Here is a 72089-nt window from a genome sequence, read left to right on the forward strand (position 1 = left end):
GGTGACGACACATCGGAAGTAAGCTCCCTTCTGCTGGAATGCTGCACCGCCAGTTTCCCCACCCGACTCACCGTGGCTGGACTCTTCGGCGCCTAATAAATGGACCCTTCAGTTAGAATCCGTTGTTTATGCCTAGGGCTGGCCGTAGTATGGAACGATCATAGGACAGGCGGGTTTCGCGGTGACCTTAGACGTGTGGGCGGTATGATTCAAAGCAAAAGTGTTGGAGGGATTTCCAGAAAAAATGGCTTCCGGTCCAACTGAGTACTATGCTCGTAGAAGGTGTCAGGAAGGTTTTTATGCCTTTATCCAGCAGAAACGCTTCCTGATGGACCGGCTAGGGCTACCGTACGCCATTAAGGCCTTCCTAAAGAGCGTCAAACGTGTATGCGAAAGTGATAGTTTTGTCGGCTGCTCTACAAAGATTGCGCCGGTGAATTTCGAGAGGCTTTCAGGCTTTTCCCGTGCGTACCAGAGCTGGTGAGTGTCTAGCAAGAGTAGGTTCGGACCTTTGGAGTGGCGACGGTATATTCGATAAACGTCCAGCAACCGGCCGCAGATGCCTCAGTTGCGTGGAGCATGGTCATTTCAAGAATCAATGCTCGAAGCCTTACCTCCATCCGAATACAAGTTGTTTAAGTGGGGCTGCGGATGACCCATTTGTGTTCGAGGTCAAACCCCTGCGGGAAGGTAGTCGCAACAGTCGATTCTCAGGCGGGCGTAAACTCAATTTCTCTACGCTCACCGAACATCGCAAGGTCTTTGGAGCCCGTATGCCTATACGATGCCCAATGCATTCCGCTGATATCGTTGGTACGGCTCAATATCGCAGTTAGTGACCAGCCCGAGGCGAAGTTTTTCATTGCCGATAATTTTGCGAAGGATCTAATCTTAGGCAAGTTGTTTTTGACGAGTAGGTTTTCGTTTTGTTATTATTACTGTAAAACTATTAGCAAAGTTAAAAACGTTACCTTACATATTGATTTTGTTTAGCACACGACCGCGACCGCTGGCCGTTTTTTTTTAACACATGATCCTGATCGGTGATCCAGGTCCGGCCCCACCGCGGCAAGTCGCACCCACGGAGAGATAGGTGAACGAGGACGATGTTCGGATTATGCTGCGGAACGGCATGATCGAGCCTTATTCAGCCCGAGGCCTTTTCCAGTATATTCGGTGATGAAAAAAACGTACGTTATTGCGGGCCAAACTATACCAGAAAGCAGGATGTATACCCGCTTTTGACGACGCCTTAGTTTCCTTGGCCTGATCAACGGATATTTGCAAATCAGCAAGCACTCGGATTACAAGCAGAAGATTGGACGCCGGAAAAACTCCATCCGTTCAAGTAGATACCGTGGCCGGTCTCGTCAACGTATCCACGGCGCTCCAGATGTTGATAGATAAAATTGTTGAACCTATCAAAGCACGCGTCAGATGGCTTTCGTTTATTTCGGCCGTGCCATAGTTGACTTACCTAGCTTCGACATCGACATCTACATCACTTATCTGTGAAAAGTACCAGCGCCCATCGGCTCTGTTAACTTGCGGCATAAAGCAAAAGCATACATTTTTGCAGTGCAGAAGATGGCGTGTCTAGGATGCAAGATCATGGCCGGGATTTTTTCCAAATCCCAAAAAGGCTCGGATAGTACAAATCCTGCCTATCATCGCGTCGGCTAGAGAGTTAAAAAATTTTTTAAATCTAGTCTCCTGATGTCGGCGGTTTAAAGGAAACTTTGCACGGATCGCAAAGCCGTTCTACGCCGCTATTGATGCAAAACGGACGTCGAGTACGACCGGGCCTATCGGCTGTTACGATCCAAAACACAGGAGTCCGTCTAGTACGATGTTCGGCAGGATCTAGAAACAGACAAATACTAGTAGGATCGGGATAGGCGCAAAATTCGATCTGGATAGAAGCGGGTGCGGGTGCATCACCGCCTGTTAGTTGCCGTTTGACTATCGCCACTTTTCCAAAATCGAACAGTATGGACCATTGAGCAATTCCGATCGTATTTGTGTAGGCAATGCCACGTTAAGCGTTGCGTCTAATAAACAAAAAAAAATTATATATATAGTATATATATATATCTGATTTCTGTTTGGGCCACTTTTACTAACGCGTTATTGACAGTTGATTTGGCTAAGTGAATCCAAGTAAGCGTTTTGCACCGCCAGACGCGTTTGATTCTCTCTCGATTATGATCGAATAGAAAGAATTCTCTGGTTATCGCAATTGTCAATGAACATATATAGGACTTTTTAATATAGCTTCATGAATAACGCACACTATACTGCACGATCACATATAAAAACCTACGTTTGTACAGTTAATAATCATCTGCGCGTGATATCCGTATGCTCACTGTATTTGAAGCAAATAGAATCAGGACGGCTGCTCCCCAAATGAAGCTGGCACATGATATCAATGCGCGTGAGTTTCCCTTCGAATCTGAATGTGCAGTAATATATATATTTTTTTCTCATCCTCGTCTATGCTAGTGGAGTTTTGATTTATAAATTGTACTGTTTTCCATAACTGGTTCCGCAATTGCGAAGCTTTGATAATTTATCTAACCGTTCGATGTCGATGATTCCTAAGAATGATTGTTTTATTAAATAAAGGCTTACAATTTTTTCAGAATTAGGAATGAGTTAGAACGTCCTGTTGATGTTGTTGTGTGTGCTGTATATATTGACTTTGTCATTTTTTGTTGAGTAATTTCCTCGTTTGGCCAGCGTGTCGCACATGGGATATAACGCTGTACAACGCATTGCATTCTTCTGAAAAACTATATGTTTATAATAGTATTTATAATATGTTTATAATCATATTTATAATATGATAGTAAAGTTGACTAGTAGGTGCCTTCTTCTCTATGGTATGTGTGCTAGATCCAAGAATGTTCGATCGTGTCTGGTAAAATTCAGTGGTAAAAATTTGCTTTTAAAGGTCGATCTTCTTCCGCATGATAGACAGGCAGATGGTCTTTCATATAGTTTCATTTTTCTATTTTTAGCACCATTCGTTCTTGGTTCATCTCTAATTTAGTTATCGATACCAACAGACATAAAACCTTTACGCCAACAGCTATAGTTGAGCAAGGATCACGACCTTGGCGCCGTCTGACTACAATATGATTCTCCTCAACGATCGGGACACGTAATGAGGAATCTCATTTAGCTTCAAACAAGTTATGTACATGCAAAGCTTATTATATCTTTCTGTACAGGGAAAAGCGGAAACGCTCTTTAAAGTTACTTCTTCCATATCATAGCAGTAATGCAAAAATGATTAAAGTGGTGTACTGAAGCATAATATTAAGAAACATTTTTAGATTTGCTAATTAAACATTTAGTCGATGAATTAATTTATATATAAAATACAAGAAGAGCTCTAAGAACTATGAACACTAATCAGTTAGCATCTGAAAAGGCGCAAAAAAGTTCCTGCGGCAGACTGTTTCTAGTACAAAGTAGAATTTGAGGCTGAAGTGAACCACATTTCAGTGATTTTGGACATCGTCGAAACAAGTAGCCACAAGATTCGGTCAGGGCGTAGTCTTTAGACACAAAAAGAATTGTCAGTTCTATCGGTATAAATGGACCGAAAAGAGAACAGTTCTTTAAACGAATACAATGCGCCAGTAGGACAAACAAGAGAGTAGCTACGTACGTATATTTACAAGTTGGACGGCTTAAGGAACAGGCCAAAAGCCAGCCCTTCAATACGCCAGGCTAAGATCAATTTGAATTGCTAAAAATTTAATGGGAAAGCTGTATCCGTATTATACCACCCCCATAGTAGGCGTTAAGAAAAATAGGTGCATGAATAGTAGTATAATCTGTTCTCAACTAATGGGAGGAACTATGGAGGCTGCTATGGTCTGATTTGTCTTGGCTAGAATATAGTGTTTTGTTCCCAGATAACAACATTTCAGTTTTATTAAATCGTACCTTTCGGGCTTTAGGTCAACTGTCGGTGATGGGTATTGCAAGACAAAATTCTACTATCAGTCCACCGAATTCTGTAACTATGCTCATAAGGGAGTCTCTAAAAATGTTAAAACTGCCATCCACATTAATTTTGATTCCATGTCGAAACCAGATTTGATGGTACGATTCCTCTGAGAGGCCTTTTCGCAATCTAAAAATATCACATGCAGCTTGAAAAAGATATTGGAAACAGCAAACATGATCATTTCACACTGATGCCTGTTTTTCGCCATCGAAACTATTCCGGGGAGGCTCGTAACAGAAGACCCAAATCTATGACACTTTATGTTTTCTGTGCAATGGCGGCATGAGCCGAACTAGAAAAGTAAGCAGAACGGCCCTGCGAAAACTCCCTTATCAGTCCAAGCAAACGTGACGAAAGCAATGTTTAGAGAACTGGGAGAATCGTTAATGCGATGTTCATAATATACAATTAATGAAATGGAAAAATGTAGAGAGTTTGCCTTCCATTTTCCTTTTATAATTTCGTCTTTTCAGGTGCTTCCTGATTAGAATTGTATTAACTCTTTTGTACATACAGTTATTCTGTATTTCCACGTCTATTGTTAGATCTACATAACTGTTTATTAGTCACAGGGGTCGATAGGAGTCCGAGCTATGAAATACAAAGTTTTTTCTATTTGTAGGATAGTGTCTTTTGTAAATTCATTGAGTTCTAAGCACTAATTAGCCGTTTGGTAACGATTAAGCTTTCATCATACAGTAGCTTGTGTCAGAAAAATTTACCGCACCTTCAACTTTACTAAAGGGATCGTAATGTTTTAATATTGCCCTGGTGTCAATTCCATTTATTTCTCTGTTTTTTGTACACTGGACCCAGAAGAGCGGGAACTATTCGGTGAGTTAGCTGAATAAAACTGCATCTTGATTTGAACAGAAAGAAATATACGCGCTGCAGACAGAATAATTATACACCTGAATTCTTAGTACGCGGTACTATAGTAGCCAATTTTGTCATTCATTCTTGCTTTGAGATAACAGATACATATGTGTATCTATATATATATATATATATATTGACATATTACAGGTCATCAGTTTATAGAACCGATGCAAGACGGGCCGAAATCCAAAATATACGTAAATCACACTTATCGTATGATATTGGGATTCGAATGGTAATTTTAGCGTTCTGGATGAGATTTTGCACCTACATAAATAATCAATTGCTAAAACGCTTAAAGTGAATACGAGCGGTCAGTTCCGCCGGAAGATACGACAAGGTACTTTATTTTTTGAGTTTATGTCTCACTATATACGGGTTTTCAGCGGTTCGATGGCATCCTTCATGGTTACCTCTCTTGATTTCCGCAAATAGACACACTTCTATGACTGGCGCAAAGAGATAGAAAAGGTAGCAGGTTAACATCTGTTTTACTTCCATAGTAAAGAAGAAGTTATCGTCATACTTTCATTTCTACTATTAGTCTTTGATATTTGCAGCAATTGTGTGACAAGGTACATTTGTCCTGTTTCTGATTTCTTTCTCAGTTTGAATCTGTTAAATCCTACTAATTTAAAAAAGAATTGGAATCAAATTGAGGACTACAGGAAACTGCCATCATTTTACAGCGTTTATAGCTCTTCGTAAAGCCACGTATTATTCTACGCATAAACACTGCACAATAAGGCATATTCGAATGCATCATTTAGGGCCAGATTTTTAATTAAACAAAATGGCGAGCTCCGACTTGGTTTGAAGCCCTTCCGATCACTTAATGCGGCCACTATTACACATCTCGAATGTCATATGACGAACGAACCTACATTGAGAATCTAGGTTTTCCAACCCAGGATTTTAAATGACTGTAATAGTCGCCAAGTCCATTTGTAGGTATTTGTTTGGAATGAAATCCTCGTAAATATGTGATAATTCTACTGTGCATTTTCTGCTCTAGCCCTAGATATGGGTCATACGTTTTTATGCTTCCTCATTCAATTAAGGTAAGTGGTGGCAGTGTTCGTGATGGGGTATAGCAATTAATTAGCGTTTTTCTCCACTTCTGACCCCCCAAAAAAATAAAAATGACGAGAATTGCATGAAGCTGATATATCTATCGAGTGTAACGGGAGATCATTCGGAAGAGTATATTTTAGCTAATGCGCATCTGTATTTCAATCTGCTATTCTCATTTTACCCAACACGCTGAACTTATTCTGAAAATTGAAAAGATTGTTATAACAAAATGGAAGACGAACGGCTGTTGGCGTGCACGCTCAAAGTGAAGGCCGAATGTCCTTTACGTCAGAGAGAGAGTGCTCCACACAGATGAATAGATTTCATTGATTTTAGATCTTAATGAATTGCTAAGTAGGGACTGAGTGACGCTACGATCATTTCTTTATAATTGACATTGTATTATTAGCCGGTTTGCTCGTACTTATAGAAACAAGTCGACCGACATATCATACATACTGTCTAAATGCCTTAGCTCGTTTTGGATGTTGACCCACGTTGGAAAGTTTCTGAAATGTACGAAGTTACAATGTGAATGTAACGTCTTATTCCACTGCGTTAAACGGCATGGCACTAAAATCGTCACTATCACACGAGAAGAGTCTTTTATATATGTTACTGAAGCTATTACCGACTTCACATGGAACATGTCATCAGTTTCCTTGAACTAGTTACGAAGTACACAATATGATTAATTTAAAAAATTCTGAAAAAAAATTAATTTAAAAAACGTCTGATTCTTTTTTAATGAATTAAATTATATTGCAACGCATGATTCCCATCGAGCTTTGAATATTATGTCGTCTATATAATAGGACAATGAATTATTCGAGTCCGCTCTAATTTGGATTCCACGCAAGAACACTGACATGCCGAAACTGCGCTTAAAAGACCAACGCCAAGTAAAAATGCAGATACATTAGAATAAGGAAAAATTTCATATGAATTATTGTGATATCGAGGCTTAGTTTTGATCAATCTCAACGAATGACGATGTCGGAGCTGGCTAACAAGAAACTTGAAACAAAAGGATTAGTCAGTACGGTACACGAACTTGATAACAAAGCAAAGAGTAACACAGACATGTGTCGTGCATAAAGCCATTTCAATGATTTTTAAGTCCAACTTGTTTCATATACGATATTCTAATCCTACATACAACGACTTGTCGTTTTGCGCGTAGGTTGACAGCAGCCTAGGACTTTCTGGCCAAAACCAACCCTTCAAGCTCCCTTCAAGCTACCTGTCGTGGGATGTTACACTGACAAACAAACGTCAGTCTTGAAACGAGTATCTCTTTCAGAAAATTTTTGGAAGCAGCAGTTTGCCATAACATCGCTTCGAATTGCATTGAGCTATCTGATAAGCGTTTAATCAAGATTGAACTTAGGAGAAGGAGAGCAGATTTTAAATCAATTACTTCCCGTAAGAGTTATACGTTGAAAGACCTTAACAACGCATGTCAGTAAGTTATATTTCATGTTGTTCGAAATAGCCTAACCAGATGGGACGCGATTCATCTGTAACGCCAGCCACGACTGAAGCTGTACGAAATGGCAGTGACGCAGTTTCAATATCGGACGAGAATTCACTATGTGAACGAGGATACCAAAGTAAGGCATGCGCATTCAACAATTTGATCACCAATGAGGCTTGGTTAGTCAATCCACGGCAAGCCGGCATAGTAAACGAATCAAGGGTTCTCGTACTGTATACAGGTGGTACAATTGGGATGCTGAAAGATAAGAACGGCGTCCTAAAGCCCGCACCCGCTCTACTAGAAGCAAAGATTCGATCGTTCCCACAATTACATGACGCTGAGTATGCCGCCTCCATGTTTGTAGGCTGTAAACGTCCACCACTTGTAGTCCCGTATACCGGCAGTACTATTCGCGTTCTGTACACGATATACGAATACAGACCTCTGCTTGATTCATCAAACATGACGATGGCAGAATGGATACGGATATCTCTAGACATACAGAAGTATTATACGACTTTTGATGGCTTCGTAATTCTTCATGGAACTGATACGATGTCATACACAGCATCTGCCCTGAGCTTTCTATTGGAAAACCTCGGAAAGAGTGTCGTCTTAACAGGTTCACAACTTCCACTGCTTGAGCCACGTAGCGATGGGCGAGAGAATCTTCTCAATGCGTTACTTTTTGCAGGCACATATATTATTCCAGAAGTTACTCTCTTCTTCAACAACCGCTTATTACGAGGCAACAGAACTTTGAAATACTCGGCGGCTTGTTTAGATGCATTTCGAAGCCCGAACATGGCTCCTCTAGCTACGGTTGGTATTAATGTCAACGTCAATTGGAAAACCGTGATGGCGCCGTCCTCACTAAAAAAATTTCGGGTTCACCCGATGCTTAGTGAAGAAGTCGGCATCTTGCGTTTGTTTCCTTCAATAACTTCCGAAATAGTGCAGGCTTTTCTTGCTCCGCCGATCAAAGGGGTAATTTTACACACATATGGCGCTGGAAATGGGCCAACAGCTCAAAAGGGTCTCCTGGCCGCGATTCAAGAAGCGTCCGATCGAGGCGTTATTATAGTAAACTGCTCACAGTGTCCTAACGGACATGTTGAGAGTGCATACGAGACCGGTAATGCTCTAACTCAAGCAGGTGTTATTCCTGGGGCGGATATGACGCCAGAAGCAGCTCTGGCTAAATTAAGTTACGTCCTTAGCAAGAAAGAATGGTCCCTCGCTATTAAAAAAGAAAAGATGCAAACCAACCTTCGAGGTGAGCTCACAGTCATCAACCACACGCTGAGGGAATCGAAGCTAATTTCGGCCATAGGGAAGATTATGAATGTTTCGTCATTCGAAGAACTCGAAGCTCTAAAGACCGCCATCTTACCGTCAATACTGTGTTCGATCGCTGCAAAGGACGATTGTGAACGCCTTGAAGTGATGAGGCAGTGCGGAGCATATCTTTCATCATATGATTATGACTACCGAACGCCGCTGCATGTCGCTGTATCCCAGGGAAACTTTGCAGCCACTAAATACCTACTCAAACAGGGCGCGTCAGTTCACATGTATGACCGGGATCGAAGGAATCCCTTAGACGTCGCCGTGGCGCATAACCACTATGATATTATAGATCTGCTCGTTCGCTGCGGAGCCCACTTATCTCTACTGGCAGAAACCCTGGCTGAGGCAATGAATTCGGCCGCATGCCGGGGCGATATCCGTCGATTAGAAAGCTTTCGTCGGGCTGGAGCCAATTTCACCGAAAAAGACTTAAGTGGAAGGACAATAGGACACGTTGCAGCTGAATGCAATCAGCTAGATGTTTTTGAGTACCTTTTCAAGCACGAACTTTACGTGGCAACGACTGACGTATACGGTCATACACCGAAGGATGTGGCGACAATCCTTGGACACCAGGAAATTCAGAGGTTGATCGAAATTCGAACTCCAAGAGGTGAAGCCGTTGACGACAGCTTTGGCGGATGTTTTCTAAACCGATAGGTTCTACCTTTGTTCCTTGTAGCTTGTGTACTACTAATAATATTGTATACTTTTTGTTGTAGTAGAGTACTATTGAGTACATTACGTTCATCTGAATGTATATAAACTTTTTTTTTTTTTTTTATATATAATAGTTATAATGGATTCGAGAAATGAAAGAAATTAAACTGTACTAAACATCAAGATCTGTAGAATCTGCGGTTGTAAATACACCCTGCTGGTTGGCACACAGTTTATTGATTTCTTATTCTGGGTGCGGGGAAACGTAGAAACACCTGGAAGCAGGAAATGCACTGATTAATATAGGTAGACATTGCCTGAGCACTTGCTATATGGACTATTGAAAACTTTGTATTCCATTTTTGCGTCGGCTTGAATCTGAAGGGCAGTCTTGTTTTGCGTTATGTATTCGGAATATATTTATAATATATACAATGCCGGCTGCCGGGTAAATGGGATTGGCACCAGAGGTCAACGACAGAGATTTCTTTAGCTTAGAGTCGGAGCTAGAACTTTTAAGTTTGTATGCAACAGACTTCACCACAGTGGCGGCTTTATCGCGGCTCTGCGGAAAATTAAGTTATCTGTTTATGTTTATCAAACACTGTAGTTGCAGCTCTTTTACAAATTAAGTTACGAAACTTGTTCCAAACAGCGAAACGCCTCTTTTACCCTGAACGTGTATATAATATACCCATTGCTCACGCGAGTATCAAATAATTTAAATTGTATTGATTCGTTCGAAAACGATTCGTTCGATGAAACAGTCGGTCTCCAAGCCATTACTAACAGACGTTGCACTTCAAGTCGGTCTTACTGTTGAATTTCATTTTATATATGGCAGGTAGGACGCCAGCTTACCATGGTTCCGCCTGTCGTTCCCAGCCACCCTTCACCGATGGCAAAGGTCTTCGTCTCGCTTTTCTATCCTGTACAAAGAGAAGCGTGAAGTTCCAGCTTATCAGCTCCACTTTTTTTATGCAGGTAATAAATACCCGACAAGCTGCTCGTCGTCATAGACGTATCGTGATGCCGTCGCTTTAGTTCAATATTGATCTGACGCTGGTGATTTGGAATTGCGTTTCTAGTCTGCTCCTACCTTTTCTTTAGTGTGGCTGATGCTCCCAGTTCTGTTGTTAGGGCTGCTTTTTAACGGAGCCTGCACTAAAGAGGGTGGTACCGAGTGAACCCCGTGAGTGCCTTTCATCGGAATACATTACTGGCATACTCATTGCCCAGTACGGATGGCGCTGTGGCTTCCTGCTATGGTTGGTTGCGGCCTCGACTAAGAAAGGTGCAAACGAAATAGGTAAAACCACCCCAAAGTCTGTCGGTGTATCGATTCGACACGTGCTGCGTAGACAATGTTTGTTCTTGCATTTGCCATTTAGAACGCGGCGAGATCTGTGCCTTTATAGCGGACGGCTTGAGGCGGTGAGGTTTCGATCCTCGTTTCTTCATCCCCTAGATACCGCGGTATGCTTGTCCGCGACATAAATTTACATGGAGGGGCCATTTTTAAAAAATATGTCACGCCCGCCATCACCGCAGCGCTGTAATCTTCAAATCGAAGAATTCGCTATTCGAGATTTTGTCTGTTCGCAGGTTACGTCATTTTTGAGAATCGCTCTACTCTGAACCATAATAGTGAAGAGGAAAGGCAAGTTGAGACATCGGGCGAGCTATAGACCACTTTAGCACTATCGATTTGCACACCTTCGGTCGCAACTGCAAGCATACTTCAGTTCTGGATGACAAGATAGAGGTAAAAAAATGTTCTTGAATTACCGATATATTTTAGAGTTATGTAGTACTCAACAATAACAAATCATTGGAACGGCTATCAACGAAGTTTATATAGTAGCGTCAACAAGACACGCCGACTGACTAATTTACTTTTCTTAAACTGTATATATTGTCCTTGTAGAATAAGTCAATTTATTTTTCTATTAGAAAATAATGCGGGTCTATTATAGCCTTAGATTGAACAACACACAGCACAGTACTCCATCCGACTAAGCTAAATCAATAGATAGTGCAATCGTTAGTTAAATAACAAAGATACTCATTCCATTGATTCTAGCAACAGGTACATAAAGTTATTTATCAAAGCTGTGGGTTTCTATATCATACTAATGTATGATCAAAAATTGCCTTCAATATGGTTCAAGTACTCGTGCTTATAACTGCTGAAATACATGATTAATTTGCTGTCGAAGGCACATGAACACCCTATTTCCCACATTTTGTATAGTCCTGTGTCCGAGAAGAACCAATTCAGAGTAAAATAATACATAATTGTACACGAATACGGACAAAAACAATGAATGTTTTGATAATTTCAGTATCCCCGAGGCAAGAATCAGTTCAGACCAATTCAGATGATCAGAATGATCAGGATGACTTCGGTAGACGTAACGCACACGTGCCTGTTAAAAGTATAAGTAAGCCTCAAGGCAAATCTCCAACCTTCTCTCAATAGCGTTCGTTTAAAAAGCCCGAAGCGCCTTTCAGCGACAGCCGCTAGTATAATAAGCATCAAGCAAGAACGAAAACCAGCAGTAAACGCCAAAAAGAGGAAGTCTACTGTTTACAGCAAAGATTTGACCGCTCACGCGATTTCGAACTTTTCTGTGGTACAAAGCGATTTAGAATTGGTACGCTATGGCGTACTGGTAGGCTAGCTCCTGTGCGCCCCGTATATACTTATTTGTACAGCAAAGTACCACGCTTCTAATTTTTAAACTGACGCCTTTGACTATTTGATTATATTAGAAAATGTCTGAAGGCAAGTAAAACCTTATGGAGAACACCGGACTAATTTGAGAAAACTTTACGATCTATCCTTCATATAATTCTATACTTCTGTAATTAACTACTACAAATGTGCATTAATTCACGTCGTGACTGTCCACACGGTCACGTGTACCCAAGCATTTACTTCCCCACAACCAAACCGGAAAAGGTATTTTTCCGGTCCAGGTGAGAACTTGACCCGGTACACGGTGCGTGAAATAAAAAGTTGGACATATTGAAACTGTCGTTTAAAAGTGATCCGGTTTCCATTGCCATTACAGTGAGTAGCACCACTGTGAAAACGTCCTCAGCAGGTGTCTTCGCTTCAGGCCTCGGGGCAACGGAGCACTCTCCAATCTCAAAACTGCCGACAGCAAGTCCAACCGGCGCCACCTGTCACAGTCAGACGCAGCTTTGCAGGTCAGAACTTGGCTAGGGTATTGGACATCAATTGCAACTCAGTTACGCAGTCAACTGAACTATTTAGACTGCAGCTTCGTTCCAGTAACACAAACGTACAGGAAATAAGAGAGAGTAAGCGAATTTTTTTTTGTTTAGAGGAAGCAACACGTTCCCTGGTGTTATGTGGCGCCGAATCAGGCTCACAGTATTCTAATACGTTCCGGATGCGTGTGACATTGCGTCAAAGGGGGCTAACTAAGCAAACTTTGAACTCATGTGCTCATTCGATTCTTAACCCAAACATTCTGATTCTGAACCATGTAGATGCGCCGAAAATATATTGCATTGATGTATGATTTACGTGAACTATTAGGTGGTTACCAACAAATCCGACCGACTTCAAAATCGAACGACTTTTGAACTGCGCGCGTTTAGCAGACGAAATTTCGCTAGTAAATATTGAAGTCTGCTAGAAACTTGTGAGTAAAAAGCGACTGAGTTTATTACAGGAGAAATCAATTCAAGAGAATAAACCTTTGTTGGTTTCGAAGGTCAATGCTCAATGGTCGTTTTCATTTCTCGAAAGCCACAACGATTCGAAAATTCATCGAAGATTGGTGGAAACATCGGGCAAGGAGACCTTAGGTGAAAGCATGGGACGTGAATCCTGCAAATCTTTGAAAAACGGAGATTGGAGTGTTGAAGCCCAGCGAAGGAGTGACCAAAACGTTGGGATCCGAAGAACAAGAGCGCATTGGCATAATCGAGGAAGCTTTTCACGAAAGCAGAGCTTGCAGTTTGACGCGTCATCAGTTGGAAACGTGTGTTGTATATTTCTTGTAGAATTTTAATGAACAAAAAACCCGTCTGGAGCGTACGATCACTGCTTACGAGGCATAAATCAATTTCTATCGTGTTCGGCGTGGTTTATCGAATTTGGTGATAGAACCAACTAGGTTTAAACGTAAGATAATAGCAATGGTTACGGTGGACATCAGGTGCATGTGGCACTGCGATACGCTCCCCGAAAATGAAACAATGAATGTAACATGCTATTCCGAGTTCCTCAGAGGCACATAACCCGTTGGTACGACAATCGAAAGCACGCGCTCTGAGTACTTGATCACAATGTCAGATCTCATCGCGATGCCTTAATTACTTCCTGGACTGACCAAAGGAAGACCCAACGCTGACTTTAACCTACTTCATTTCTCAGTCTAACTCTGTCTAATTACGAGGCCTTCTATGCTCCAAAAAAAGTAACTGGTAAACAATTATATCCCATTACCGATATAACTCTGGAAGCTATAGATAGAGGAATTACATGGAGGAACGCGAACGGCCTATAGCTGTCCAGAAACTGCCAGAGCGCCGGGTCAAGTGTGTAGAAGTCAAACTAACACATATTAATCATTATTCTAGCTCGTAAGTTATTCAAGTTAGCCAAGCTTATTTTTAGTGGCCTAATGTACATAGCTTGAAAAAATAGTTGTACTGAATATGTTTTTGCTAACAATAGTGGATGACCCAGAGAGAAACAGTATTTTTGAATCGGTGTAACTTTCTTTAGAGAAAGCAATTTACGCCTTATACGCCGACTGTTTTGCATTCTATGTTACTGCAGTCTAATCAGTAGGCAAACTACTAATACGCTGCATTGCATTATTCATTACATTATTTTACGAGTCATAGTTTCTACCATCTAGTACTTCCCATTAAGAAAATATTTTATCTGTGTGAGACGATATTGATAGATAACACGATGTGATCGCTGTTTCCTAAATTATTTTTGATCATGTCAGAAAAATTTAGAGGGCTATCTCAGGCAAACTCTGGGCCTTTTAAATGATTCAAACGTTTAGTATGCGCCACTGGTGAAAGCGATAGGTGTATAACACCCGGCTTTCGTTTGTTTTGGTTAAACATGTAGGGTGTTTTATAGTTTGCAGCTTTAAGTAGGAAAAAACCTTTGCAAACAAACAACAATACCTACAGTGGCGACGTAACGACATTGCGCGATCCAATGAAGACCGCTAAAATCATAAGGGTCACAATAAAGATTTCTTCTTCCGTATTCCTTAAAATTTATCCTAGGTTATTTTACTTGTCTCTGTATTGCATCGGAATACGAAAGAATTAGTATTCAGCTAATATTGGAAAGTTCGCTAGGCGTTGGGCGTAGAATGTGTGAACGAAACGGATGGGAGCCTCTCTACATAATAACGAAACAACAATTTAATTCAAACGTTATAACATGTCTAGATCTTGAAAGTTTGAATGCAAAATAGTATCCCTACAATTAACGCTGGCCTTATAAGACCAACTCAGCATCTCAATGAGACGTTTTAGCTTATCGGTATGTTACAAATGCAACTCACGTTTGACATTACTGTATTTGTATATCTATAATGGTTATACGCGTCGAGCGCGCGTTACTGCGTCTGCTGCCGCTTCTCAGTTTGTAACGTACGAGCGCCTTCTGAACCCTAAAATATACACCACCTACCCGAACAACCTGTTATTTTATCGGTAGGCTCTGTAGGTGCAATCAACGAATGCATCGCTTGATACGTTTAGAAAACAATAGCCGAAGCGGGCCACATTGGATGGAGATCAATAGACAATTATTGTTCGTCGTCCTGGACTTCGCTATTGTTTGCACCAACATCACAGTTAAAGTTTACCGAAACAAGTATTAGTTCAATTGCCGATACTTGACTACAAAATATTATTGGCTGCTTTTACACGTATAGATATTATGGTACGCGCTATTTCAACAGATCTATTTTTACATATAGTGCTATTTATTTCACACTCTTCCGCTTGGTGGCAATTTAGAAAATTAACTAGATAAAGCAGGCGCCCGTGCCTGACGGGTGGGAAGGGGGGTAAGCTTCGATGCTGGCTAGAAAAGCGAGCTTCGGAACAACAGATCGGCTAATTGGTCTAATGTCGCATACTTCGAGAAGTAACCTTTGTTAGATGAAGACAAAGATTTATCACGTTATTATGTAGTATCAATTGTATTAAATATTGTCTCTAACAGCCTATCGACTGAACCTTTCACACAGCTGTAGAACAATAAAGTAGGATCAATGGAAATACCCATAACGTCATGAGTGTAACAAATATCGCACGTGTGTTTATTTTTTACGTATTTACAATCATATATATATATATATATATATATATATATATATATATATATATATATATATATATGTGTGTTATAAAGCGTTATGGTAAAATAAGGATACAAGATAATATTATATGGAGAAATATTGAAATTCTTTTTACAGCTTAAAAAGTACTAGAAGAGAGTGGCTACTCTGTGCATAATTATACTATGTTAAAATGCTTTCTTCTGCATTATATTATCACGTGACACATTAGCTTTACACAGAGCTAAAGAAATGCGGAAAGGCAAGATTTTCTATTTGACTGTATTTTAAATGTGTCCTGGAACATATTTTTAATGCAATGAAAATCATCAACCTCACCTTCGTATCATTTTTTTTATTGGAAAGATACGATTGAAAAGCGTTAATTCAATCTTCAAAAGCTGAGTTCGACTCATTGTTCAAGCGTTGTTCACAATTAAAAGCCTTTAAGGATGACTTATTCGTATGTTGTTAATTTAACTTATTACAATTCCGCCTTAAACACACTCGACAGTACTTTTTCTCATTCTATATTGTTGTCTGTAGAGCCTCTGGTTAAAAAAAGATCAGACGCTTCGTGTTCCTCCAGTGATACATAAATACTACACGATTTGTGTGAATAAAAAAATGAGTTATTGTTTGCCAAAACGTATTTATACGTGCTTGTATCAATACGGATCGGCATATGAAAATCTGTGGGGGCGTATTACCGTGACGAACGGCATCTTCTGTGTTCCATTGGCAGAAGTCGATTTCTCAATCCGCTTATTGGCTTTAGCGTTGGGAAACTGCGCCTACGCACTCTATGTCACTTTTGGAGACACACGTTGATATTTTCTCAAGAGACTTTTAGGACTAGCGCATTTTATTCTCTTGCCACGTGAACGGGGTCGTCAAGAACCTGCAATCTATCCCTTTAGGTCCGCGGATGATGCGGCCGTTGCTTTCCATAGTATTTTTTCACGCCACAGTCTGCCTGCTTTTTCTTGTTCGAAGACTGTAGATACTGTACATGAAACCAGCGAACTATAAATTCAAAGCACCCGTACGTTGCATTATGCTAGAATTAATTGAACGTACAGGATGTTTGGCAAGTAATCCAACATCATGGGATGTTCGAGGGACGACTTATAGCCTACTCTTTCTCCATTTTTTCCTAAAAGTCAAAAAAATTCGATTTGAAAACAATAAAAAACAAAAAACAAAAGCGAAAGAAGCAGCAACACAGGGTTTCTAAGAGGACAATGAACTTGAAGTGCTATCAATCGACCAAGCTCTCAGTGAATGAGCCTGATGTTCGCTGAGATAATTATTAGCTGGGTGTTCTTTTTAGTATGAAATACGCGTTTAAAGTTAGATGTAACTTGTGGAGAAAACATATTTGAGGAAACACTTTCCGAAAGCTTTGAATTTTGGTTCAATCTCAAAAACCTAATTGCATTATTTTTTTGTGTCTTGTACAAGCTCGACACACTCATGAACACAGTTGTATTTTGACGATGTTATCTGATGTTCGTATGCCAGATCATCCAAGCGACTTTAAACTGATCCTCGCCAAAGGGCTCATCTATCTGGCTTTGCCTAATTCATGCCTTGTGTCTCGCAATTCTGTTAAATCGTCGATGTGATCATATCATTCGACACTGAAACTACATCCCTGGGATCAGATACATCAAGAAGTCAAGCACTTGACATATTTGATTTCTTACAAATAAGAAACGTCATATTAAATGCTACATGCTTAAACAAATGTATCTCATACCTGCTTCTTTTTCAGCTGACAAATACGCTGGATTAAGAGAGCGAAATGCTATCCTTGCTAAGAAGCAAGGCGGATTGCGTTCCCTCCAGCTTTTTTTTGTTGTAAACGCTGAGACTTCCGACAGACTGCTCGTCGTCATTGCTTGTTGTTCCGATGTTGTTAAGGGGTGAATGTTTTGCAGGAAGTAGTTGCCTACCCTTTTTGTAAATGTCGACACCTTTTGGGATCTGCTTGCAATGTGTCGTTGCGGGCATTAGGTGATGAGCCTTGTCTAATTTTGTAGAATCTTGCACCAACAAACGTACTAAAGCTTTACGTAAGGCTATGTTTTGGGTGCTTCGTTTTATGAATTACATTCCTCTTATTAATACAGGAACTGCATGTATTCCCCCATGAAATTGCAAATGTAATTTACGAGTTTCGACCGTTCCGACAACTTGTTCAATGATCAAAACCCGACAAAGGCTCCCAAAAAGATCTATACCCAATATATTCAGGCGATCAAATCTCCCACGCATGCTTAACAAAGGTGTTACCGGTCTTCGGCTTAAATTCACATTGTGGCAAGCGGATCTGACTAGCTGACTGCAAAGAAGCGGATTTTCCGATGCGAAAGGGAGTAAGCATATGGGATGTTTCATAATGGGAATGAGCGAGGCAGTCCAACCCTGGGTACAACTACACCAACTTTTCCTTTCTTTTGTTGTTCGAAGAGCCGTCGCGTTGACTGGCTCAACCGTACCCGTACTGTACACCGAATCTATTTCTTCGCGTATTTCCTTCTCGGTTTTCCGCTTCTAGTGCTTATTGCCGTCGTGCTTACTCGGCCGAACTGTGCGGCTTCTTGGCCTTATGTCTCATCATAAGGAAGTCATTCATGTTCCCAAAGAGCCCTCGCGTTCCCAGGCCGACTCTTGGGAACTACACTATGCTTTGGCTCCCTGTCCGTCTCCCTGGCAGGGAAGCACGCACCCCGACATATGCAGACACCCTCATATGTACTTGCCCGGGCCTTTTTAGAAGCATTCAGATATCGATGTCGGAATAACGTAACGGTATAATGTGAAATGGTAGTGACATGATTATACTAACTGTGAGATAATGCTTACTTGAGTACAATCGCCTCGGGATGGATTTACATATGATTTTATATGTATTAGGTAGAATAGATACATAAAGACCTTGGACAGTTCATAACACTTTGTGGGCTCACAGACAGTGCTAAGTATACCTATACAAGGTTTTTTGGGTTAGCTCGTACACTAATTCACTAAGTCATGCATAGTTGTGCTTGACAAGCCAAGAAAAATTGAAGCATGAATGAAAATTGGTATTAATCTTTAATTGTTTAGCTATTGTGATGCGTATAAGAAATGCAATATGTTCCTTGATTTGTTTCTTTATTCCTTGCCCTTTTACCATGGGATGAAGGAGCACTATGTTGCCTGCTTTAAAGTAAAGAAGTAACTAAGAACTCTTCCCCTTGGGCTATACGCTACAGTTACCGGGATCTAATAAAAGTCCTTTTGCTGCATAGTCGACTTAGCCTTAACAATAAACTGCTTTAAAAACGTCACGCAATTTCAAATTTTAAGTTGAACATGCTGATAAAATCATATCTTATACAGCAGATTGATGCTCTTTCTTATCGCTAAATAGAAACGCCTCTTTTTTCTCTGATTGTGCGGTTACCGATAGTTAAATATTATATTGAAACCTCCCAGCTCGATATACAAGGCTATTGTTAATTTTTTACTCTTTTTTTTGGACTATAAAAATGAATACGTGAATGACAACGAAGAGCTTTTTGGACGCCTGCTTCATTTTATGTCTTATTCTCAGTACTAAAAATTGCGGAAGCAAACCAAAATATTCGTTCATACTATGCGGAAGAGAGATCTACGGGGTTTAGCCTAAAATTGTCCTTTTCAAGTGGCTCAAGACCTTGTCAAACACGGAAAGACGAATTGTGTCCCTTAGGTTAAAAACACCATTTTTTTGCTTAGAAGGTCGCACACATACAATATCTTCAAGAGTAACAAAAACATTGCAACACTGTTGGTCGTCTGAAAAGTTAAAAGGAAGTGAACGTTGCACAAATAGTATTAAATAAAAATAGTTCTGCAAAACGAAATTATTACATACACTATAAAAATTACGACGATACAGCAGAATTTATAAATAAAATAGACGAACGTAATGCGCCTAGTCACTACCTACAATCTTTCTCAAGAGATTTCGGATAATTTAATTCTACATCAATTAGTCATAGTTTACGCTACTATTCTAAGGGCACACAACGATTTTCTTCACACAATTGCTTATATCAATAAATATTCACAACTATATATAAATAAATATTCATATGCGGGATCGCTAATACCATTCAATGCGTTCAGGATTTTTCATCTCTGTGATACAGATCGACATAATAAGAATGTAAAAAGAAGATTACTCATTAACGGCACATTTTTATTGTTTTTATAGAACTACCACGCTTTGCCGATCGAAAAAGATGATGACCTAATCTATTTCATCTCTTGGTGAGATTATCTACTGACTCTAAGAACCACACTCAACACGGTGTTAATAAGGAGATCAGCGATTTTTTGAAGTCGTATCTGTTACATACCGCCGCCGCTTTGTAACGACGTTGATGGCAACGTTAAAAACATTCGTTACGCGCATGTATATTGTAATCGATGACATTCGCAGTACGTGGCAGCAGGTGTTGCTAACTGCGTCGTATTAATTATACATATGCAGTGTAGGTTCTAAAGGCTTCTTTAATCGGTTTGAGTATTAGAAATCCCGTCGCCCAACTGGTTAGTGCTTGCAGAGCAATATGTAAGATATCCAATGTGTAATTTATTATGTGTCACACTACCTGGTTCGCGTGCAAGTACGCCACGTTCGAAAAAATCACTTTAAACGACGTGTACACCCATAGGTTCTCATCATTAGCTATTCTATCGACGCTGTGAACATTATCTGTTCCTAATATGCGTGTAATGAAAGTAACTGAAATTTTTATGAACCTGCTTGGTTGCTGGCTTTAAAGCTCGGTATGGACATGCCCTAATGGACGGTATAGTATGTTTTTACCACTGTTTGCTTGAGCATCGTCTGCTGCTCTTGTGTATAGCGACAATCGCCTCTCTTTCCTCGTACTTATACAGAATGTAGTAACAATGATAGCACGGTGGCGCCATATGCGCGTTAGATTTTCTGTAGGCGCGACTTGCTTTGACATAGATCCGTATCTTCCTCTCTTTCTACGCAAAATATTCAGATAACTTTTGATGCCTTTCGAAAACTGTGTACACAATAAAGACTGCATACTGATAGGTCAGTTTGCCGATCACAGGAGACAGCAAGACCGATCACGCATAAACAGCAACAGAACACTACGTCAACGAAAAGCGCGCGCAAAAGTGGATGCGCATTTACAAATATTTTCGAAAATAGCGCGCGAAATCGACCGCGTTACCTAACCAAGATCTTGAACAATTGCGTCTCAGTTTAGAATAGATTTCAGGTATTTACTCAAGATCAATATGTTAATCAAGATAAAGGATGTTTTCGGTTTCTGGTTTATAGTGTGCCGGTGGGGCGGAACGTCGGCGTCCCGTTTGAGTTTAACGGTGGTCGCCGCTAATATCAGCGAATAAGCAAACGACTTCTCATAGGATCCCAATGCTAGCGAGCGTGGAGCGCTGGAACAACGTTTGGTGGGGCGTATCTATGTATGCATGTATGTAGCATCACTGAATAGTTCGGTTGATCATGATTGACCCTATAGTTTCGCTGTAAATACATTGCCATTGTCCAGATGACTTCTCTCAACTAATTGCGACCCAAGCTAATATGTAGTAGTTCCCGTAGTAGCGATGGACTGCTTTTTTAAACAGTACACAACATGTTGCTTTGTGGCATATGGGATACAGCTTAAATCCTTTAACAGGAACTCGTTATGCAAAAGGGGTATTAATAGAATTAAATACAAGGTATATATACTAATTTAATATATTGAATTCAGCTTCATTGTATCGATGTTAACACAGATGGCAATCTGAGCCTTTACTGACCCTATGGGATGGGCGCATGCACCCCTATCAAAACGAGAAATCTTCGCTGAAAAACGATCGTATACCTTTGTTTCTTTGGTAAAAAACAAACATATAGACGTCCGTTTATCAGTCCATTTTATTCCCGTATGTGATTTAAAACATGCATAAAGCGTACCAAATTGACCCATTTTAAGTTACAAGCGTTGCAACGTCCAATGCGATGAGAAAAGTTCTAGTAGCCCTCAAATCCAGCTTTTCAAAATCGGGACGCAATAATGTGGATTCTCGGTAAAAAAAAAGAAAGCAAACCTATGTACCTGTTAGTATCTCAAATCTTATTTTAGCACAATTGAAGTCCTGTTTGTTGATGCTATAATTGTTCTTCACATCCAACACCTTCCTGAAGAATAAACGGAGAAAATTTACCGAGATGTTGACATGTCGAGGCAATGAGCCTCTGTTTACCCTTTCCATTGGCCGGCTGTTCGCTTTTTTATCGTTCGAAGTAATGCTAAATTGTACGGTGGCGTTCTAGTATCATAGCCCGCTCGATATTCGTCATTGAGCTTCAGACATCGCGGTGTTGATGATCACGATGATCCTACACCATCAAACCATTACTTTTCGTGCGCTTATGTCGTTCTTCCGAAACGTTTCGCCCGTCCGTTATGCTTGATCGCCTCTCTCACAGAGTTATCCACTCGCCTTACGTAGGTGAATGACTTGCAGTGCACCCTGCTGCATTGTCTTTCTGATGTTCGATGTCGCGCCTGCATCATTCTTTATAAAGCACAACTTAGCTCGGCTCTATGGAGCCTGTTACTCTAAAGAAAAGGTATATCGAGGAGGTGGGCCTATGATAGCGACGGGGCGCACGGGCATGGCCTGCGGATGTTTGCATGAATGTCCTGTCGTTGTCTTTCTTGACGCTCGCGGGAACCCAGGTCACGATAAAGGTCCATGATGATAAGAATACCGTTCCTCCTCATTGTTGCCGTCGTGGATCCGCCCTAGTATCTTGAAAGCCCGATACATGGCTAGCCCCCAGCTGATTTTCGGGCGATGAAGCCCAAGAGTAGAAGCGACTCGGGCGCTACAGTGACGAGTTCTGCTGGTGGGGTGAAGGCTATGGACAGAGACGCCGAAAGAAAGAAAAAATGGAGGAAAAGGAGGTGAGTGCAGGCTCTTGGAGTATGCTTTGTGGCACCCCTACTGCCGGCGGCCAACATTAACCTGACGAATATCATAGGATCCCGTCAAACACAAAGTTCTGTCTATGCTCAGCACTAACAATAGGATAACAAGGGTCTTAGAAAGAACGACTTTACGCTAGTGTGTCGATACAGCAGCAGTCAAGATACGTTCATAAGAAGATTATTTCGGTACGTTTATTGCGCGAAGCATGCCAAGCTGTTCTGACTAGCATAGCCCCAGATTAATTCCCTCTGCCCGGCCTATACTGCACTCCACTATGGTTCAAAATCTACCCCGAACGTAGAAAGGGCTTTGTGAGAAGATTGGGATATACTAAACTTACTTGTATACGGCGACGACAATCTCAACTGGTCGACTGCCACTTTATACTACGCTATAGGATAGAGGGCTGTCCAGCGCCCGGATAGCGCTGGGATAGTTCCGAAGGCTGTGTTTGAGGGGGCGAGCGGACGCCTGCCTTGCTGGCTTAAAAATAAACCCCAACAGAACGATGCTTTGCCGACACTGGCACTGGGTCGGCGGTCCCGGCTAAGCGGCTTCTCAATGTGAGTAGGACCACCGTTAGTCCGACTGTGCTAACATAGTGAAACGCAGGACCCAACAGCCGCCACCCCTGCTACTCAATACGGTGGGGCTCAGCCCCCGTAGTTTGGCGGCCGTTTTGTTGAAAGTGGATGATGGAACAGGATCTAGACGAGTGGCTTGCTAGGTTCAGAAGGAGGGGGGCGAAAAAGTCCTAAAGTTGATGAGTTTTCAGTTTATTAGCCGTAAAGCAAGAAAATGCCGAAGTCCATAAGTGGCTGCCTGAGTAACTGGTAGAGTGTCGAAGCGGCGAAGAGAGAAAACAGAGATCGAATGAAAGAGGGGAGAAAGTGAGAAGAAAAGGAAAGGCCACTATAGCAACCCCTGTGAGCTCGCCTATGTGATCTAACGAGGCACTAGCAACGCAAAGGCATATGATGACAACCAGACTTTCGACGGCCGAAGCTGAGCGAGTACTGACGGCGATGTGATGCGAACAAGTCACGCAACTATATAAGGAATGATGCGAGATCAAGCAATTTAACCTATGCATACTAGTATAATTTCGACACAGATAACTTGAAATAAACGTAATAAGTTTTTTGTGTTCGGCTATAGACGTTTCGAGGGATACAATGAGATCTCTTGGTGAAAAGTTTTTACTGCTTTTCTATCTTGGAACACATCAAATTATAAACTTTCATTTCGTAGGGTATAACGTCATGTAGGTTCCTGGATTTGTTTTAAATTACAATAACCACACTTGTAGCAAAAGTCGATTTCTTGGGGGTATTAAACCTTGATATAAATTTTTTGCAATCCCCTGTTCGTGTTACGTAAATTATATAGGGAATATAATTGCAAGATGTTATTACTGATAGAAGTAACACAGTATTATATATAAAGATAAACCAAATTTTTCTACGGGATTCATACTTGATACGAGTAGTTAGGCAACGCTCGTGCTATAATAGCAAGAATGAGTTTTTGAGCAAGAACGAGGTGTACATTTCTCACAGGTACCTTAATGTAATGTGCATTGTATTTTTCAGCACAATAATAATTATAAGATAGATATGCGATTAAATGCTCTATGAGGTTTAAAAACACAGCTTTTAAAATCACCCAAAAAAAACGAGTTCTTGTTATCGAGTCAATTTTGCAGCATTTCTGAGCAAAGCCTCGCAAGAATACCTGAATACCTTTAAAATATCACTTAAGTTGGACAACTTGTCTAGTCAACGCTCACATAATTAGTATGCGATAAATAATCGTGTATGGGCGCAGTGATCGACACATCGTTGAAGTCCTAGCACACGATACTAAATTCACCTTAACTTTGCTACCCAAGACAATGATCGCTACGGTGCGTTCGGCTTTCTCGAACCATTTTTACCTCTGTTGGGTCGTCCTGCGAACTTTTCCCGCTTGCTACCTCGCTTCTGTTTAATCCCGCACCGCCGTACCATCTCTAACATTCAATTCTACGAAGGGAGATAGACAAAATCTCGCCTTTGCAGAGATCTATCCTTGAAATTGTAGTCATTCTTTAAACAATTCATCATGCCAATGCGTATTCGCTTTATCTCGCTCAAGGGTTCTCCTAGGTAACGGCTTTTATAAAATCGTTGTCTATATAAGTTTACGTCCGTGAATGCTCCCTGCCAAAATCGCGACAGATGTCTCTAATCCTGTAATAATGATAACGCCAATAAATCCGAAATAGATGATCTCTTTTGCCATTTTACTATGGGTAGCAGTTGTTACCTGGATTGACTTGAATGACGTTAAGCTAGGATTTAGGTGATAATATTCAAAAATAATTTGTCAGAAATATGTCGGCAGAAAAGGATAATAGTGACACTGAGAACTGGGCAGGCGGTCAGCATTAAACATGTACGAAGTCGTCACCCCAGATTAACGCCGTCCAAGGTATTACAAAACGTAGTCCAGGTAATGGATGTTTGTGTGAGTGTTTGCTTTTTATCAATCCCCTACGACCTGCAGAAAGGGAGCCCCCTTTGGCTTTAGCTATATTTATATGCATCGAGCCGATCTAGATTTGTTGCACAGACTTAATGATATGCTATTCAAATATCCACAAATAGGCGGTGACACTCTGCGAAAACGTGACCAGTGTCAACAAGGCTGAGACTTCGTTAAGAATGCAATCAGGATTTTCATTTCATCAATGTGAATCCTTTTCGTCCGAATTATTTTATAGTTGAACTTTTCTAGCTGAAGGGAAAAAGAACATCAATATTCTATAGCTAGTAATGTAGTCTTTTCAAGGACTAGAGGAATTCTTTCATTGTTGATTAAGCCGAAATCTTGCATCTATATGAACTTTTTCGTCGCTTACGTCGTACAATGTAACGTAAAATAAGCTGGGTCAAGTAGAATGATGCCGAGTACCGTACATAAGTGCTACTCAATGAGCGCCACATTAGCCCTAATAAATCTAATCTTTCTTAGTTATCAGTCGGGGTGAAGCCTGTTTCTACCTGAAAGTTCGCAATGTACGTGCGGAGCGGAACCATTGTTTATAACAATCTTCTCGCGCATCATGTAATGCGCTATTTCGTATTTCATACAACATCAATTTTTCTATTAGCATCTCGTTTCACATCAGCGTTTTCCATCATCCTGCTCTGTTGTTGGCTATTCAAACCCAGTGTCATCGATTTCAGTCCGGCACACTATTACAGGGAACTAATCACACACCCGTATCATTTGCCAGCGAACTCGAACGCCGCCTTACCTAAAGTGCATGGGCTAGTTAGAGCCTGCCAAGTAGGACAAACGCTAAAGATTACATCATAGATTAGTATCGGATCCTAAATTTACGAAGTTGTACTGTTGCCCAAGGCGTACATATGTAATGGTTAACTTGTATTCTATTTCATTTCGTTTATTGCTAGCTGGCCTTTTCTATCGACCGCAAGCAAATCATATTCGATCCTCGATGGATGACATGGCAAGTGGTAATTGAAGATTTGTTACCGTCTAATAAAACAACGAACAGCGTATACGGCTAGTCGTGGGATATCTTCGAAAATTATTTTTGCCATCATCTAGCTACAGGAGCGATAGCCTGCTAAACCAAAACACAGAATTTATACACACATTAATGTCACATAGCCTAATACTTATCGTACCTTGGCAGGTTGTTGGCCATTAGCAGATTTGTTGAGCAACGCATTGCGAAGAAAGACACGAGCTTGGTAAGGGCCGAGATGTGCGGTGGATGGGGTTCCGAATTGCGGAACCTTCCAACCGAGATAAACGCCGAATGGAATCGGCCCCCGGAGTTACGAGATCCTCTCGTCACTCGTCCCTTCACGTCGGAACTAACAGATCGTCAAATTTTTACTTCTCAAGTAAAACTCTGCACGCCGACAGTAAATATATGCACAGTTGTCCATGAGCGATTCATGGACAATTAGACAACACGCCAACGTCCGTCACCGTTTGTCTACGAAGAACTCAATGTAGCGCAATTAACATTAGGAACTCACCGCTTTCAGGAGACTTATTAATAATAAGATTAAATAAAAATGATGCAACACATGGAGTTGCGAAGTACTAGTCAGAAACCTAAGAACAATGGCAGTAGAATACGTATATATAGTTTTTTTTTTTCACATAGACACTGTCAAAAGCCTAATCGCCAAGATCTTTCCCGTAAATATTATTATTACCATTATAATGTCGGGTTAAAATTATTTTTGATCATTACACCAAGAGACTAAACTCTTTACTCCATTCCATCCTTGTACTACCCCAGCCTGTAAGTTCGACTCTATACAGAGACACCACCGTTAAGGGGTATGGGATAAACTCTGACCGAGTTCGGCCAGTCATGGGGGCTCGCGCGAATGAAGTCATACGCGCGTCGAGAAGCGCAGAAAGAATTCAGCGAAGGTGCTTATGAACCACTTCCGGTGCTATTTCCTGACTACGACATCATCATCGCCTTCTTCCTCGTCACACTGACATGGCGCTGACTGCCGTCGCTGTCGTTATTATTGTAGTAGAGCGGGCAGATTTAAACGCTTCAGTGGACTTCGTGCAATGACACCGTGCCTAGAGCACTCAGCGCTTGTCTCATTGGCATGACGATGTAATCGGTGTTCCCATTTGGGACCGTCGAGGCAATCGAGCGGACTTTTTTCTTGAATGTTTGATCGATACTTTCTTGCTGCTACGTAATGTTGAATATCGGTGCCTTCTAAAGACGGTGTCGGCCATATCTATGACAGACAAAAAGGGGACGGGACAGCATTTACAACTGCCCTAGCGTTCGATGTAGCTACTCGGCAAGCCTGACTTTTCCGCAATTACTGAAATGTCATAGGAATGAAATGAATACGAAATCTGAAGTCTCTATATATTTTGGTCTTCAAGCCAACAGAACAGCCACTTGTTGACTGACCCAACGACATCAATGTTTCAATATTAACGACGAACTGATATCGAATATATTTTAAGAGATCTTTTGACGATTGTCTAACTTAAACATGAAATCATTTTATGTTGTTACATATTATTATATTACCATGTGGTATTGGCCTACTTTTTTTTTTTTTTACTATTTAGACTCTTGTACGCTGTGTATTGTTTTTGTCTTTTTGTTATTGATTACTCTTCTTACAAGCGTTTATCACACTGTTATTTCTATTATCCTCTTAGTTCGGTATCTCGAAGAACCTTCAAGCAATACTTATATTTGAGCTACTATAGCAAGTGTGTGTTTATAATATTGACTGCTAAAAAACAGGCCATTCAAGCCAGAGGACTCAGTCAGTAGTACCCTTGTGCTCATAATATGATACCCATAATTCATGGGTGGAAAATTATTAATCTCCAATCCTTCTCAGCCTCCTAAGTGCAGTCACGCGTAGCGGTGTTCACAACCAGTCTGGCGGATCAGCTTAACTGAACTGTTCCACTGCATTTTCTATCCTTCCTTTTCCTTCAGGCCCACTGTCTTCGTGTATATCTTTAGTAGTTGAGCAAATCCCCGCACCTCCCGTTCATACATAAATACTAGAACACAGACGAGCGAACCTGCCACTCCTCGGCTCTTTTTTTAAATTGTTGATGTTTTTATGGAGGCTTACGAGTGGCAGCCTTTTATTTAGTAGCCTAGTCAAGGTACACTCGTAGAGACGAGGTTGCGCATTACGTAAAATAGCTCTAGTAATGGTTCTGGTTTTTCAGTTTACTTCTAGGAAACATCAACATTTCTAGTTGAGTACTACTCACCAAGAAGCGCTCGCCGGTATCTAACATGTGTACACGGCCACTCAGTGACAACCTGAATTTATCGGCTCTCCGATATGCCTATGTTCAGATCTCGAGGTTGACCGCATCGTATCATTTATTTATCATACGGCCATATCTAGAGTTGAGCTGGCAAAGTCGGACCCTGAGCGTGATAAGAAAGAGACATACAGAAAGAAACGAACTCGAAGCCTCGATACTATTTGGAGTGGGGTAATGTCGAATAGATACCCCTGTCTAGAGTACTAGCCGATGAGGGTAAGCAGCTTCAAAAGTGTACCGCTTAACGTTCGCTGTTGTAACAGCAGCGGAGTGACTCATAAGTAGAAGAATCACCTTTTCTCCCCGTTCAGATCTGTCCGTTAGTCGCTAATCCCAATTGGCAGCTTAGATATTGCTGGCTACTATGCAAACGTCTTTTAATCCATTTTAATTCGAGAGCAGGCTCAACACGCTCGGCTCCTACTGCGGTTCGCTGAGCACGAGATGGTTTCATGTACAGTTTGGCCGGATGCCTTATTACCTTATCCGGGAATGGCGGTGAGCGATGCTCAGGTCTCAAACAGCGGTGTCGGACTAACAAGGGCGCGACAGAAAACCAAAGTATACCAGAAAACACGGGACCAATAGTGGGATGCTTGCTACAGTCGGCAGCACTGCCTGGGGCGACGTTTGCTTTGAAGAGGGGTGGATTGGCCCCTTGCGGAAACGAAGTGCGGCATCGGTGCAGCGCCTTAAAGGCGCTGAAAAACTGGAGACTGACTTTAGTAACTTGAAAGCACTTAACCCTAAAACAGGTTCATATGTATGCGCTTGGGTGTAGGTAGAAAGCAAAAAAGTAAGTTGTTTGTTTGATAGTTATTTTTCTTTACTTACCATTGAAATCGTTTGTTTTAGAAGAATGCTAGTTTTAAAGCTCTACCATATTCAAAGGGCTAACTAGTTTTTCGACGCAGATTGCTATTATATTTCTAAATGTACATCGAGTCCAAATGCCGAAGCGTTACAATAACTTTATTTGGCTTGGTTGAGCTCGATATTATTTATTGGAAGTTATGCCCAAGACATCATCGTATTTCTGTAAAATATTTCTGATATTCACATTATTATAATAATATATTTTCTTATATTTCTTCATAAAAATTCTACTTTATGATAATAATAATAATAATGCCAACAAAGATGACTTAAGAGCGTTTAAGCTATCGGTAATTATACGCTGACGGAAATTCCCTCCCTCCGCTATTATCATTAACGGGGACCTTTCTCGACTTAGGAGCATCAAAACATTGTGAATACTGAAGCTCACTTCTTCATACAGACGCTTGCCTGAGCCCCAAAGGCTACGCAGATCTGTGGGACTCCCACTAACTGCTGCTTCTATCACTAAAGTTTTTGTTGGTTGCTGTTATTATTATTATCATCATCATTGTTATGTTTGTTTTTGACGTTGTCCGTTGTATACTTTTGTTAGCGTGCTGTTTATAGCTATCTTACTAAAGAGCGAGAATCCTCGGTCACGGAGCGCCGACGCAATCGGCAGCGTCAGAAAATGGCAGAAGCAAACACAGACCGTAAAAGAAAGTCACTACGTAGCCGGAGAACAATAAGCGCTCCTTTTCACAGCTCTGTTCTAATAGTAACCGGTTGCTATTTATGGGAAAAGAATAAAGGACGTCCATGTAACAGGGTTAACAGTGTTGAAACGCGTATGCCGTCCAGAACGTGTGAGTAAGTTCGCTCGATTTTATTCTGCAGACACTTGCTGGTCTAGGCGAACTTTTTATGGAGTCGTAATGTTATAATTCAACTTAGAATTATGCACTTCCTTGAATGGATCGTTATTATTATCACCATGGCATTGGTTCATGATGTTATTACTATGGACGAAATGAAGACACTGTTTTGTACGAGTATCTTATCTCTTCTTAAGATGATCGGTCGTCAGCGATCGTTGCGTTTCATTTAGTATGGTACATTATTCATGGACTTTGATGTGTTCACTGTTGACTGTATCAGGGGAGAAATGGATAAAGTATTTTTCACAGAGAAGCATTAATGAAAATGTAACATTAATATTCTTAGTAAATAGTATTGAAGTTTTAAGAGTGGCTTGAAACAAAATTCATAATTAGTCAAATCAAAAAAAAAAAAAAGACAAAAACAAAATCGACTATCACCGCAATTCATAGTCTTTCCAGCGCTTGCGAGATATGCAGTTACGATCCATTTGATATCGCTAACTGTGTGAAGTATCAATTTGTATCAATAAAACTTATCGAGGAACGTGAAAACCGGTGAAGTCCTAAATGGTTTTCCATGCTGTCAAACTACCTCAAAAATGTTACAATACTGTACTAGAAAAATCTTTTTTTTATGGGAACCGTTCAGATGACAAGCTTCTGTCAGTATTTCATTATAAGCACCTTTTTTTTTTTTTAGCAGCCCATGTACGTATAGCACTTTTCGCCCAATTACCGACTGTCACAACAGCATCATCTGATTTCTGGGTTTCAACATCTGGTTTCTGGGTACCGCTGTAGAATCTAACAAGAGTAGTTACCTGCTTAGGAACGCTCCTCTCAAATATGTGGAAATACGAATTTTCTGTAGCTGTGATTCAGTATTTACACGAACATCCTAGCGACAATGGTGCCGTTAATGGAATAATCCATTCTAAACTTGAACCAATACAACGGCCAAGCCTGGGCACAAATACAACATTCATGCAGAAGCACAATGGTTAGTTAAGCTGTTTCGGGTTATTCAAGGAATAGGAAACATCAACGTAATTATTTGTTCTCCGAGGTGTTTTCACTTTTTTCACAGTACAAGGTCTTTGTATCCCCGAACGCCTCTCCGAGTATAGTGCTGGGTTTCAGTACCTGTTTCAGGGTCGGCAAAGTCCTAAAAAACTGTTTACGATATAGTACTTATTTCATTGAGCTATTTTAACATGAGCCTTTGAACGGACAAAATGTCGGAACTAATTTTTTGTTTAGTAAACAGCTTTAGAAATGTTTGCGTGAATTCTACAAGATATCGTACGTTAGAATGATAATACACAGTATCAATTGTGCAACGGTGGTTGTTATGCATTTGGCTTTCCTACAGTAAAGAAAAGTACTGGTGGGCAAAGTAATCAGGTTAAATTTAGACAATCATTTCAATTCAGCAAATAATATTTGCCCCGTACCGTAATGTATTGGGCGTTTAGCTCGACGACATCTAATTTTCCATCAGTCGAGTAGCTACGTTCGATCCTAATCACAGCGTGGCTATTACAGGATAGGGAAATGTGTGCCCGCGCATCTAGCTATGGGTATGAGGTTGTACACTGCTCACTGGACACTTCGTACACCTCCAATAAAGTTATCGTATCACCAGCCCCTAGAGATAGCTGCTTCGCTTGAATCTATCGTGAAATGAAGCCTCCCAAGTTTACATCCTCCAGGGTTCTTTTCTTGTGGTTGGAGATTAATGCCCCAATAAAATGTAGCTTATCTTCTGTACTCTGTCACTGCTTTCCGTAATGTTCTTCGAATCTTCTATTATCTGAACTAGAAATTGAGAGCGCACTATATCTCTAGCGCACATTAAGCGAAACACCCGCAAAAGCGGCCGCCATAAGCTGGTACGTCAGTGCAGTGCCGTTGCCATCGAGACGCTAGCCTTACTAAATTTATTCCGCTTGTGGTACCAACAATAACAGTGTTGTCGGCTTCGTAGGGCGTCTGCTAATCTGGAAAATTCACGGTTACGAGCCCACTCATTGTTATTTGCACGTTAGAAACCGATGTGCCGGTGTTTTTTATTTGGAAAGCTAATTATCTAGATAATCATAGCAGGTACAATACACAATAGTTACCAATAGTATATTAAACGTAGTATATATACTAAACACCAATTCATTTAATATATATCAATTGTGATCTTGGAGGTTACACGCTGTTGACGTACATAAAAAAAAGACGTAAAACTGACGTAAGTAGTTAAAAAAACACATACATGCTTAAAAAGCAAAACCTGTAGCTTCCATTGTAGAGTGCAGTAATAGAATATGTTGGTATCCGCAACACTATGTTAAAGGAAGTAATGTTCTTTTAAGAACAAACACAAAAACCAAGCTTGGAGAGATGAGACACAAACTTCCTCTGAAATTCTGGCATCTGGTGCTCGTAGGAATCTTTCATCCAAATGGCGCCCGACAATTCGAATCGTGTAGCTATACTAGACTTGAGGTTTTTTTTTTTAGACAAACAGTTCAAACAAACGAAATTGTGTAGCATGGCACGATGTTGATCTGTAGAATATGGTAGAAGAAAACGGTGGAAGTCTTATTTTTACGGCTACTTGGGTAGTTTTTACCCAATTTGACATTTTTACTATCATTTTACTGTTTCTCCATTTTAATATACGATATTACGCAATTGTGCTCATTTTAGCGGCAAGACGTAAAGTATTAAATGTTTAGAGTTCTTCTCGTCCAGCATCACCGGTAGGGATTCCATTAGGCGGGTAGCCCTGAATACAAAACGTAGTGCGCTCAAGCTCAGATTCGAACCTATAGTATCGAATGTAGTATCTAGTTTACTAGGCAAACACGTTACCTACCGCGTTATCGCAACGTCTGAGTGTAACACAGGCACTAAACCGTTCATTGCAAACTGTCTGTAGCTTTGCTCTCTTCCACTCTGACGCATACTCCGGGATCTTATTCCCTTGATTTGGTCCAGCGTATCCCCTACTTCTGCTCTTTTACTCCGTTCAATTCTTATGAGCAGCGGCAGCAGCAGCAGCAGCTGACCTGGCCTGTACAGCGTGAGGCGAAGGCTAGTAGGCACTACGCTGGTGCAAAAATAGCTGATTACCGACCTTGCTAAACCTTTTTACCGTCGGCTACCTGAGACCTCGAACACCTCGCATTACCGCTTCTTAATACTCTAACAGTCTCCACTACGTCCTCCAACAGACCATAGTGAGCGTAAGGTAGCAAGTCACTCCTAGGGTCTCGAGCCTTCGTGCGTTCTGCACGTTACGCCGTTACCATAAAAACCTTTTGTCTGTTCTGCTGCTTGTCTGGCTATGCAATTACTGGAGTCGATGGACCTGAGCTCCAATCTTGATGGGGGAGACGATTTTTAGACCACCCACAATAACCTAGATGCAAGTTTGCTTCCCCAGCGGCCACCAGTGAACTAGAAACTCTAAGCCTAACTTAGGCGTTTCACTAACGGGAGGATACAACAACCATGGCAGACGTTGATACAAAGTTCGCGTTCGCAAGCTATATTATGCCTGGGAAAGAATATGTAGATGCATTCCATGTCCATGTCTACAGGCAGAGATCTGTCGGGTGCAAATTAGGACAAAATTGTAGCAAGCGTTTTTTTTTTTTGTATGGATATCTATCAGCATGTACTTACAAGAATGTCAACACATTAATTTGCACTTTAGAGTGACTTGGATATCTTAGAATGGCTCTTATCTATAACAAACAAGCGTTACATTAGGAAAAATGTGCTACGGACACAGAAGCCTAAAAGCTAGTGTAACCAAAAGCTAGTTTTTTTTTTTTAAATCATATCGTCGATAATTATGCTTTTGTTCAAATTTTCAAGTAATTATTCAAGGTTTAATAACACGAGTAATACTTTGTATCTGTATAATATCTAAAGGCAGCGCCACCAACAAATCAATGACCTAGTATTATTTTTAACCCGGTAGATGGGTTCGTAATCAACTAAATAATATTAAAAAATACCTTTTAGTAAATGTATCTATTTATTTTACAAAAGAAAGAGCCTGGAGTGGACAAGTTTATTCCGCAAAAAGTCAAACAGCGCGAGGATGTCGTTCGGAAGTAGCTAGGTAGGAAATGGCTTGCCAACATTATTTATAACGGTTTCCGAATAATCTGCATTTAACCTTACTATTTGCACACTTACGAGGTGGGCACATATGATATAACTGGTTTATGCAAACAAACCTTATACACCAACAATTAAATAAATGCAATATAACTACGTAGCTTTATTCATTACTGTACAATTAAAGATACAAGTTCCTTCAGTTTTCTTATAAAGATATTGCGTTGTCAATCGTGTTCAAGTTCGAGGGAAACTTTTTAGACTGCATCGACTAGAACCTATGCCCTCAACGGGAATTATGTCACGTTAACCGTCAGTATTTCACAATACAACAGTCAACTAAAGCCCGTTTGACTTTACTAGGACCAGCTTGTCACACTGGGTCGGACACAAGGTCTGTCCGCGTTCGGCATTTAGTAGCAGTGCCTTAGCCTATACCGCTTCATTTCCGGCGACATCTAGCTTACTTCGATATTAGGCTGATTGTACATACCGAACCGAGTTGTAAGCGAAAGACGTTTGTCCACTACATATTGAATATATATATCCATGTCCAGTACTTGACAGTACCGAGTGGCGACTAAGCGTCTCGGAAAACTGCAGTCCGGAATCGGAACAAGACTCAAGCAATCTGCTAATGCTTACACGTTCCTCGCGCGCCTAGGCGTCCTGCCAACGACCGGAAACGGAAACCAGCCAGGCGTCCGCTCGTCTGTCCATCTGTCTGCCCAACACAGCCGGGGAGACATCGTTGGCTCAGAGTTCCGGACGTAACTACATACGCCAGTGTTGAAAGCCGGTGCTAGGTGGGTGGGTGGATAAATTTAAACATTTTTGTGGTTGACATCATTGAATTCCTCGTTTATTCGTGCTTCGTTTTATGTTAGCTGAGAAGCGTATAGTGCTGGTCTTGGCCAGATAGTAGCAGTTACGGGACCGGGTTCGGCTCTTCCCACTCCATCTCCTGGTGGTCACCACTGGTCTGTACTAGCGCAGAGTGCAACTGCCGCTTGAAGTACAAATCCAGATGCACTCACACACGTAAAGTGACACGCTGACTGACGAATGGCGTGGCAAGCGCAAAAAGGCTCGTTGGACGGGACGACAACAGGAAATGTCACTTCTGGAAAAAAAAAAGAGAAGGAAGACTCTCTACAAGTCAGAGAAGGGCAGGACAGGGCGGGAAAGGTGGACAGGTTATGCCCACAGATCAGCTGGGCAACTATCGAAGCTAAGGGAATAACATGCTCAGCTCAAGTCTGGTCCTTGAGAGTGGCATAGCCAATGGTGGAAAAAGTGTTCGCATGCAGCGAAAATAAGCAAACATTTTCTAGGGACCTTCATGTTATTTATCATAACCTGGACATGTTATACTTTACGGAAGCTGTGTCGGCTCTATAGTAGTATCAATAATTCAACGTGTCGCGTTGTTTTCGCGTAGGGCGGTTGCGATTCAGAAGTATACTACAAGAGCGCTGTAGTAGGGGAATCCCAAAGGAGGAGGATATGGGGCATTTTTAGGTTTAGGCACAGACTCCTGCTTTGCCTCTGTAGATGGTTGTGTAGGTTTCAAGGTGTATCTGGCTGTATATGGACCCTCGAACTGTGGGGGGATTTCGAGACGTGCACGGAATCGACATCGACCTCACTCAATCGCGAATTCGAGCGATGAAGAAGACTCAACAGCGCCCAGTCGCTGGAGCGCAATGCCGGTAGATGGGGTCAGGTTGAGCCGTCGCAATGAAATGAACGTCCCACAGTCAGTAGAACGAAGCAATGATGAACCTTGAATTTTGTTAAAACACACATCTATTGAATGTTGTTATTTGACTTTTGTGGAAAAGAAAGAGTACATATTGATTTAATTATCCGAAAGTGATTCTATAAAAAAAAAAAAAAAAACTCCATGTAATCGAAAACGAATATAAATTAAAATCAACATTTCTCGATTTTTTTAGAGTTTTTTAGAGAGTTTTTTTTAGAGTAAAAAACCGTCACTGCGGTACATTCTCCGCTAAATGACGCATTGGATAAATGCTATCCATTCGAGTGTACTTATTGATGAACAAACAATTTTTAGAAAATGGGCACAAAATTTTCGTAACGCTTCTTACCTGTTTCGCGGAGATTCGGTGCAATTCCTGACTTGGGTCTACGAATCACTCTGATTTGTTTTTTCAATTGCATTAACATGAACAACAACAACAATAACGCTACGGTTTCGGATTCGTATCTGTGCTTCGCTGGTTATTACACCTAGCGCGATCCGAAAGAAAGATAGTGGTCATTGCAAAGTTCTGGCAAACCTGAGCCGGCTCCGCTAATCGATTTCGATTCTCATTTCGCTATCGGCAAAAAAAAAACACGAAAGGATAGCGAAGAACGTAGGGAAGCTATAACGTTGCCTCTGGGATCTATGGGAAAGGGAATAATGGAGCGATGTGCCTTCTGGTGCCGTTGACAGGAACTTTTCTGATTTGAGTTGGCTTCGTTTGTTCAATTTGTTTTTTTTTAAATCCTCGTCGGATGGCCAACTCTGTCAGGCGTTGCTTTTGTGGATGAAATAGAGGCGCGATGGTTACGTTTTGTACGGAAGCGGCTTACGCCTCTCTAATTTCTCTTGAGCTCCACACACTGCCCATCTACAATACTCGATCGTCGTCGTCGGCGGAATTCAGAAGTTAAATTACTTTTGTTAATAGCGTGCTAGATAGGTAATAGAAGTGCTAGTGACTGTAAAGCTCGGTAATCAGTGGGGTCGTTCGCAGGATAGAGTGCGGCTGGCTACGGCCTCTGGACGTCCTTTACAAAAGAGACAGCACTAACAGCTGCGAAAAGCCAAACGTATCCGGGCACGACCAGTGTAGCTAGGATTCGAAGCGGTGAAAGTGATAGCAAATCATACAAAGAACGAGAGGAACGATCGCCAGAAGCAGAATGGGAGAAAACAAAGCAAGAGAAGATCCACGATGTCGGTAGGTAGTCGAAAGACAACGACGGCCTTAAGCTGACCTCGATATTGTCTCCTTGTGATGTTAGCATCTGGCCATGCAGAAATCAATGTGTGCTTATAGCTTTAAACTAACTCGCTGCTTTTTTGTGTGACCCAAGTGTGTACATAGTCGGGAGCCGCTCCATGTCACACTCGGAGTAATTCGTCTATTAGGGGAATGACAGCACACGAGAGCAGTAAGAACGAAAACCAGCGCAGAGTTTTAGCTCGCCTATAGGGTTCTTTGCTCACGGAAAGTTACTGGCACATTCAGTTGCTGACTGAGTTACTTGAAGGGAGTTAGTTTTATCAATTCAACATTTGAATAGCTACGTGCTACAAAGTATCGAATTAGTTACTGAAGAGACGATATTGAACTAGACGATTGCGCGGGCTGTAAAAGTCCCTTAGAATTAACTGGCGGCAGCTGTATGAGAACGATTGTCGCACGTCCTACCATAACTGTTTCTCCTCCGCCGGATGCGTGAAGTTACGAATCGGACTAACTTAGCAGAGGATGCAACAGCAAATAATCGGAATATTAGGCGAACCGGATTAATAAACATAGAGAAAGTAATGGCGAAACGACGCCGATTTAACGAAGGAGACTATAGACACCATTGTCCTGCCTAAAGGCCATATGCCAGTACACTCATAGAACCGCAGAGCCACTCGGAAATAGCTACTGATTGAATTCGGTAAGGCGTGTTAAAGGGCATGTCCTCTTCATTCATTAGTAGATTAAATTTCATTAGAATTGAATAAAATAGGCGGTTGTTTTCGTTTCCGTTCTGTTGTCACGTCGCTTCTCTAGAAATAAGCAGCTAGAAAGTTGCGATTAAAGAATTGTCGTATTTAAGATCATGACCACAGAATCGTCTTGATTTTTTCAGCGAACATCAGTACTTAGCGACATGTTACAGAGTCGATAATGCTCCAACTGATATACCAAGCAAAATTTCCGGTAATTAGACCACTTGATAGAAAACTCTCATACAACTGTGGTCGTATTTGATGACCAGAAATGTGGCTATGTGAACATCCTGCTACGTTGTCATTGTTAATCTAGTTGATCTTTTGACAAGGTTTCAAACCGTTTCTACATCAATACCCCAGAGGGTGTATACGATTAGATATTCACGATGTGGCGTTCGCGAAACACGACGGGGACTAATCCGAATACATTATAGCCATGTAGAATATTGATGTTGCCAGGTAGCGTCGTTTCATTACGTTTGATCAGAACGAATAGATTATTCAGCTTATGTAGTATAATCGAGTGTCACATATTTGGCGCTTTCACGCCAGGTCACGATCAGATCTTCACCCGATAGCGCCTGACACAGGTGAGACCCTGAAACAAGCCGACTGACTACTCCAGTCACCAGCCATTATGGGGCAGATACACTAAAAAATAGAACAGCGGCTGTTAACGACATTACAATGGTAATACTCTAAATTCATTCCAAATAAAAATTAAATCTACACGGAAATTTCCGGTGTATCAGGATTTCCGAAGGCCACGCAGTGACTGATATTGTTTCCGAAACACGTTTCCGACCTGCGTAACAACCAGCAGAACTGTAAAAGTTCTTCTGGTTGCTACGCTTCTGGTCTGCTATAAGCAGTTCCACTCGCGTTAATCGAACAGCTACATGAGAATGCGCTCAATCTCTAGAACCAACACAAACTGATCCAAACTATTTTAACTAGATTTAATGACGTCTGGCACCATAGACTTTCCCCAGAATTTTAATGACTTCTTAGGCGTGCTAGTGGATCCTGCCGATACTGGTAGCCAATCGAGTAAACCTACAGAAGGAACGACGGTTTCTTCAAGGGACGTACATTGCCATCGTAGTCAGTCAAAACAATGTTATGTGGACATGGCATAGGAAGAGCGAGCATGACCACGACACATCTTAGCACATGTTCAGGCGAGAAAAATCCACCTGGCTAAGCCGGCAGACCTCCATCTGTCTGCTCTTTGTAAGTCTGAGTACGGGTTTCAGTGTCGGTGCGTCCGAGTGGGCTAGAACTTGATGATTGCCGGTTTCTCGTGTACGGCCCGCGCCCACGTTTGCTTGGCCGTTCGTGTGCGTCGATCAAGTGGGTTCGGTTACGAAGTGCGAAGTGGTGTCGTGCTGGGTTCCCATTCCTCAAAGCGGCCGGCGGAGCTTTCTCAGATGTCGTCACCACAGCCGGTGCTGCCTGTTCTTCGTCGTTTTCTTACATTTCGTCTATGTTCTTTCCCCATTCAGTTCAGGCCTCTTCATACTGGCATTGACTGTGGGTGAGCTGTCTGCTGTACTACTGAGGAACATAAGCCGTGCACTGCGAGAAGACCTATCTGTGTCTCGGAGGAAAGTCGTCTGGGTGAGGTGATAGCCCTCATTTAGGATGTACCCACATCGCCCGTCTGCCGGCTAGCCATCCCGACTTGCCTTTAGTCTACGACGATCAACACTCCTACTGCTATCACTACTACTACTACTACTGGCAGAACTGCTCATCTTTTGCCAGATGTCCATCAGGCCCACCGGCCTTACTGAATTTGCTCCCTCCACCTTCCCATTTTCTACTCTCAGTCTCAACGCCGACTTAGTGCCTACCAACCGCCAGCCAGCTTGCCCCTGTCCCCCTCTGCCTTTCTACGTCTCTGGTATAGCTGTACCGCAGGCCGCCACAAAGTGAAGTCCCTCGCCACCCTGCTTCCTCTTTTCCAGCCCTTGAGAATCCATGGAAGAACTTACGCCTGCCTGTTGGCTGCAGTAGACGCTCAACTCAACGTTCATAAAGTCTAATTCAATAGCCGCGGGGGAAAAGAACATCTTGGGACGCTGCTCAGTCTGACGCACGGCAACGAGTTCTTTTCGTTGTTCCAAGCTGACTTGCTTTCAGCCGCTGCTGTTATCACGAAGACATCTTTTACTGCTGGTTGCTTGTCATCTCAATTTTCAAAGAAAAAAAAAAGGTGTAGCCAATAAAACCTTGGGGGTGCGTTTATTTCAAGAAGTGAGCGCTGGAAGTCAACTGAATCAGAGATGACCACGGTCAACACCACAACATAGTAATGACAATGATCATGGCGCTCATCAACCGCTGACCATCCACCGACAGCTGGCGGCAGATAGCGAGAACTGAATGATGAGACACCGAAGCTATGAAGCTACATCACGCGACACAGTAGATTTTTCTCGGTATTGAAGAAAAGATGTACGATAATTGGTTGAATGATTGACCAAAGTAGTTCTTAAAATCTTGCATTTAATGCGTAACGCACCTATGCAAGTCTGATAAAATTAAGCCGATTGCAAAGCTATCGTGCACCATATAGACTGTGAGTACTGATAAGCCAGGAAATTTATAGAATTAAAGCAAAAACAGTCAATGAAATCTCATTTGGAAAATTATCCTGTGATATAGTTGCAGTCAACTACAAGGCGAAATAAGCGCTACATCTCTTCCAGTGAACCTACTGCATATGCCACTTGCTTACTGCAGCTTAGCTTAAGTGCTTCATGGTAGTTTGCTTTGGGACCATAAACGAATCATGTCAATACGGTCAGACACCGCCGCCGACGCCGCCTCTACAGCTGTCTCCTGAGCTCAACCGGACTGACCACTTTATTTGTTAAAACGTATTAAGAGATCCTTTCGATTTCACCAGAAGTGTTAACCCCTCAATCAAATTTATCTGTCTATATGTGTAAACGTTCACACATAGATAACACAGATGCAGTATATTGCCAGGATCTGACGACCGCAAAGGAAAATTATAGGCGTGTCTGACTCAGCGCCAATTTGACGCTATTTTACGTTTCCACAAATGGGCCTAGTTTCCCATGTGGGAGACATGGTAATAATAATAGTTATACGCCTGCATAGTCAAATAATGCGTAAAAGGTACCATTTCGAGCGTGCCTGCAACTATCCTTCTGTGGCCCCGTGCTGACAGGCCCGACGATTGCGGTGAACTAATCTCTACGTACGCCCCCGAGATCGCCATACAGCCAGTCAGCCATACGCGTGTATGCATGCATACGATAGCTGAAAAGAGGGGTGCCATATTTCGTTTCTGGCCGACCTATACTTAGTAAAGCTTACCTTTGCTACCATTCTGCTCAAATGTGATACAGCATATTATGCTATATCATTGCTATTATTAGCCTGAAAAGGTTTTTTTTTGAACGAACAAGCTTCTTCATGATAAATTAGTCTCTCTTTCTAGTTTCGTCCTTATTATAAGAAATATGACTACTTACATTGCTGCTTCGAGCCCCGCCAATTTTGAGATATCACATGATAGATATGGCAAACTAAAAAAAACTTTTTTTCTCTGAAAAAACTGAGAAAATGAATAGTAAAAATTGGTATTTTTTTTTCCACCAATTTATTGTGCCAAGAACAAAACCAAAATCAATCAAGCATAACGGTGGATTAAAAGCAGTCGTAACCACCCTGTGAAGCGTACATGCCAATCATTGATAACCTGAATATACCACAGGGGCTATGATCTCATGTGGATTTTCTTAGAGCTTTAGAGATAGGCAAAATAGCAAAGGAAAATGTACGAAATACTGATTTTGAACCTTTATTTAATAATATCCATCTTCCATTTAAATTGCGTCGTCGACACAAACTAACACAGAATATATGATAAACAGTAAAATAAATAGAAGTACGGAAAACCCCTTGTGTCACGTACAGGATGAACGCATATTCGGGCGAAACGTTATTAGATACTTCATGCTTTCTCACGTTTTTTGAATGATTTGACAATGGCTATAAAGGCACTGGCGAATTGCTGGCACTGCATACTCTACCAAAAAGCTCTTCCAACACAACAACACCCCCACCACTACAGTTTAAATGTTCCCGCTCGCGATTATGTTATGACCGTATGTCGTATACTTAAATCATAGCCCTTAAATCACACCTTTATATACATATTAGATTTCCATAGCTCACCATCATATTTTTACGTATACCGATTCATCCTCCTTGTGAGGTACGACGGGTGGCGGGCCATGCTTCGTTTACCTCACCACTACCTCTAATTTCATGATTATGATGAATGGTGATGGAACACAGTTTTGCTGGCTTTCATTAGTGTGACGACCAGTAACAATTCTTGATCATAAGGCCCCTTCCCTCGCGCCTTGTTCTTTAACGTGAGTTTATTTCGTGGGGGTCTATCAGTGTGATTGAACAACTGGGCGAACTCTATTCGAACGGGCATATATGTGATAACAGCTCTATTGGACGCAGGCGCGGCTACGCGTCATAACCTCGCAATAGCGTCTATAACAGAGGGATGCTGTTACATCAACCACTACGAGGAAGTGTATAATTTCTCCCCTTGCTAACTATTCTGATATCTGCTATTGCCCAAAAGCCTATAGCGATCTTACCCTTACCCTGATCTAAAACTTGGTCGACACACATCGTATAGGAACACGTACTTCATTCTAACATTCCCTTCTATTAGATTATTAGAACGTTAGATATTATAATATGCAAATTATTAGTTAAGCAAAATGAGATCCTGCATTAGATTATAAGACTGTATATTATTATTATTATTGGTTTAAAGCAATAGCACGGCAGAATGCGACCGGAACAATTTTCATAGCAGAAAAAAAACTTTACTTCGCAATTTTTTTAAAAAGGTAAATTTATTTCTTTATTAAATATGCTAAATAGAACTTTCTTAGCGTCGACTTTCAAATCGCGCTTTTACTAAGTAATATTTCGACGCAAAGATGCAGAAATCATATTAGAACATAGAACACAGAAAACGTAGTATTACATGTGTGATTGAAGCGTACGTATAAAAATGTACTTTCTAATATTAAAAAAAAAAAAAAAAAAAACTCCCAGCCGTCATTTCATCTGGAATCTAGTTTTTTTTTTTTCTATTTGTATGTGTTCTTCTGCCATTACATTTGCAAACACAGATTCTGGGAATCATCTTTGCTTTGATATGCTCGAGGATTTGCCGTCTTAGAAATAATTGTCGAGGCACGCCTGACCGAGCTTAGCTAAGTTTTCTTTAACAGATCTATGAAACGGCATAGGAGCCATACAAACCATTCATAACATTTTTTGTTTTGTTTATATTGATTATTCCTAGCAATCATTTTCTTGCACGCTTGTTCTTTTCATGGCTACTATGGGAACGCACCTAGAAAGACAATCAGGCTTAACCGTGTTGTTTGGTCTGTTCTTTGTATAGGCAAACTTGACAAATAACAAATATATAGGCTGAGTTGTTAGTAATATATTTCGACCGCTTAACGAGCCATCCTGCAAACTGACGAGTCCGATAGGCAATGAATTTTACTCCAATGAATGAGAATTACTGGAAAATTCAACGGCCACCATCACCATGTTGAAACGTAGAGGGGCATCTACAATGACCCGGATCGGTGAACCGGCCGAACGGTTGTTAGCAAACAAGATCACACAGACGTAGTAGGCTATCACTCAGATCAACTTTTATTGGTATTATAGATATATTCAATGACGTCTGAAATGCAAGGGCTAGTTACAGCGACCCAATCGTAGTGTAAAAGGAAAATTTCTTTTTGATAAATTTCAGCCACTTATATGTCTTATATATTTATCACTTATATATTACATAGAAACTTTTAAAGAAAAGTTGTATTTGCTAGAATCTGATCATGTGTTTGCGGTACTGAAACAACGAACAACAGAATTTCTACTTTACAAACAATAAACAAATCAAAATTAACCAACATTTGACTGTAAACCTGCCAGCTTCTTCAGCAGACGAAGACGTAGTTTACGTGAAACTAATGTTTGCCCCAGTGCCATAAAGCAAACGATACAGCTCCCTAGAATCTCTCTAGAAACTTGGGAACTTACGATAGGCCAATGCTCTTAGACTAACTTGCTTAGTTTCTGCAATCGCCGCAATGTCCTAGCCAAGGGCATAAATCACTTTAGCAAATGGAAAAACCATGTGAGTAAACAAGCTCTTTAGGAGTTTGGCACAAACGTTCTTAACATTTGTCGAAAGCCTCTATACCTACTGTGATGTGCTTTCAGGCACATTGAAGGTTAGAGCACTGTGACACGCTCAATCTAACTTCATTCGATGTTAGTTTATTAATTTGGGCATTTATTATATTATATAGAATGAGGCTCTAAAGGTTTTTGCAAACCGTCTGCTTACACTACTAGGTTAGCAAATTTAAAAATATTACCTTAGTTTTCACACGAAGAGTTAGAATTTACGGATCCACTACCTATATATGATCATTTTATCCATATGCTGATATAAGAAGTAGTGACTGGTTAGTAATATGTCAAATAGCTAATGGACTTATGTACGACTAATGTTATTCGCAACACGTTCCTAACCTGTCTTATTCGGATCCCTAACTATTCTATTTGGTTACTTTTTGCTACTATCTGACGCCAGAATTTCGTACGTGTTACTATAGTTCCTATACTTTAAACGCTTAGTATAAATAAAACACATAGCAGGAATTATTATTTGTCAAACATTATGTGTCTGTCTTCGCGCGAGGAACACTAACAACCACCTAAATGGTAAACATTTTTTAATTAACAGAAGCTTTGGCAGACAACAAATAGCTGACCTCTCGTGTGTATTGGGACTGTAAATATAATGTGCACATTTAGTCACCATACATTTTTTCCTATGAGCAGCTCTATTTCATGACGACATACTGGCTCTTTCTGTTATTAGAACAGACGGTTATGCAGGGTTTCACGATTTGGCGGTATTATAGTCACCTAGTATTCCACCCACTATAATTTGCCTAACGCTTGGGAGCACACAAGTTTGAGATGCACTAGCTCCTTCTCTTAACCGTGGCCTGCTGATGCCGCAAAGCTCCCCGGAGACGAAAGGGAGAGAGAAGAGGGCACCTTTTCTCCTTCTTCTTTCCAAAGCAAAAGAGTAGAAGAGGTCTGCAGCTGGCTTTCGGCCTAGCTCCTCACTGTAGACAGAAGAGAAGGTCCCACATCGGCTTAGCGATAGACATTTCTCCCATTGAACGTCATGCCAAATGCGACTGACGTGGCTCTCAAAGCGAGAAACGAGTGAACCTTTTGCAAGCATTAGACGGACAAGAAACCCTAAAAGAGTTAGTCACGGTGGTGGAGAGTTCGGCGAAAGACGGCCACTCGCTTCTGCGCCCGGAGAACGAGACGCCGACCTACTCCTTGACGCTCGCCGCTTGCTTGCTCGTGCAGTCTCTCCTTTTCGTATCCTTTCCCGATTGCTCTGGCTACAGCTGCGGCGGCTAGAACAAGAGTGAGACCACATTGAATGCTACAAAGTGTGCATATGAGGCATGAAAGGAGTGCAACGAGACAGCGAACTACTGTAGATGCCAGCTAAAATTTAACGATGCTGTTCGATAGAAAGAGGAAAACCTCTAACAGTAGTTGGTCACAGCATTGACAGTTACGGTGACGCCGCCATCGTTTCGAGGCTACCAACTCTACGAAGACGTAGGTCAAGTCGTTTTTTCTTTCTTCTCACAAAGACTAAAACAGAGGAGATCGAAGCTTCTTACAGGTACCATTTTTTAGTGGTGTATAGGTACGAAGCAAAACAACGAGCGCCCCTTTTGCCTATCTGTCAATTTCTCTGCCTTCTAACAGTCGCTAGGTAAGTGCTCAGTAGCTGTAGACCATAGGACCCAAAACGTGGACGGGCCGCAAGTTGCTACGGGATTGAGCAACGGCAACTTTGAAATATGGGTGAGACTGAGAAGTCTGTAGTAGGAGCCGTGCGTGTAAAGCCTGTATGGGTCTTCCTCGTTTTCCAGTCTAAGAGACCTGGATGAACACCGTGGTAGGATGGCAGAGAGGTCCGTAACCGAAAAGAGACTACTGCTAGAGTTTCAAAAAGAAGGGACGACAAGACGAAAATCCCCTGCGGAAGAAAAGCTGAAATTCGTCTTTTTCGCTTTCACGCTCTTTTTTTCTCTCGCTGAGTCCCGCAAACTTCGACCAGAGCAAAAACAGCAACAGCAACCAGGACGACGGGCTGGCCGCCCGTGGTATACGCCCGACAAAAAACGAAACCCCTAGAGAATCAAATCCGAGGGGTTAAAGGGATACGACAGTGGGATATGAGGGGCTAGGATAAAAAGGGATCAGCAAAGCCAACGGCATCTGCGGCAAAGGCGAAGCTGACGGACAACCCGACTGCTGCTGTGTTTCGAAGTTCAGGTAACGTCTTTTGCAAGTGCAGGCCTGCTCGGCACTCCTGTGATCGCCCGGCCGTTACTCGTCGATGTTGTATTGCCAGCCGTAGGTACTTATGTTACCACTCGCATTTACTCCGTACCATTTATCACGTACAAAACAAAAGTCTGGTTATCTATCGCTTTCAAGTGCGTCTATGTTAGCCATTTTCACTTTAGCCACTACGATATAGCAATATCTATTCCAGTGTTATTAGTAGACACCGAAAGTCGCTCTAAATACGCGCAATTCTATCGGTACTTAAGACTATGCCCAATCATTAAGGCGTTCCGTCTCATTCCAGATGTTTTTGACAACAGTAATGGATATAATAGCTTAATAATAAATATCTTATCAGTACAACAGAGGACCGAGTAGTAGAGAAATGAGTCGGTAAAGCACGACAGAAGGGCATCATCAGCCCTACAGGTGCGCTCTTGCGTAATGTTTAGGACAAAAGCTAATTTGTGTCAGGGAATTAAGCTTCAGGGAAGCGAGCTTAAGAGCTGCAGCAACTTCAATCGCATCATCTCTCGCATTGCGAACTCGATTCGTCCTGAATCAACAGCGCCACCTGAATCTTCTTTTCGTCTTCTGTCGTTTCCTGAAGCAGCCCGACCTTTGTCGTCGTCTCGTCCTGTTTCGCTTATCCCGTTCGCCATTACTCCATTATAGTTCCCTATATTACCTCTTCCCGCTCACTTATCCCCATCGGTTACCCAATCACTGTCCTCGCGTCACTGTCGTCACAAACTGGATTTCAAGTCCTCCCATTGCGAGGCACGGGTTATCTCCTTTCACTGTGCCCTATTTCGAGACGGCGTGAGCTAGTGACTCAGTGGCCTACGTACAACTACTGTGCTGCCGCAGTAGTGCCACCATCGCTTGCTCCCCAACCATAAGAAGTCGCTTCGCCATGACGAAAAGACCAGGCGAAGCAGACGCACTAAGAACCCCCACAACGCATTGAGAGTGAATGCGACACAGCGAGAATTGCAGTCGAAGTGGTTCGTCTAGCAGCGGTAGCAATACCAGGCAAGCACGCTAGGGGCACTACGACTAGTAGTCAGCCAACAGCCGGACTACGAGGCGGTGGCAAGGGCAGCAGCATCGGATCATAGAAGCGTTCAGCTTGGTCGTTTGGTGGGCGGCAGGCGATCTGGACCGAATGGAATCGAAAGACGAAAAGCTTGATGGGCGGCATGTCTTAGAAATAAGAGCAGCAACCGATGGCAGGAGCGCCTGATGGTTTGCTGTTCCCTGTTGGCCATCCGATTCGTTGGCTGGCTGGGCAACAAAGGAGTCGCCTCAAGTCGATTTTTCGTTCTCGTCTCTTTTTAAGTTACCGTGGCTGCTGTTATTCTTCGTTTTTGCCGGCTCTTCCGTGACGCCGCCTGACGGAGGTTTCGCTGCCGGTCAAAGCTGCTACCGCTGTGGAGAAGTCTTTCTCTCAACTGTCCCAAAAGAGATTTTCGACCTCGTTTCTTGGCTATTGCAAGTGGCCATTTAGGGATCCATCGCTTTCTCCACTTCCAGCTCTGCTTTACGCTCCAGTCTTTCTAACGCGGCCCACCGGCGGCCGCTGCTCGTTGTCGCTTTAGGAGGCAAGCGGGTGCAACGGAGGCCAAGGGCGAACGGAAAGGGCAGACGAAAAGAAGTCCGCGCAGGGCTGTTGCCCTACTGGGATACGTGTAGACCCTCAACGGGCCGTCGCCAGTCATGGGCTTTGATGGTGTTTGTTATAGGATAGGCAGCGGCAGGACCGACACTTGCTGTGCGTTCTCACCCTGGCCGAAAACGGGGAAAGGCATTGGCAGAAAGAAGTCGTAAGAGACAAGGAGGAAGAACATCTTGCCTCTTCTGCTGTTGCCGCCGCTGGATAGCATTGCGTCAATCACAATGGTGGCAATATATATACGGGATTCGTGCTATATTGATGGTGCAACCGTTGGATTGGGGCTATGCTTACACGCACAATGCATACAAGTCTGTTCTAGGATTTGGTTATTGTTATTGTGTAACTTTAAACTGAGCTCGGTTAACTTTTGTTGCGTGCACGAAGCACGTTCGGCGCGTACCGGCATACTGACAAACCGTTCTCAACTGCCCGGTCTAGCAAGATCGCACCGAGATCGTCGGTTGCTGGACGTTTCTTGTGAATACCCAGAAAAGTTGCTAGGAAGTTTAGCGAAGAATCCATACGATAAGAAAGGTCCCAATGGGAACTCAATGCTCTCAAGTCTCGAAAATGGCCGCAATGCAAAAAACAAAGAGCCCTCTAATGCTACGAATCGATCTACCTCGATGTAGCGTGCAAAAGAGGAAAACTGCATTTCACAGGCGCGGAAACAGACACTCATATATACACACATACACACACATATACTCACAGCTGTTCACACATCCATATGGACTTCCAATGTAACCATAGAGAACAATGCAGCAAGAGCAGCAGGGATCCACCCAGATATTCACCGAAACTGAGCAGCGATTGTCTACAATATATAGGTGAACACTGATGAGCCGTGCGACGTTTTTCCGTCTACTACTCATAGATACGGCCTATATTACTAAATAGATTCTGCTCATATTAACATAGCACCAGGACCGACTGGATGGAGCCACTCAATTTACAGAGTTAACAGACGACATTATCGATGTACTATATCTGGGCGCTTTTATTTAGGAACGGCCAGACAGAAGTATTTATGTATTTTTCGCATATATATCGCATATAATCCCAACTGGCCATCTACACAAGAGTATTTTATTATATCCTATTTTTTTTTTAAATGAGTCCATCTGTACGACATGGCCCTGAGCTCTTCTGTATTATCTGCATTACCCCACTGCGATAGTCCTTAACATTCTACTAAGGATGTTTCGTTGAAGTTTTTGTATTACTGATTTTTGATAAAGTATTTCATGCTACTCGTGCTATGATACTACGCTGTTTTACTTCCTTATTCCGAAAAATTGATCGTTAACTCACCTCGATTATTGAACTTTCGAGATTCAGACTTACCCGTATCGTTCCGGTAATTGTACGATGAATATTTAAAAATTTAAAAGCAGCGTAGGATGAAGTTACCTATTAAAGTTAGCATATTAAGATCAAGATAAAATCGTATCGCACTGTTGAAGTACTACTTCATGGAACTTATAGTTTAACGTTATAATCAATCATTCGATTGCGTTGGCTAAAACGACCTAGTTGAAATAACAATGAACACCGTATTTGGGTTCTCTCGTGCACCTTTTATGATTTTTAAGAATTTTTTAGTCGTTGATAGAAATAGTTGGCTTGGAGATATTCATAGCTCGACCTATCACCATCGTCTACTATATCCGAAGTTTTGAGTATTGGCTGAGTTGCTGTTGTTGTAAAATCAACTTATCTAGATTGCCTTTTTTTTTTTTAAACTATTAACAGTTTTGAACGCTATTTCTTCGTTAGATTAAAATAATATAGTTTTTTTTTTTTTTTTTTTATTACTTCAGCATCTAGATAGTTCTGACACTATTGCGTAATTTCTGCCAAATGTTCCTGATCCATAGGACTTAAAATCATTATCGAGATCTGCAATGGAGCGAGGCTCGTAGTATACTAACTAGTCTTCAAGTTGTTCTCAGTCGGTATTTGTTGACGCTCGATAGCGCTAAATGGAGGAAAGCAAATCCATGCAGATATTATGGAGTGGCTGTTTAATCGCATCAGACCAGAATATATAAAAGAACGAAAACTCCTAATTCCTCCTTGGGTTCATTCTTCAATAAATGTTATAAAGAAACCGCCTTGGAACTAATTCCGTAAAGAAAGGGGGACGCGGAACTGTCACCGCTCTTGGGTTACATTCACCGAGATAACTTATGCCCATCCCAGTTCACTGCATTGCTAAGCAATTTCTTTAACCTTGTACAGCGTCATTATATTACACCTGCATTATTATATACGTCGACAACCTGATAACTTATGATAAATCAGAACATCTGTGGAGTAAGCTCTTAAAACGCTGGACGTATTCTGCGAAGAAAATTACCTTAACGCTCTGGCCGACGAACTTTTAAGTTTTAAATATGAAGTACTATCCGCTAGGTTAGCAGACTTCGGTTTTGTAAAAAAATGATAGGATACATGAATTGTCCTAACTCCCCGTCATTGACAGTTTTTCAAATAATGCAGCTATGGACGTTTCATAGATACGAAACTGCAAGGTAGCTACCGGCCTATGCTTTAGCCACGAAAGCTTGCTTGTCAAACGACCTCTTTGTCCTAAGAATAAACTGAGACAATTTTTACTGCGAGCCAACTCAAAAAAATCGAGCCCACTAAGGCGAATTTCTTTAAAAAGATATATTCGATACTGTACCAAATACACAAATCCGCTAACGTATCACCTTGCGAACACGGAGCGTCTAGTAGACCAGCTCAAATAAAGGCTTCATTTTTAGAAAGTTACTGTTTTTTGGGAATATTTTTTAACTGTATGCAAAAAAGAGACCTGTAGTAGACCAATTTTTTTACATCGCCGAGAAAAGTAAACAGTTTCCGTCATGCATACCCCACAAACTCGCTAACCCTGACCTTGTCGTGGGACTAACGGTATAATTTTTTTTTCTCTATCTAATTCACACACGGTTTCGAGACTGAGAAATATCCAAAGTATTTCTATATTTTATTTATTTTATTGATATTGATATAAATCATCCTTGACAAATTATTGTCAATTCGTTGGCACGAGTTGATCTGTATTTGCATTATAAAAGAATAGAATGTACATTAAAAAGGTAAATCATACGTACACCGCCGTATCGAATACGAATGAAACGATGCGATTCTATCGTGAACATGTCACTCCAGGAACGTATCTCATTGTAAAAAGTTTTGAACTACCTAACTTAGCTCAACTTCAAAAAATGTGATTACATATTGTAAAAAGCTGTTATAGGTAAGTTTCCTCAACCTCGTTTACTATTTGCATCAGTTGAACTTCAACTCTGCATGTTGCTCTCACATTCTATTTCTAGCCTAAGGTTACTATTTCACGCTTTCAACATGAGCGCGATTATACTACACGCCTTACCTCAAATCGTTATATCTATCCGCCATTCGGCCAGACGGGATTTCATAACAACGAGGTAGTCCTGAAAACACAAGAATCTTTTCTCATAGCTAGTTGGCTAATTTCTTCTACCTTAACCCCGCGTAGCGAATCTCGCCAGCCATTCTGTTTGCGTACACAACAGTTTGCTTGACGCGCTTCTGCCCCATGTTGTTTCAGCATCCCGTACCTCGCGGTTTCATATAATGTTATAGTATATATATATATATATATATATATTGAGAGAGAGAGACAGACAATCACGCTAAATTACCCGTGCGGGGGTCGCATGCTAAGTACGAGAGCCGGAGACAAACGAAATAGAGGGACTGGTTTAAAAAAACAATAGTCGATCCATAACTGCTACTTCCAGTAAGTAAACATCCAGCAGTGACATGTCTTGCAAAGCTCACAGGCCTGACTGGGGGCCTAAATGAGCATTAGAATGTGGATATTTACAGGGTACTAGCGAAGTCAGATTTTATTTTCTTACAACTACTTTATAAAATAGACTACTTGTGTTGTTCATGCTGAAAGAAGGAACTGCCATGTTTATGTATAAAACAGAACTTATCAGTGCCAACGTTTACTAGAAGGCTTTTTTGCAGTTTTTGTTCGGGCAAGAAAGGAACCCAAGTAAATACCACAGCGTGATTTCGGCAATTCGTATTTTTTTATATTAGTAAATACCCCTGAAAAACCAATAGATTTAATTTCGTAAATTTAAAACCACCAAAAAAAACTCAGAGATTCCGCTTGTGATTACCTTATTTTCATCACAACATCTCAGACACATAGCAACATGCGGATCTTTTTATTAAGTGTTTAAAGAAATTTGCAAAGGGCTTATTTGTGAAGTTTTCACACGAGAGTTCGGCACATCGACAGTCCTTTAGTAAACTTAAAATATATTGCAGACTATATAAGTTTTCTGAGAAGAGCGTTTGTCTTGAAATCGTTTTTGAACTGGTCTTCAGTTTCGAGAAGATTAAAATCGAAATGAAAGTTCACCCTGTATACACGTATATTGGATGGAGAGCAGCTGACCGTCTGCCCTGTGGGATGCTACGGGTGCGGCGATAGCTACAAAGCCAGGAAATGTTACAATTCAGCTCTTATAGCGAGCGAAGACGAGATATGAGATGGCTGTGGTATCTGTAGGAGCAACGTCGTCTTTTTTTTGCTTTGGCTTGTTGGCCTTTCCTCTCCCGTTCGCTCACCTCTCGTTGGTTCCTCGTTGTTCGACTAACCGGCGTTATGTTAGCTCAGTTGGCAAATGGATGTTATTTCGATGTGGTAAGGAACTGCGCTTTCCGAATATATCAACCACAATTTCCAGCCACGAAAAAATCCAACCTGATTGTATCTACGACCGATGTTAATCGACACATACCAGTGCCCTAACATAGATTGGTAGATGTCTAGTGGGTGTTGTGGTTTCTTGAAACGAGCTATAGAGGCGGATTATGTAGGCCTTGCGAGGGGCAAAATCTCTTATGAACAACTATTGGCCTTTAGGTTAGGCCTGTCACCTCTTAGCCTCCTCATAGGTGCGTACATTCCGAGCTCCTGAGCCTGTGGTGGTAGTGGGGTGGTAAATTTACAAGCTAGCAAAAACGAGCCACGCAGGCGAAAGGTCCAGCTTGACGCAGTGGGGAAAAATCAACCTCCGCACTGTCGACCATACGTTCGAGTAGTCGTGGTTGTTGCTGTATGGCGATATATGGTAGTAGCAGTATGTAGGGCGTCGAGAAAACAAGAAGTCAACGAGATATGAGGAAACCACCCAGAAAAAAACTAAGGAATCTCCCTTGACGGCGATGAAATATGGTTCAATAATAATAAATATATTCCTACAGAGAAAAACGGTGGGGTTACACAGCCACCAGGGTGAATGTTTGGTGCAGCGGGTTGCTATAGGAGAAAAAAGAAACCCGAAAAAGCACGAAAATTGGATGACCGCGGTTTCTGTAGAGATACCACGATATGTCAACCTGCTAAGAACTTCTTTTTCGATACATACTAAACTAGCTTCATTTAAATGGTTAAAGCTTTAATGGGCGCAAAATTGATATCTAAATAATAAAATCCAAAAAACGTTTGCTAGTATTTACTGGTCAATCCTAGGCTTAATCTTTATTGGGCGAAAATGAGACCGCTTTCCGCTTAATTCAAAAACTGCTCGTCACACCGAATTTTACGTCAAACCGTTCAAGTTGCACTTAGGGCAGTGTGATTCCAAACGCATAGAAACGTTTGCGGTTATAAGTGCAGAGCTGCGGCAAAATTCTTTACGGAAATCCGACGCTGTTGTCACAACTGCCTTTGACAGCATGCCCTATGCCTAATTATATAAAAACGAGCAGGTATGCACGCGCTCCGCAAACGAATGACCTTCATTGAAAGTGTCAAAATTTAGCGTACACACCTCCTGGCGATGTTAGGGACACTCTATTTCCATCGATTCTGTTGTATAGACATACGAGAGCACAGAAAAATCCAGTTATGGAATTAATACTTCACGTGTGTATCCCATATATCGTTTAATCCGGAAACTGCTATATACTTACCTTAACCACTGTCGACCTTCAAACGGCTTAACGCAAATGTAGTGGTGAGTCTCTTGCTCGACCGGTGCTCCGTTTGTGTTTCCCTTCCAAATATATCAGAAGCGAATGCACCAAATCTTCCTCTTTCTTCTCCTCTCTAGATTTTGTTCAACGTTCTCTCCCTGTTAGCTGCTTAACGGAGAACTTAGCTGGCCTCGAAACCAAATGCCCCTTGCCAGCGTCTGCATGGCTCGTAGTCAGTTCACCGCGCGTTTCTTTTGCACTGCTGCTCGTTCGCTTTCTCAACCATCTCTAGTCTCACTTGCCTTTCACCCGGTACATGCGTCCAGGACGGCACTAGCTCGAAGCTTTAAGCCTGAGCCCGTTGTCGACTTTGGCTGAAGAACTCATTTTTCACGTATACGATCTCCCCGATCTGCCTCGAGCAGCCCCGAAACGCGAGCAGCGCCTGCATCGCCTCTGAAGTCGCTGTAGTTGGACCGGGAGCAGCGGCGTGAAGCCATACGCGTAAAGGCGCGCTCCCTACTGCTAGGTGTTAGGGGTACTAGCGGTGCCGAGAATTGTAGCAAGCGACGAACGCAGTAAGTCCATCATCACCAACAGCAGCGGAACCACGACCATTATTACCCATACCGAGAGACAGACTTGCTCCGACGCTTACGTATTGAAGAACGAGCGCCCACGCGACGGCATTGAGGATGACGTCGCTGAAATGAGGTTAGGACCAGAAGCCGCAAGAGCTAGGCGGTAGGTCCTATTTCTCCTTTTGCTTCTCTTTCTTTTTCATTCGTACGCACCTCTGTATGTTTCGGTTCCTCTTCTTCTCTCACATTTTAGTACACGCTATGTACGAGATCTAGGATATAGGTCTATACGTTGTGGGTGTAGCATGTTACGGCGTATGCTAGCCATACGGAAAGAACCAAGAACCATCATACGGGGTAACGTTGTAGAACGACGGTGTTGGCGGGTAGCCTCAGTCATCTCCACCACTCTTTCCCCCCGCTCTTCCCTATCAGTATGAAGCTATTGCCATTGCTACTAGTCCTGCTGCAGCTGCCAACGTGTAGACAGGGTTGGCCGATATTTTGGGGTTACGAAAGAAAAGGGGATGGCATAGCGAAACAACCATGGACCTAGCAAAAGCCACCGCCATGCCGCCATCGAAGAGGCGGAAGGACGAATGCGAAAAGCAGGATGATATATCGAGCTGTGAATTCCCGAACAGCCGGAATTCAGCGCGCGAAAGGCCCAGTCCGTGGTCGCCGATGGCGGTGGCCGAGACCTCGCTCTCGCCTTCCTTCAGTCGCTGGTAAGACCTTTTCTTGTCTTGATCTTCGCCTTGGATGGACGGCAATGCGGCTTGCGTCTTACAACTCGGATGCTCTCTAGCTGCCGCCTTTCTTCGCTTTATTTTACCCCTCGGTTGGGGTCATAGCAGACAAGAGGCTGAGCAAGTGGGGGGTCCGACTAAAGGCATGCAAGGAAAGTCTGAACAGGCAGCAAGAAAGAGAAACGATGTGCGACTAAACTCAAAGCGGGTAAACAGTGCAGATCGAGCCAAGTGGATGCATGAGAGTAGCTGTATAGTAGTAGATGGCGGCCATGGTTGCAAGCGTTGATGGGCGAGGGGCGGCGGGGATGCTTCAGGGGTATTGGTACATTGTGTACGGCTAACAACCATCAAGATGATGGGATGAGCTCACATGAAATACGTCTACATACACACACACACACATTCACGTATATATACGCATCTTCTCTGTAGATACGTACAAAAATACACGCACGCACGCACCCACAGACGCAATACTTCCGGGGTTAGTGGTCCAGAAAAATCAAGTAAGTGGTCCAGCTTGAAAATCACTGGGCATACATGAGTAAGCGAGTCAATGATCACCTGGGAAAACGTCCGAGTTGTAGCTGGCACATCCATTGTCAGAAAGGAAGCCTCACATTCATTTTTATGGATGACCGACATACCTATATTTTTTTTACTCTTGCAGAATTGATATGTCCTTAACAATTTAATTCTTATCACTGTTCGAGAAGACGTCCGCTGAGCACTTACAAGTTAAATACAGCTAATAGCTAACCGGCCTGCCGACGGAAAGCATTCGATATGGATTCACAGAATAGGATGTATCTAGTTTCCTTCATTGTACAATAGAGTAACATACAATGGTATTTAAATCTTCAAATACTTCGAAGATAGGCATTTTTAAAAAGTATGATTTCACTGAAACTTAGCTAGAGGAATACAAATATACAGGACACGATATTTGTTGCATTGTGTTGACACAGATGTTATAATAGATAACTAAAAGGTAGCTGTTCCAGGCCTTGGCGGCGAATGAAAAATGTGTATTATTTTTATCGCAAGCAATTTTCATTGTCAAATAACGGCTGCAAAATATTGAACACAGACGTCCTTTTTCTTGACTAACAACAGACCGTTTACGAGACCGTTTACGTACGCCAATGACGGTACAACATTGTACGGCTGATGTAGACATGTCAAGGCTCATGCGCCTTACAAAAGCCAAGCTTTCAGACAATTCCTTTGTAAGAAAAGCGTATTGGAAGCGATCATGAATGTGCGTGAACCCTATCCTTGAAATGACGGCAGTCAATCTATGGTGGATGGTACACCGTTTTAGCGCAAGCTTAGTTATCTGAACACTCTTGGAACAGAAATACTTCCGGACTCTAGAAGCTGGAAGTATGTGTGAGAGTTGATAATGTCGTCTGCCTATATACTGCAGTGCTTATCTTATAAATATCCTGACGTAGATTAAATTAGTACAACAGAGCACTGAGCACGATTTACTGCCTTAGATGAACTTTTATTGTAGCTATGACACCCTCCTAAACTTGTGATTATGGCAGGTCACACGCAAAACGATAGAACCTGCAGCCATAATTGTGTCGAAGACTGGCCGTAACGGACGCCTTAAAACTATCTTCGTTCATTTAGTGCAAACGAGTCGTTGTGTCCGATCGGAGTCTGTCTATTGTAATTATTATATATATATAGGCGACACAATCAACATGCTCATTGCTACTTATTGACTATGCTATCGTCTGATATGTGGTCTAGATTGCTTTTTCTCAACGCCTAAAACCCAGAAATTTAACCGAATAAATCATGTTCGACATAATCGAGTGTATGTAGCTGCCAGATATGTACACATTTTTCATTAGGTTCTTTTTTTAGTATGAATTGGAGCCGCTGCGTCTTTGTGTGTTGATGGAATCAGTTACCGGAACGACTAGAGGTCTGTTGCCAGACGGACTTTACCGACCCCGTTATGCAGTACAAAGGAACCGTTAAGACACTTAATAAGAGTGCTTTAGCCGCTATTCCGTTGTTGGTCCTGTGAGCACTGGAGGGAAGTAGAGGGCCATGAACGGTTAGCTCATTGCAGCCTCATCAACGACCGATGCATTATCATGGCTGGATGAATGTTACCTCCCCCTTGAACACGTGGACCGTAGAAGCTCACTGTAGAACCACTAGCGCCCCACACGGGGTCTATGTTGTCTGTTCGAACACTTAACTTCACACGATTCATCCGAGGAATTATGTAAATGTAATATCATTGTATTAACACTGTATTGGTCGCAAAGAAGATTACGCTCAAACAAAGTCTATATGGACTTCTTATTTTTCAAATAGAATTTATAACGACAAAACGAACCCAAAGACTCGCATCACTAACGCTGCTATCTAAACACGACCTCTGTGTTTTCCAAACCTAAGCATCAGCTAACGTGGTGGTAAGCTGTAAAATCGAAGACTGCCTTTAGCTAGTATAAAATTTAAATGTTTTCAAGTTAATCAATGATCCCGCATAAACGTGAAACGTTAGGAGAACACTAAGTGCAATGGAACCATCAAGATATGTGAATTTTAGATCACGTATAACAAATACAAACATTTAAATAATACTATTTTTTTCATGATTTCCAAATTTCGCTTTGTTAGAGAGCTGTGATGTTTAGCCCCCTCCAGTCCATCGTCCTCTCGCATGGTCAATGAAGCGTACATAAACAGTTCTTTTTTTTAATGAACAATATATCGATAAGAAAGTTACTAATCAGAGCCTTATGTTGCTGGGGGAAACGTAAGCATGCCTTAAAGAATATGCACCTTGATCGTGCCGTTGCTTTTTTTTTACAGGCCTAATCTAAAAGTCAGCTCGCTTTCTCTATCCCTGTTCCAAGCACAAGGCCCTTTCTATCCAGAGATCCAGGACGAACAATTTGCTATCGAACGAACGCATCTCGCCGTCTTCACCTTTTAAGCTACGACAGGACAATAAGGTTGATCGAATTTAAAAGTCAAGTCTATGCTTTTAAGAGATTACGTGAGCCACATCGCCTCAGGCCGGCAGATCGGACACTTTCAGCTTCCTGAGATCACTGGAGAGCCGAAAGGGCTGCGAAAGATTTAGAAATGCATTTTATTTTATTTCGAACGGGATAGATGAGTGGGGAGAAAAAATCCAACCAGACCCAGCAGTTAAAAAACAACGTGAAGATCCCGCAGCTTCGAAATAAGGTACTTCTCTACGACACAACATACGATCTATCCAACACGCTATCCCGAGCCTTCAGTTGGCATTGACGTTAGTTGTAACAATCATTTGACCCGTACGATAATCTCGCTTCGAGTGTTCCTGCTCCATAGATATGCGTGGATTGCATGACTCGCGCGATAACTTCGTAATTCTACGCGGCTTACGCCAATCCGGATGCCTTGTCTCCGAGACGTGTCAGGGACCCGAAATGAGTCCGAATTCGAGACACAGACTCGGAAAGGGCCGGCGAATTTATGTTGACCCGCGAACTGGAAGCGATAAGTATGGCAAATTGTATTGCAAAGTTCCAACATAGAAGTGACAGGCGACCGATCGAAAGGCAAACACATTCATACAGGACACGAATGTAACAGGGTCATTGGAAAAATCTATGGCGGTGGAGCCATATGTTTGTCGTCGTTCATTGCCGCTGTCGTTCCCATCGTCGAAGCCCGTTGGGGCTACACTGGTTACGAGGGTGGCATCTGACGTTTATAGCTTACGCAGAATTACTACAGCTAACTTCTTAAACGACTTTTAGCAGCATAGCAAGCGCCGGGGTAATGACAGAGATCAGTAGCTACTGAGGATTCCTGTAAAGGCTGTAGATCGAGTGTCAATAGCTGCAGTTCCAGGCCATGGTAGACAAGTAAGTGACACTGCCTGCAGTGTCACTAGGTGCTAGATAGTAGAGATTCCGCACATAACAAAAAAGAGCAAATAACTGAAGGGGCATACCGAAAAGCCTCATCGAACATGTGTATGTTAAGCACGTTAAGGAAACGCGTATCCTGCCTAGAGTCGACACAATATGCAGCGACTTCGGAGAGTAAATGGCACATGTACTAACAAATATTCCGCCTGCAAGCTAAGAAATGGGTCGGATCTGATGATACAGTCAATCATGGTAGCTGCGACGATATGTACTAGTCATGTCAACCGATGTCCATGCATCTTTCTACTTCCATCCGTTATAGTATCTATATATTTGTTAGTTAAAGATTTTTATGAACAATGCCAAAGTCCACCTGAGAATTCGAGTCTAGCGATTCGCTGTGCTGGATTCGAAAGTCGTCTGCTTGCTTGTCTCTCATCTAGTCCTGCACGCCATAGTTCAATTCAGGCGAAACTTCCCTCTTTTGTCTGTCTGCACCATCATATTTCCTAATATCCCATATTGAAAACAACGATAACCTATGCAAACAGTGAGTCACAGACCTAACCATATGTTAAGCTCCCCTGAAGTCCTGCGCAATTTACCTCGAGGGCGATATTCTCACGGGCGAATGTCATTGCGACCCGTTTCCTTGCTATCTCTCTGGCTGAACTCGGAAATCTGAGACGCATTTCTATGATCATGTCCGATTAAATGCAACAATGCCGAAACAAGTCTTTCCCAGGAATGACATCACAAAGAACGCATTCGAATATAATGATCAGTTCACAGGTATTAGATAATATCATTTTTCATGCCCTTCCATGAGATACTTCAGCGGAATAGCTGATTTCGCTTGTTATTGTTGGTGATGTCCTTTCCATTCTCTCCATTTTAGCTTTTCTGCGTTCGAGATGATATCAAGTTTCGAAACTAGGACGTATTTATCTTTTCGCTAAGGATAGCGATAAGCCTATCGGTGTCTCTTGTAGCCTACGATGCGTTTGATGCAATAGCGTACCATGTGTCGCGGCTTAGGACCGATCCTCGCTGGCGCGCCTACCCAAAATTTCGCTCGAGAGCGATTAACACCTTCGTAAGGCTGCACGATCGCCTGCCTACATAGAAGTAAAAATCGTTTGGTCTAAGCTTTTACACCGGTAGATTACGACTATCCGATTTAATAGTAAACAATCAATTTAATGGCGATGTTGATTGTAGTCAGGTAAAATGGTTTGTACCATTCTACAAAGTACGAGCTCGAAATAATAATACCGGTCATGACGCTAAATATCTATTTGGATATTTCGATGTAGTCAACGGCTCATGGATTGTTGAGTAATTAAACCGATACAGAACCGAGTTCATCCTTCACTTCTATCACAAACCTTAGATTCATTGCCGTTGCATTCATTCTATAATGTATTAAATCGGAAATATATCCTCTCGAGGTTCATCGATGCTATGATACATTTCTAGGCGAAAAAAAAACCAACAGATAATGTCTTATCCTATCTAGCAGCACTAAGAAAAACGAGCACCCTATTGAAGCCTTTATATTGCAATCAAGAAATACATTTATTATAGGTACTCTTGGAAATATCGCCGCTTTGTTATCGACACAATGGAAGACTTGCAGTGCTTCGTTAATCTGGCCGAGAATGCTGCTGCGGGTCTAAGGACGGGATCCCCAGGCGTTAACAGACGTTAATATATAGCAAAAATTTATAGTGGTGCTCCCTCTTTTCTCCTACACGAAATCCCCCAGTCGTGTCTTGTTAGAGAACTATTTTTTCTCTCCGCGTGCTGCCATTTGCCTACATACAATACAACGATGACAAGCAGCTGATCGCTAGAGATAGTCATCTCTATTTGTGTCATCTATCTCACCTCTTTGTTTGGAGTCAAATCCTTGTGGCACACTTATTGATACCATTTAGTTATAATTAATGTTGTTCCTCATATGGATCGGTGAGAAATGAACCCCATAAGTGTTTTTTTTACACATAATAGTAGATGGCACTCTACTGGACATATGTGCCCAAACATTTGATGAGTGAAAGTCCAAAGTAGGTTAGAATTAAAAATAATATATTATCCAATAGGATATGCAGCACAACTTACCTTCAATGTAAGCTATATACGAGAGACGAAATCATGAACATCTGTTGAACTAATTTTCAACTTATCTAAATGCCTCTTCGTTTCAAATAATTCAGGGTGGGCCAAATAATTAGGGTGCGTATAGGCCTTCAAGTATGTTTTTCGTGATAGGACGAGCTGATTCGTTACCGTAGCCCAATCCTGGGACGGGCCGAATAACAATCATTCTCCCAAGCGTGAAAATACAGACCGATGCTATAATCTCGTACGTAACCCTATTACTCATTGAACATATTTGTACAAAGCTTAATTTTAATTTAAGCATTGCAAAGTGAAAAAAGTGACAATGTAGATGTGTGCTTCTACTCTAATGTCACAGTCTTGTTTATAAATAAATATATATACTTTTTTTTTTTTTTTTTTTTTTATACACAGTAGTCAACTTGATGCCAGTTCACTTGTATTGTAAGATGTTACATGATTATTACTCATTACCGCTGCTCTAATTGTACATTAAGCACTGAATAGCGCCATGTTCGTTCCAAACAAGCGTTGTCACCAAATCAACTAAAACAGCGGACAATCAAAGTATCTAATAGCATCAACGTCGTAGTTGACGGGCTGTGCGAGGGCACTGCCATAGCAGTCCGTCTGGAAATGCGTCAGTCCTTACGTCATAAACAAACATCCAATTATGCGTTCAATATTTGTATCCAGCTGGCATATTCTTGCTTCATGTACATTAGGAAAATACGAAATAAAATACGTCCGAAGTCGTACGTGCTGCTGTAGCATCATTGGACGCCAACTAGTGTGCCTATGCGCGGATGCCCGACCGATTCTTTGACAGGTTCGTCTGCTCAGCCAGAAAGGTTGGATCATTTTAGCGTTTGTTAGGTAGCATTCACTCGGACCCGACGAATTCCATTCTAGTTTTGAAACCGTTCTGTGCCGCCCCGCCTTCAGCACTTCTCGCCTTCGGCTGTTCGTCCAGGGTTCACTTGCCGGTGTCCCGCTGGTTCGCTCCCCTAGCCTTTTGTTTCTATAACGAAGCTGCAGAGTTGTCGTCCCGACTTTATGAACGATGCGACAATGTTGGCTGGGTTGACATCTTTCATCTTTCACAACAGGTTCAAATTTCCCGCTAATTTTCTGGTTTTCCGCACCTGGTTTAACTATCAATGTACCAGGTAAGGAATAGGAGAACGGTTATTATTTTATCTGTTAAAAAGCATGCTATAATTACGTATTAAGCTCAACAGAACGCATACGTGCATAAAAACGTGAACGTGGTTTATATCTCGTTAACATTGCTAAAAACGGGCATGACCGATTAGCCGCCAACTTTCGCCTGTCGCCCAAAGTAAAGCGCAGTTAATCCTATCCTCCGTGGCTTTTGAGCCAAATCTTTCTTGCTAGGCTCAAAAGGAAGAACCTGCGCAGTAAAAGGATGGTTGACGTTAGCGTTAATTCCAGCTATTCAAATGCAATAATCGCCAATGCGGCTTGGCTTGCGTTTCAGCCTTCAATGTCCGACTCAAGACTCTTTTTCTTTGTTGCAGAAAATTTTCTCTCAATCATCACTATTGTTGTTGTTGATAAAGTACCATGTACATCCTAATATAGGTTTTCACCCAGTGTAGTCATAAGCTGCTGATATACTTTACCCCATAAGGCTTCACTAGGACAGTTAAGGTTTGGAATAAGCGGCAAAAAATAGGCGTTGATCCTGGAAACGAATACAGGATTTACTCTGTTTTTGTAAGTAATGCTCGGTAAAAGCGACAGTTGTCCTAAATAACTTCCGTTGGATTGTCCCCGATTCTGAAACAGAATTTCCCTGCTCAGTCAAATGCCTGTCACGTTAAGGGGTGGGGTTTCCTTTTATCTTCAACAAACGAATCTTCCCAGTAAAGAAAACCATGGGGTTTTGAGAACTGCCCCTATGCAAGTTCGTGTATTTAAAGAACTGCTTAACAAGCGAGAGACAGACACATACACAGAATTCGATAAAAGCACAACTTTTAATTAAAGCAAAATTAATTCATAACAGTAAACATGATGATTCGCACATATACACTATGATGAAGTTACGGTACTTTATCGTTTGCGTATTTGATGAAGGAAACCAATTGCTTGAGCATTTCACTGGATTGTTGAAACCCTTAGATGGATACGCGGCATGTAGACATTATTGCTTTATATGTGCGTTTGTAGTACTGCTTGTAGCAGCAGTATGGATGTGGCCCATTACCGTTCATGCGCATGTGCTGCGCTATGGTATTGTTACATATATATATGTGTAGAAAGAGCAGTTAGACCTAAACGGAGTGTGTGTTCAGTGTAGGGTGGATATTACGCGCTGTTACAGCTCTAACCAGCAGCGGTAGTAGCAGGCGTCATGCGCCACTGGTCAAGAAACGGCAAGGGGACTTGGGATTCTCTAATAGTATACGCAGGGAGGGACTTACATAGAATCTATTTTGAGCTATTTCTCGTTTCAGGGTACACACATACTCTGGACATCTACACGTGCAAATTCTTGCATTATCGACACTTGCACAACAAAATGCCCAAAGCTGGGACCTTATCCCAGTTGGGCTGTCGTTCCACACTCAGCCTCTTGCCTGCTTTCACGAGAAGGGAAGTCTCGGTTGCGCAGCGAGGACATACGTATACACAGGGGAATGTGTACGCTTAGCCTGGAGGAAAGCGGAACTGCGGGATCGGTGACTCTCCTACTCTGTTGGCTGTGGCGACGGTGGTGTATCAGGTGTTTCCGCGGACATCCTGGCAACTCACAGAACGACCTCCGAGGAATTGGCCATGCTAAAGGAGAACAACCAACACCTGGCAATAAAACTACTACTGGCTACCACTGCTAGTAATACTCTGAGAGCAAGGTACAATGAACTTACCAAAGCTGTTCGAGTTATGGACAGGCACGAGTTCGTTCAACACCGAAGGGGGGGGATAAGTTAGATACAAAAGTGATGGCTTTGGAAGGACGAGAATACTCCGGAGCAGATAAGCGAATCAGACAAAGGAAGACGACGCGGCATTTTAGTGGGAAGTTGAGTCCCTTTTGCTGATGTAATTCTGCTTTTTGGTTAGATTCAGATGAGGCGATTCTTAGTTAGTTAGTAACTTGTTCGATATATGCGTCTTTTTCGTGGTATCTGCTTTAGCCCAAGGGATATATAAGCATGCGCAAACTGTTGTAGTTTTGTATGTGCGCAGTTGAAGCTACCTCAGATAAAATGGAAGCTCTTTACTTTAGCGGTCTATTTAGTCTTGATGACTAATTATTTTACTAAATACCGCGATCCATTGCCAAATTAGATAAGCAGAGGCTGATTTTTGATGGGGGCTTTGCTTTTCATAAACGGTGATCCGTTAGTGGAAGACGTATATTCACGTATAAATATAACATAAGTACTATTAATTGATATTTTCAAATTAAATTCTTTCAATTCGCGTTGTTTAGTACTCGGAGATAGGTTACTACATGGTTGTGGTACATACCACAATACGATAACTACGTGTCTAAATTATTCCGTCGATGAATTGCAACGTGGCTTTTAGGCGGCCCGTCAAAAATGGGCAGAAACTATTGCTATCCATGCCTCAGCATGTGTATGCTTCATGGAGAAGGGGAGGGTGGTAAATACACGCAGTACGGTAACAATGTAGTAGGTTTACATCGGGATCATCAACCCACAACAGCTAAATCACAAGGAACAAAACGAGCTGGGCTGTATGGTCTGTATTGCTACAGAATTATCGGGAATTACGAGCTGCCGCCATGCTGATGCTTTTAATGCTCCTAACATTGCTCCCAAATAACTTTGAATTCCTTTACACCCGCACAGCCTTTTAGGCTGTAGGAAATTTTAAGAGGGTGCTCATTCCCTAGCTGGTTCCAATGGGAGGGGAAAGGGCACTCCGTCCTCACTGATGACTGAACAAGCTGCTCGACAAGAGTGGTTGGCGTGGGTTTGTGTCTGTTCGTACGTATATGCATATATATGTACTATTCTCCATGTCTGTAGTGGCTCAACTTCTCTGGTCCGGAATCCCAGCATATATTCTCTTTCCTTCTCTGAAAGCCTACTTGCCTCAACATTGGGTGAGTATTCATCCCCTTCTCACTTCAACCCACGCAGGGTCTTTCGACCTCACACCTTCCTTACTCCGACGAAACACATCTGACTACATTGCGTCGTACCTATTTTGTTCCGTTTCTTTGACTTCATCTTATGTAGTGGCTTCAAAATAGAGAATTCGTATCCGAGTGAAAGGACCTGGAATGAGGATCTGGAGAGGCTAAACTCCTGGGCGCGCTACGACTGCAAGTGAGGGTTGTTTTGAATATCGATGAAAGCGCATAAGTAAGAGGCTCAAGCGCCTATCCAAATTATCTGACAACAGCATAACACGAGGAATGAACTGTGACATTTACGAAAATCTTCATGCAAAACAGAGATATTTTACCTGATGATCTTGTAAAAAAGAAAAATGTATTGCGATTCGCAAGGTCTTTTGCCTAATGTAGGTTAAGCGATAATTTACAACCGTTGATAGAATATTGGAGCGTTAAATTGCTTCGCTGCTATTTGTTTTGTCGGATTTTGGCCGAGTGGTAGTAACGCTTTGACTACTTCAGCTCATGTTCCTCTCCGAGATGTGCCAATAGCAATGAACGGAAAGTACAACAAAAAAGAAGCGAGCCCTGAATGCCCAAGTCCCGAGTCACGTTCAGCGTTCCGCTCTCTGTTCCGTTTGTAACTGTCTACGTGGTTTGGTCTCGACCAACTAATGTCAATTTGTCTCCTTGTGCAACTGTATCGTCGATATATTTTATGCTGTCCGGGACACAAAAAGAGATGGGTGTCAGATCTCGGCAAGAACACTTCACTCCATCGGCATTTGCTTCGTTCCATCTGAGTTTCTTGCCCCCGCCCCTGCCCCCCGCCGGAAAACTATGCCACAGTGCTGCTCGGAGAGTGTGAGCTAAGGGTATGAAAAAGAGGTACGATGTACTTCTCACAATAAGCGAGTACATGTTGAAGTGTGCAAGTCCATCACCGCCGTAGCATAGTACCTATTGCATAGAGGTCCGCTAAAATGCACCAGCAAAATTACGACGAAAGGGGACAAATAGACGAGAAAAGTCGATATAGTGACACACATAGGGATAAAAATATAAAACATCTAGCGAGTTCGCCAAGCTGTAAAGAAGCAACCGTGGAGAAGGGTCTATCATCTAGGCCTATAAAAATGGCAAAAATAACTATGTCTGATTTTAAGTTACTTTTGAGGCTAACGAATAATCAAATGATGGCAGTAGATCATTTAAACTATGGCGGAAAAGGTTTTTAAAATGGAATCGCGACTCATAATATCGTTACCAAATAATGCTATCTGCGTTAAAATAGGCCATACGCTATATTATAATCGATATTTCGATTTTAGCTTAATGGTAGATCTTAGTAGAAAACAGATAAATATTTGGCCAACCATCTCAAGCCAGCATTAATTATAGTCAACTCAGAATACTGAACTCAATTTAACTTTAGTTACTCCCGTTGTCCTCCGCCTTAATATGTTAATGCAACTTTATATTTGTCCTATGAAATTATTAGCTATGCAATATTTTGGATGTAGTATGTAGGCGGTTAGTCGAACAGGTCAAGATCCTTAAATTTAAATTGACCTTATAGCGACATTTCGTATGGTATCGCTTCTTTGATATGAATTATAATCCCAGTACACAACTCAGGTCGGCCCTTTCAAGAAGCGTCTAATAGTAAGGTTTCCAAACCGAAATTAAATCGTCGTCCGAGGTATTTAAATAAGAGGAAAACAATTGATGATTTAACGGATTTCAACGGGTTAAATGTTTTATCAATTTTGGTTGTATATTGTACGTGGCTTGGTAGAGATAAGTATGTATTTAATTTATTTGGCCTATCTAAGCTTGGTCTTATAAGGCAGCAGCTTTAAAAATCATTTTAATCTTCCCATCAGTGGCAATCGACAATGTTCTTTGGGAAGGTACAGGAAAATTCAGAACTACCGCGGTTCGCCATAAGCCTCTATAGAATTAATCTCTGTGAAATTACTTTAATTAAGGGTCGTTTTTAGGAAATAACACTTGATCGAATGCTTTTTTTTTTTTTTAATCTACATTGATCGATAGAAGCGTGACGTACCGTTGAAAAGCAAGCGAAAGAGCAAACGAAATTCTAAACAAGACATCGAACCTGGGCATCAAGCGACCCCAAGAACAATAAACATTAGCTTGTTATTACATCGTCCGTTACCATGCCATTGATTGCTGGCCATATGCAGCTATACGAGTTACGTAAGCAACAATGGCGTAACACAACATTGGCACATCTTTCTTAGTTTTGCTCCGATTTACTGTAGGACATAGTGAACGTAAGGTGCAGCATTGTAGGGTCTACGTTTCAGGAACTATGCCCCTCGACTACTGTGCTTAAAAAAGTAGTCCACATAAATTAGCAGAATTAACGGTTCTCTGTTTTTTACTACATAGCATTGCCTACCAGTAACCATTTAAAAGATATCAATTACATGAATGAAGAACGATTGCGCTACGTTACATATGGACAATATGTATTTATATACTAAGACTGCGCTTATATGGATATAGTAAAGCGTAAAACATGTATTTATATTACTATATCTGTCCAATTAATCTCTACGATCACATTATCATGACCTGTTTCAAAACTTATTACGATAGCATCCATATGATACCATAGCAGACATACATTTTTGGAGACAGGTACTTAGAGCACAGCGCTTTTAGCCGGGGAGCGTTACCTAAAGCAGTTTCACATCACAGGTCCTAATTCTCACTTCAACTCATCACAGTAATTCGGCCTGCTAAGCATTAGTGCTACACGCTCCACCCGGGAATGAATTCAATCCATGCCAACGTCTCGTCAGCAGCATAAATGCTCCACTGATCAGGGGCAGCCACGGGCATTTGACTCATAGGGCAAGGACCGCGACTAGCGAATACACAATGTTAAAAAAAAAAAGCGTAAAAAATGACGGAACTCGTATATTTCCACGTAGCTGTTCATGTACGATTCAATTATACCAACAATTCATTGTTTGTGTTTAGCGAATATCGAACGATAGGACGAGCACTTCAGGCACTTCTACCAGACGGCGCCACGTATGCAATCCAACAGTGGGCTAAGCCTAATGGTAATTGACATTCAGCTTCTGCTGTGCGCCATTCACGAGCTCTTCATAGTCTTTTAGCAGTTTCGAGTGCGAACGAGATAACAAGATGCCAACAACCAAGGTTACGACACCTATGTTTATAATTAGATTCATGACAATGACGAACACTAAATTCCGTTCAACATGGCCAACCAAATCGGCCATTGTGGTTCGTAACAGACAGGTGATTTGTGCGCATTATCTTTATAGGATGATATTTCTCAATTTTCAGTATCAAATCTTGTTAACTAAATATCAAACGCTAGATTTAGATTAATGTTGACTGCCGGTTGAAGAGGGCTTTGTTCTAGCCTGAGAGACAAAATTTCAAATTCCAATTCACAAAAGGAAGTCAGAGAAAGACCGCGGCGGCCCATTGGTCTGTTATTCTCGTTTCTGGAACAGGTGTTGAAGTGTGCATCTGTAGGGTAATGCAGGAATCGAATGCAACTTTGTTGATACAAGGCGTGCTTTGCCCATGACAACCTTAAATATTGGATACTGATAGAGTATATCATTATAAAACATCCAGAATTTGAGTAAACTCTATTCAAATATTTTCACAATAAATATAAGCATAAAAACAGCTGCAAACGCTGAAGCAGAAACTTATCTGACACGGGTTTTTGGCGGTAGCTAGTCTCGGAAACCTTCCATGAACATGCGCTCAACAATTGCTCTTATACATAAAGCTTTGGGGCAAAACGAGCATCAATAGTAACCCTGCGCGTTTGTAATATTCAGACCACGACTTTTAGTAAAAACGCGGAATCGGAAATCTGACGAAAGCAATTATTGGTATTTTGTACAGGTGTCCGCATCATAATCGTAATAGATTCATCGAGTTATGTAGAACGGTTATACATAGTATATGCATTATTGCCCGTTTATGGATGAAAGTAAGTTTTGACAAGTTATGCCATTGGTTTATCTATTTCGAGATTATTTTAAAGTTTTCCTGTTGATGCTTGAATAGAAATATGATCAAATGAAGCGTGGCAACGCTTCATTTGCAATTCTAATCTATTGCTTATAGCTTACATTAAATCAACACAACGTACTCTTTGGCACATCATATTTCGTTGTCCTTTTTTTAGAAAACTGCGATAGACCAACGTATTTCATCGCAACTTAGAAAATATATGTATATATATATACAAACTTTAGATTTTACTAACGCCTAATTGTCATTTCTATAATAAGCACAATCAGCAGAGTGTCCAAGGTGTCGTTCTTCGTTTGACGCGCTAGCCTATGCCCCTTTCAACGTAATGTTTTATTTAGTTTATCCGACCTCATCTTCACTGAGGTACGCTTCATCAACTTAGTTGACCTTTTCACCGCTCGACCCTCAAAATACCCCTATCAAACGTTGGATCCTTTTCTATGCCGATCCTGTCATCAAGCACCGGTGTCTGCCACTTCAAAATGAGCGTGACATGCAATTATAGCGTTTTCTTCATTCATTCATTCATTTACTTCATTAAGGCAAGGAGAATAGGTTTATGACAGGGTCTGGTCGAGCTCGCTTGCATCTTTGTTTTGGCCGTGCTTCCATTCATGCAGCACCTTTTGTACATTCGCTGCATGCGTCATCCATAGAACTGCACGTCTGCCTCTTTCTCGGCAGAACGGTTTACCATAAATATGCGCTGGGTGCGATACGTCTCAGACGAACGGATACACCGAATAAGGCACTCTGTAGCATCGCTAGCCAGATTATTGTGTTGGTCGAGTTCAGCACCAGTTTTCGGCCGGCTATAATCATTATCATTGTTCATTATTTTAATAAATTCGCTAACTCAGTTGTTCGCAGCCTGTGTATGTCTCTAACTGCCTCAACCCCCGCATCTTCCTTCTAAGAGAAAGGGTTGTGTGCTACCCCTGCCGCCGTTCTGCATGAGGCCATGCCCGCCACTAGATGACTCACTCATACAATTTGTATATCGTTACGATCCATATGTGCTTACGAATAAAGGTACAAATTGTATCCTTACGGAGTCTACAGAAATGAGCTACAAGCGACAAATTACTAAAGGCGATGACATGCTATTACTAGTCCCGTAGGCTGTCGCCGGTTTATCGGCACCACCGAGCACAGACTTCCTACCGCGGTTATGTGTCCAGCACATACTGGAATAAGAAATATTAGAAACAAGCAGATGTTTTACGCTTATATATAACAAGGGTGCGCTATACCATTTAGCCGTCTATTGTTAAATAATAACGCGTGCACCGTTGTCAGTACTAATTAGAAACGGCGGCCGCGATGAGGCTATGAATGGCAGGTAACAAATGTCGACTCTAATTCGCTTCCTCAGGCGAAAGCCGCTTGATTGGTGCTTGGCCCAGGCTACTCTGACGGCCTTCTGCCGCCGTGGCGCTTTACCTCGAACCGATCCTTTGTATCGCCATTTCTATCTGTCCGATCGCATTCTCTTTCAACGGAGAAACACACGCAAGGAACAAGGACGGGCCTTCTCTGCTTCCTATCCACTTTTGTGCCTTTGAGAATTATTTGAAATTCGAGACATGCATAGATAGAGCAGTGTCCGCCCGGTAAGGAACGCCGGACGAAAAGGAGAGAAAAACGCGAGAGGGATAGATATGCCAGTGAAAACAAGGAGGGAGTTCGCGAGAAACAAGAATGGACAAAGTATGCGCTCGCTGTGCCTCTAGGCTGCCCCGGAAGTCTGGCAGATCGTTACGAGCTGACGCTGAAGCTGGTGATGCGAAGACGGGGCTTTGCTTGTCCAGTTATGTAAAGGTTAACTAAAGGCACATCGTCAATTACATATGCATAGGCAGTTGGGGATGTGAGTGCCGTGTGATCACTCTACACAGAAAGCAGACCTATACATCTAGCAATAAATAGCTATGTTTTTAGAAATAATTAAAATTAAGTCTCATTATAAAGCGACTTATCTAAGTCTTTTATTTGAATTGAGACAACGATGCATTATCGACCGATATGCGTTCATATGGAAACGCCGTTCAATAAATATCTATAGAAGCGTC

General features: G+C 41.8%; 2 long non-coding RNA genes across 4 annotated transcripts; one reads left to right on the top strand and one right to left on the bottom strand.

Annotated features, from left to right (window-relative positions):
• The first annotated feature begins 20411 nt into the window (after nt 1–20411).
• Nucleotides 20412–24002, top strand: LOC147754299 (uncharacterized). Its single transcript, XR_015317268.1, has 2 exons — nt 20412–20676; nt 21189–24002. It is a non-coding gene; the product is annotated as an uncharacterized LOC147754299 (long non-coding RNA).
• On the bottom strand, nt 21601–24924 carry LOC111254216 (uncharacterized). Of its 3 annotated transcripts, none has more exons than XR_015317265.1 (3): nt 24792–24924; nt 23196–23578; nt 21601–22784 (listed from the first exon to the last, which is right to left on the bottom strand). It is a non-coding gene; the product is annotated as an uncharacterized LOC111254216 (long non-coding RNA). The 3 variants fall into 3 exon arrangements; XR_015317266.1 differs by having other exon boundaries at nt 23196–23609; nt 24792–24878; XR_015317267.1 differs by lacking the exon at nt 24792–24924 and adding an exon at nt 24598–24746.
• Nucleotides 24925–72089: the final 47165 nt, after the last annotated feature.

Source organism: Varroa destructor, unplaced genomic scaffold, assembly GCF_002443255.2.
Source record: "Varroa destructor unplaced genomic scaffold, Vdes_3.0 BEIS01000007.1, whole genome shotgun sequence".
In the NCBI taxonomy this organism is placed as follows: Eukaryota; Metazoa; Arthropoda; class Arachnida; order Mesostigmata; family Varroidae; genus Varroa; species Varroa destructor.